Raw genomic sequence first — 72,089 nt, forward strand, 5'->3', positions numbered from 1 at the left:
CAGCGACTGTGTCAAACAGTCATCGCAACCGAATCGAGAGATGAGTGCATCGGGATGACAGGAGAAGTGAGCGATGGCTTTGCTAAGCTCACAAGCAGACCGAGAAAGCGATCCGGTGCATGACGAAGGAGACAGAGGAGTATGTACCGGCAGCGTAATCGGGCGAAAATGAAAAGTTCTACGGAAGCTTGAAATAGAATCAGATCTCCCGAAGAGCATAACACTGCTAAAATACTGAAGAAGAAAAAGAGCTCCCCGCTTTCACGTACTCTGGGAAAACCAAGCCAGCCGTCCCGCAATGGAGACTTCAGACAGTGTCCTGCGGAGGCAGACAAGGTTGGAACAGGAACGAAGGAAGCGCGCACGGCCCCTGAGTCTTCATGGAGAACTGTGACTTCCAAAAGGAAGCCACAGCCATCATGAAAGTGGAAGATGGTCTCTGAGAATGGTAACGAGTCGCTCTCTAACGCCAGAGTGGCAAGGAAGCACAACAGAGATCAGCTGACTTATGCAGTCATTAAAATCGGCTGTGCAGCCGGAAGGACTCCACCAGATCATCGGTTCCAAGTGGAGGATCTGGTAAACGATCGGATTTTTGAACATGTGTGGAACTCTGAAGAGAGTCCACCCATACAAATGATGAGCTGTGAGTTTAGACAGGACATCTTTACGCTGCGTTTTGCGTCGGCGGAATGTATTGATACCGTCAAACAGCTCGCCAGAGGTATTCACACTCCCTGGGAAGGCGCAAAGCTCGGCCTGGTGAGAAAGATGAATATTCCCCAGCTCAGTAAATTTGCGACGGAACGCATGTTGGGATTCTTGAGCCTGCAAAACGAAGGTTTGATCGCAGAGAAGTGTGAGATCTTCCACAGGGAGGAGAAGGAGGATGGAACTCTCTTTTTGGTTGACATTGATCAAGTCTCCGTGACAAGTTTGGCTAAGACTAAAGGCATGGCGCACTACGGAAGCAAAGCGGACTTTTTCAAGATTGGGAAGACTAGGATAGGCAGAAATTTTCATTCTGCGACATCAGGCCGTGCAGTGACAACACCGTCCAACAAACAGGGGGCCGACAACGAGACAATCACGGCATCTCTTAATATTGGAAGGACTAGGAGAAGCAATGATCTTAATACTAAAATATCAGGCAGTTCAGTGGCGAGAGACCCAACACAGCCTAACAAACAGGAACCCGACGACCGAGCCATCACCGACTTAAAGATTCGGAATACTGGGTAAAGATCCTAATAATGAAACATTAGGCAGCGCAGTGACAGGAGACTCAATGGAACCCAACGAACAGGGAGCCGTCAAGAACCTACTGCCAAGAATCCCATTTACTTAAGATTTGGAAGGCTAAGATAGATAGAGATCCCAGTATTGAAACATCAGGCAGTACAGGGAATGGAAGCCCAATAAAGCTTGACGAACAGGGACCCGACGATGAAACCATTACCGACCTTATAAAAAGTCGGAAGACTAGACTAGGCAAAGAACCTAGAACGATGACATCAGGTAGTGCATTGACAGGAAAGTCAATGCAGTCTAAAGAACAGGGAGCAGAAGATGAGATCATCACCTACTCCCAAGATGCCCATTTACTGGAGGATTGAGGTAATCCAGATAAACCTCCACCGGAGCGAGACTGCTACACACGCTCTGATGGAGAAAATCAGCAATGGAGCCCTCTTCCCTTCCATCCATGTTTCCTACCGTCGCCTTGATTATTACCGCAATGGTATGAGCTGCTCCCATCCTCAATCCATTCTCCCATCGCCTTAAGTCTCAAAGCCGCAGTGGCTGCCTCACATTTAAACTGTATGTTAATGGGTCGGATACCTAGAATAGTTCCTAATGGCCTAGTGGGTGTGGTCCTCATGGCTCCGCCTATGCCAAGACATGTTCTCTGAACCTGTTTTATGCTCCTTATGTGGCACTTTTTCTCCATAGTAGTCCACCAAACTACTGAGGCATAAGTAAGTATTGCTCTAATCACGCTTCTGTAGAGCCAGTGTCTATCCTCGGGTTCATTCCCCATTTCGAGTCCACGGCCCGCCTATATAGTGCCCAACATCTGTGAGCCTTCTCAGTACGCTCTTGAATATGACACTTCCAATTCAGTTTCCTGTCCAAGAGCACTCCAACGTATGTGACCTTTTAAGATATCGCTTTATTGAGTAAACGTGGCGCGTCAGGCCAATTCGACACTTCGACAGGCATATTTCTGGCTTTTCTGGGTTAACATTGACACCCCTGGGTCTAGCCCCGTCATATACCATATGCAACACCCTTTTGGCCTTTCTGCATAGCTGGTTCGGATCCCTACCCCTTAGAATAAACATCGTCTGCATAGCAGAAGGGTTCAAATCCCACCTCGGTCAGCATCCGTAATAGGTTATTTATGGTGGTCACCCAAACGAGTGGCGATCAAATGCCCCCATGTGGCGTGCCCTCAGCCACTTTCTCCCTTAGATGTATGTCATGGGACCAAATTTCATCGAAATCGGATGAAAAATGGCCAAACTATTGCCTCAAGACTTAAAGTCTGGAAATCGGTCTATATAGCAGCTATATATAACTAAAATCCGATTTTATGAGAACAGAAGATCATGTTTATATACAAAGAATACGAAATTATCAAACATTTTTTGAAAAAAGGTTTTTATACCCAAGATATCTGCAAAATTATAAATACCCAGCTTTTGGGTTTAAATACCCGGGTAATTACCCAATTTAGTCAACTAACCGGGTAAATACCGTTTGGGTATTTACGTCCATCTTTATTCATGGACAAAATTTTATAAAATTTGTTGTAGATTATGATTTTGGCAACTGCTTAGTTCTAGCTGTTCATATCTGTGCCCTTTTTCAAAATTTTATTTCAAAATCTTAATTCTATGGAAAATTTTGTCAACATTGAAAATCTCTTTTCAGACTATAATCAAAATTAAATAATTATTAAGAATTTAGTTTGGCTTCTTTTTTTACAAAATTAAAGTGCATTTTTCTCTCCATTGCAGCATAGCCCGATATTTTTTGTAAAAAAGTTTGAAAACATTCTTTCTTCCTTTTTCAGATAACACTACTGCTCAAAAGATCTCATTCTCTATAATCAAAGGTAAGTTTATTTGTATAAATTGTTTATTTAAACCTGTTAAATTGTTACCACTTTTATTTGAAAGCGATAAAAGTTTTGTTTTGGTTTCATTTTTTACCTTTGTATGTTTTTATTTAATTTTTTTACACAACTTCATAAGACACAAAATTTGAAATAAAAGTGCAATTGACAACATCTACTTAGTCCTGTGGAAATGGAGACCCTTATTAGTGGATATTCCATTCAAAAACAGTAGTAAAATAATTTCAAAATGTCTTGGTTTTTTGAGAGACTAGCTGGCCAGGGCCCGCTCCGTTGCGCCCTCTTTTACTTTATATGGAACAAAATTTTCCTCGGGGGTTGTTATGGTGGTGGGACGTCCCCTAGACAGTTGGTCCCTAATGTTTATGTCAATACCTTTAATTTGAGCGCCATATTTCCATAGTCGGCAAACATGACCGGCTTGAGGGATTTTTTGGGGGATGGGCGGCTATTCAGTGAGTTGGCCTTGGAAATATATATCAGATTCGTGTTCTGCTCAAAAAACCCTCTTGAGCCTCATATTGCAATAGTCAGCAAATACTTCCTATTTGGGTGGTGTTGTGGGGGTGTGGTGGCCCCATAAACACTTTTCCCGAAAATTGATATCATATTCTTGCTTTACTCCCAAAGACCTTTCATTTGAGCCCCATATTGCTATGGTCGTAAAGTTGTCTCCTTGGGGGAGGTTTTTGGGGGAGGGGTTGCCCCCCAAACACTTGGTCCCATATTTGGATATCACATTCGAATTCTATACTTAAATACCTTTTATTTAAGCCCCATATTGCCATGGTCAGTAAATAAGTCCTATTTGGGGGGTGTTTTGGGGAAGGGGTGGACCCCCAGAAACTTGCTCCCACATTTGGAGCAGATTCGTATTCTACTCGCAAATACCTTTCATTTGAGTCTCATATTGCCATGGTCGATAAATATGTCCGATTTAAGGGTGTTTTGGGGCTTGGGGTGGTCCCCCTAACACTTAGTCGGACATTTGGATATCAGATACGTTTTCTTATCCTAAATACCTTTCATTTGAGTCCCATATTGTCGTGATTGGTCTAAATATATGTTTGGTAGGTTTTAGGGTGGACCGGCCCCCCTATGTACCCTATCCGAAAATTGGACTATAATTTTTAGGGTACTATATGAGTGAAAACAAAATTTCGCTTAAATCGCACCACCCATTTACGAGATCTGGCGTTTCTGAAAATTAGAGTAAGGGGGAGGGTCCGCCCCCCCCCCTTCAGATATTAAAAAATTTAGTACCCTATTTGCACCACGGGTTCATTATGCACCATCTGTGAAAGAAAATCGGTTCAGCCGTTTCTGAGTCTATAAGGAGCACACAAACAAACAAACCTACAAACAAACACAAATTGATTTTTATATACAAGACTAGCTGAGCCCAGCCCGCTTCACTGAGCCCGATAATGCTATGTTGCAAAGGAGTGGTCTAAATTTGGAAATTTCAGCCTAGTTTCAGTTGAAAATGTATTTCAATTTTCCTATGGATTATTCTACACTCAAGTACCTCTTATTTAAACCCCACATTGCAATGGTCAGTAAAAGTTATTCTTGGGGTGTGGTGGTCCCCCAGAGACTTGGTTTCAAAAGTGAAAGTCAATTTCGTGCTCTACTCCCAAAGACCTTTCATTTAAGATCCATATTGCCACGGTCGGTAAATATGTCCGATTTGAGCGGTTTTATGGGGCGGGGTGATCCAAATATGTCCGATTTGAGAAGTTTATAGTGGAGGGGTGACCCACGAAACACTTAGTTCCGCAATTGGATATCAGATTCGTTTTCGACCCTCAAATGCCTTTAATTTGAGTCCCATATTGTAGTGGTTGGTCTATAAATCCGTTTGCCGGGTTTTTGGGGGTGGGCGGCTCTCCTAGGCATCCCACCCCAGAATTTGATACCAATTTTTTTTTTGCTTTTAGATCCTCTCTTTCTTCCTATCTTCCTATATTTTATTTTTCTTTATTCAGAAGACCGATAGGTTGTCATAACATAGATACATGATGATGATTAAGTTTTATCACTCTCTCCGTTCATGCTGGCATGTTTTTAATTGGATCAACTAAATCCAATTGGATCAAACAATTTCCGGTGAAGACTGCCAGATGACGCTAATTCAAATGTTAGTGCTACTCGCTTAGAGTGGATCATATGGTATGGTGGTTGTCTATGAATAGGCATTCATAGACAACGATTTTCTGTGGTAAGAAACTAATTTGCCAGTGTTCTCTTAGGTTATTATAATTGATCGACTGTTTTGAGGTGAGGTAGTCCGCTAGATATATGAGCAGAATAATGATATCAGATTCGCAGTGCACAACCTTATACCTTTAATTTAAACTCATATTGTCATGATTGGTATATAAAGCCGTTTGGTCGAGGGCGTCCATATGAGGGTTGTGCGCTACACTGCCACTTAAGCACAATTTTGAATGACGCACCCAACTCGAAAAAATATATCACTTGATTCCCCTTTATTTTAATAGGTCAAATAACCCATTGGAGGCGATTTTAGGAGGTAAAACACTACCTAGGTTCTTGGACACAAAGTTTAATGCATATTCGTAATCTACTCTCAAATGCCTATCAATTGAGTTTCATCAAGCTATTGTGGAGTAGTATTCCCATTTGGGGAGCTTATCGGGGATGGGGCGACTATCAATTACTTGGACCTCATTTTTTATGCCATATTCGTAGTTTACTCACGAATATCTTCCATTTGAGTCCTATATTGATATATACGTCCAATATGTCTATTTGGAGCAGTTTTCGGGCTTGGGCTACCCCTTGAATACTTGAACCCAAGTTTTTATACCACATTCCTTTCCTACTCTCCAATATCTTTCATTTGATACCCATATTGTCCCTATCGGTCAACTTTTGATTTTGGGGGGCGTTTTTGGGGTAACGGGGAAGGGTCCGCCCCCCTCCAACATCTAAAAATTACATTGCCTCTACCTCCTTCCTGATCATATTCGTAATCTAGTCGCGAATACCTTTCATTCGAGCCCCATATTGTCATTATCGTCCAATAAACCAATTTGGGTGTTTTTTGGGTTCGGGGCGGCCCCCCAATTACTTGGACTCAATTTTTAATATAGATATCGTACTATACTCTTAAATACCTTTAATTTAAGTCCCATATTGTCCCAATCGGTCTACTTTTATTTTTGGCTGATACTTTTGGGGTAAGAAGGAGGGTCCGCCCCCAATGCAATATCAAAAAATTATAAAGCCTATTGCTCCTTCCGGACCATATTCGTAATCTACTCCCGAATACCTTTCTTTTGATTCCCATTTTGTCATTATCGTCCAATAAACCTATTTTCGAGGTTTTTTTGGGTCGAGGCGGCCCCCCAGTTACTTGGACCCAATTTTTAATATGGAATTTGTACTCTACTCTTGAATACCTTTCATTTTAGTCCCATATTGTTCCAATCGGTCCACTTTTATTTATGGCTGGTACTTTTGGGTTAGGGGAGGGTCCGCCCCCAATGCGATATCAAAAAATTATATAGCCTATTGCTTCTTCCGGACCACTCCCCGCAATCTGTGAAAATTTCAAAGAAATCGGTTTAGCCGTTTTTGAGTCTATACGGAACAAACAAATTTACAAACCCACAAACAAACATACAAACCAACACAAATTAATTTTTATGGTTGCCCAAAAAGTAATTGCGGATTTTTCATATAGTCGGCGTTGACAAATTTTTTCACAGCTTGTGACTTTGTAATTGAATTCTTTCTTCTGTCAGTTATCAGCTGTTACTTTTAGCTTGCTTTAGAAAAAAAGTGTAAAAAAAGTATATTTGATTAAAGTTTATTCTAAGTTTTATTAAAAATGCATTTACTTTCTTTTAAAAAAATCCGCAATTACTTTTTGGGCAACCCAATATATAGATTTTGGAATATTGAAACAAAAACAATGTCAATATTTCTTAGATTATGAGAATGCTCACAAAATACTTCAAACTATTTAAGAGATTCAAATTATTTAATTGAAACTTCATGTCCTTCCGCACATTTGCATTTTCATAGATGTTGCTGGAAAAATCAAAGCTTATTCATTTGCCTATCATTTTCCATTTACATATTGAATTTTATTCAATTTTCACATTTTTATATAACAAAAACAAAACAAAAAAAAAAAGAAGAAGTTGAAAAAAATATTTTATGACATAAATCACAGAACATTAAACAAAGCGCTTAAATTGATTTCATAATTCCATAGCAAAGTATAATACCAACAATATTTATTTATTCCTGGAGCTGCAATAAATATTTTCTCTGCTGTAGATTAAATAACAATGTGTTTTTTTTTAAAGAATTAAAAGTAAAATAAAATGTGGTTAAATATATGCAACATTAAAATGCTGTATAACGCCAGATTCGATAGACATTTATTGAAGGCTTTAGTAAAGACTAGCCCACCCAAGCACGCAAAAAATATTTACCCTACAGAAGTGATAGGCACACTAGCACTGTTAAAAAAAAAAAAAACCAAACTGTGTGTGAGTATCATCAACTTACAGGGACTGAGATCTGTTTTAGACTGCCTGACCATAATACGGTCCTGCAGGCGGATATTCGGGCGATCACAGAATGCGTGAAGTGGTGTGGTGCCAACGCGAGTACGTCGACTGTGAACATCTTTACGGACAGTAAAAATTCCATTAGGGCAATAACAACCAGGACGGTAAATCACGATCATCTGTAACATGTAACATCTGATTCTTGTGGCGAATGCATGTATATGCAATCGAACTTGCGGTTGGTTCCAACATGTTCGTTGGCAGGAGTCATTGTCTACATACTTCTACAACTGGCAAGCAATGGTTCGATCGTTGCACATACCAACATTCTCATTGAAATGCAAAATGTTATGGTGTGTGTTGATATGCGTATTGATCTGCGTGCTGACTATCCTGGATGCCCGTATGTATGTTGTTGTTGTTGCGCTTCAAACAAAGTGTGTGTAGTTAATAAGCTAGGCTTAGGCTTTGTTGCGGGGGGGTAGCGACGCGCAAGCCGCTGGAGAATGTGTATGAGTATATGAAGCAAGAGGGGTAATGTGAACGCCCACGCAGACTTATACGCATATGGATAAGCTGTTTAGAGTTAGGGTTCGAAATAAATAAAAAAAGGTGTTACAATGTAAAGAAATGAAGATTTTAAGTAATAATGATGTTAGTAATGATGATAATGATGAATTTGGCCTTGGAACTAAAAATAGCAGTAGAAAAAGACTGCAAATATGTTGATGGTTGGGCAAGATGATTTGTTTTTGATGTTTTGATGTTTATCCGGTTGTAGGTCTTTTCTTCAGATACGGTTAACGGAATGGATATTTCCGCCAACAAAAGCTCTGTTCCGGTTTTCATATTCGCAAACTGAAAAAATAATGTTTTGCCTATAAGTCGGACCTCGATTATCTGGGAATCGATTATCCGGTAACCGGGATAGACAAGACATTTTTGAAATTTTTTCTTACTTCGCTTATCCGTTATTACCTCCATTACCCGGAAGTATAAGCACACTTTAGCATTATATTTGAATAAGCAAACAAAACGAAAATAAATCGAAAATAGGAATTCGCTCGTTCTCATTTGTCTGTGAAGGCAGCGCAGAGGTTAGCATGTCCGTCTATGACACTAAACGCCTGGGTTCGAATCCTGTCGAAAATATTCCAAAAAAATATTTTCAAAAGTGGTTATCCCCTCCTTATGATGATGACATTTGTGAGGTACTGTACCCTTTGGCTTGCCAGCCATGTAATAACTTCTCACCAAAGAGAGGTCGCTTTGCTGCAAACCGTGCGGACTCATCTATAAAATGGAGGCCCCTTATCATTGAGCTAAAAATTTGAATCGTACAGCACTCTGTGGTATGTGAAAAGTTTGCCCCCAGTTCCTTAATGGAATGTTCATGGGCAAATTTGCATTTCTTTGTGGATAATGTGACTCTGTTTGTGGATATTAAAACATAAAAGTCTTGGAAAACGCAGAAGAAACAAAAGTGAACTTGGAATTTTAAGAATGGTCGCCAAGAACGATTTAAGTGAACTTCAGTAGCAGGCTCATTGGTAAAGGAAAAGCCTCAAGTATTCCACTCAAAGTTGAAGTTAAAAGATCGAAATTTGAATATTAAATGCTGTTATCGATATATGTGCTCGTGTTTCAGATATAGAGATGACAAATAACATGCATCCGATAAAGCAACAGAAATATTAAATATATCGAATGATTTTAGCATAAAGGACATGGAAAGATAGCTGAGGTGTAATAATGCTTCCATATTTGCTATTTTGTCCGATGCAGTAATATATATGACTTATGCCACGGATAAGACTCAGGAGGATAGTTCAGATGAAACTGATGGCGATGATATTCGTCCAAAAATATCTTTAAAAGAAGCAATACAAGATTCTACAACATTTCTGTGATTTCTGGGAGAACCCTGGCTGCTCTGGTGTAAAAACTTTAAAAACATATTACTCCATTATCCGGGAAAATCGATTATTCGTAATACCTCCGGTCCCGAGCATTCGGGATAATCGAGGTCCGACTATATTTTGTAAGTCTTCTTCTTTTATGGTTCAATATCTCTTGTCCTGCCTCTTACTATATATAAAACCCCGATTACACATCTCTTTAAATCCAGTTTTAATGGATCGATCATCTATTTTTCCTTTATAAAATCAGCTGATAAGAGCCTTGAAGCCGGATTTAATGAGTAGTTTAAACTAAGTTTAAATATAATTACAGTATGCATTCCAACAAAGATATGACAAGGTTTGGAAGTTAGAAGCCTTAGAAAATCTTTACTTCTGCAAGGTTTGGAAGTTATAAGGCTTAGAAAATCTTTACTTTTGCGTTTTCGAAAACCGGAATAGACCTGTATATATGAACTTGGTCTTCTTCAATATAACAAAATTAATTTTTATTACCACTTGTAACCTTCATCTTTAATCATTTGGAAATAATGCAGTATATTCCATGTAGTATGTACGTGGAAAAACAAACAAACAAATGAGTAACCGAGCATCTATCATCGCGAACTGTAGACTCATCGTTTAACCCCTCCAGTTGCAATAACACAGATTTAATTAATTTTTTCATTATAAAATATCATTAACATTTACCACCACCAGTGATTAAAATAATCAGACTCCTTAGTTACTCTGGCTACTAGTCAACCCCTGGTTTACCCCTTCCTTATGAATAGTGGAAAAACAATAAAACGGCTGAAATTAAAACGAACTTCATTGGTAACACATGAATGAACTTTGGACAAAATTAATTTATACTTAAACAATAACAATAATAAAAGTAATATAGATAATATTGTTATTGTAATTTAATTGTGATGGTTTATTTTTAAATAATGTTTTGCATGAAACGTGGAACACATTGTTTAAATTAAATTCAACATAATTTTATTTTAACTAATTTGATATAAATGTTTGAATGTGATATGAATGAAATGCATATTGACGATGTCGACTCCGGAGTCAAACAATCTTCCATTGCTATGGCTAGACCCATTTATAAGTATACCTATCGGCTTAGAATCACCTGAGTCCATTTAGCTATGCCCGTCTGTCTGGCCATGCATTCTTATGATCAAAATGCAGGTCGCAATTGTAGTCCGATTGTCGTAAAACTTTGCACAAGTCTCTTTTTTGGTCCAAGAACGGAATCGGATCAGATTTACATATTGCTTCCACATATACCATTCATTCAATATGGACTTCAAAGGATATAGTAGCCACATTTTTGGTCCGATCTTTACAAAAGTTGGCATAAGGTGTTTTATGTGAATTGAATCAAAATCGGATCAGATTTAAATAAAGCTCCCATATATAACTTTCATCCCTTATGGGCTTTTAAAAATGAAGTAGTCAGAATTTCGATCCGATCTTTAGCATTAAGCATGGGGCGTTTTATTTGACGTCCCAATTTGTGTGGAAAAGTTCACCCAAATCGGTTTAGATTTACAAAATAGCTCCCATATATATCTTTTAGACGATATGCGCATTTAAACTTTAAAAGGATTCGACCCGCCGATTTTCAATTTATGTCTTTAATCCTTCAATAACATTTACAATTTGTCAACTTCAACTCATAGCATTTCGTGTGCCAACATTTAATACAAACTTTAAATTCCCCCCATCTGCATCACTTACGATTTTCCAAAGCAGCTGTTGCCCGTCTTTAGGACCCGCCCAATGTTTCTCCTGCTGTTTTGACTATCTTCTTGTCCCTCTGTTGTTCGCAATTCCCCAATTTGCTAATCCCTAATTCGACACTCTTGTAAATTCCCATTAACAGGGTGTAGTCGCATAGTTAAACCACAGCGCTCTCTGTCTGCCACAGCATTATCGTGGTGGCAATGACGTTGGCGGTGGCAGGGGAAACACAGTGGGTATCTCATTATCATTGCGGACTTTTAATTTAATTATCAGACGGCTTGCAATAGAAATTTTAAAATTCCAACCAGACCCCATCTTCCTACTTCACATGTAAAGGCGATGGCATCGGCATATTTAATGCGATTGTGGCATACACACTTTGAGTGTTGGTTCCTGATAAAGGGCGCAGTGGAATTCATTTGTCATCTAGGGGAATATGTGGCCAATAAGAGCTGGAGAGAAAAGTCAAATCAATGAAATGAAGTCAAAGGCGTAGAGTTTTATTGTTGACAGCGCTTAAAGACTAGGTAAACTAAAACTTTCAAATGCAAAACTTTTTTATGATACTTCTTTTGTTAAAAAAAGGTTAATTCTGGTTCTTAATTGGTAACTGAATTGATTTTTTTTTTAATTGATCCCATGTATTATTATCATTTTTTCTGAATGAAATGAAAATTTACTCCTCTTTGTTTTATTTGATTACCATCAAACAATCATCCAATTTCGATAATTCCCTTTGGCTCGTCCTTGGAGTAAACCGATACGAACTTATTTTTCTTTTCCCCAACACTTTATTTGCTCCGTTTCATATTTGCTTTTAATACTCTTGCTCTGCTCGGGCTCTTTGTAAAATGCAAGTAACCAAAAGTGTATTTACTGATGGTGCCTCAAAGTAAATATAATCGTCCTTCTTTCGACGACTTCCGGTCTTGTAAGAATTTTATTCAAATTTTTTTCCTATTTTCCCTTGAAACCAATGCCACGCTTCGATGCTTCCATGTAAAGTGATTAAATGTATTTTTGTTTTGCCCAGCCATGACAGCACACTCATACACATGCCATCATCAGCATCATCATCATCCTCATCGCCATCGCCATTGCCATCTTCATCATATATGCATTTCTTAAGGTCCGGATCCAACTATTTTCACATTTCCTAGCAAATTCCGCTACAATAAGTATTTGCAGTTGTGTGCAATCATAAGTGCAACTTCGTTTGGCTGGGGTACACAAAGGTGGGTCGTTATTTTTTAGGGGGAAAATAGCTAAATTTAACAGACTAATCCCATTGTTTTTTTTTTATAGATTTCCTAGTCCTTCAGAGACCAAACTCCAAACAAATTCAGATGTAAGGTTCGTTTCCTATTCCCATTGTCTTGAGCGATCTGCATGACTCTAATTCGAAAGACCTTTCATTTAACTCCTATATTTTCTTGATCTAGCAGCATATTGTGGACCCACACTAATATTATGATCGTATACATACTCTACTTCCATTTCATATCAATGCCATATTTCGCCGATCGGTCAACATGCCCATTTGCGGGATATTTTGTAGGTGGGCGGCTTCCCAGACACTTGTGGTGATATTCGTACATTTAGGTGCTAAAAAGTACCAAAATACCGTTTAAAAAGAACCAAAAAGTACGAAATGGTACATATTTTCCCCCCGTGAACTGAAAGGGCCAGAATTATGTTCTTGGTCTTAAATTAAAGAGCGTCTCGAAGAAATAAGGTTTGGTAAAAAAATGTAAAAAATCGTATCGGATGTGGGTGAAATAGTACTTTAGTACCGCAGTTGGTACTATTTGGTACTTTCTTTGTTAATTCACAAGAGCTCTGAATTTGGAAATTTATGCTCACTATGGCAAACTTAATTGGGTGACTGTACACGTTTTTGGAATTTTGTACACTTGGGTACTAAAAAAAGTACCAAAAAGGTACGAAATGGGTGAATTTTGTACAGGCCGGATGAAAAGAGGTAGAATTTTGAAATTTCACGTAAAAGACATCTGGTGCAAAAGGATGAGGATGAGAGGAAAAAAAAAATGGAAAAATAGTACTGGTAACGGGTTTAAACGTACTTTAGTACTGCAATTGGTACCATTTGGTACTTTCTTTACAGATGGAGCTAGAGGTGTGAAAATTGGCATGTGGGTACAACTAGGAAATATATATGATGAGTGACAAAATGTTCTATTTAAAATACGTACATTTTAGTACTAAAATTAGTACAATTTGGTACTTCCTTTACAAATGGAGTAAGAGGTCTCAAATTTGGCATGCAGGAACAACTAGTAAAAATATAATGGGTGATTATGTTTTTTGCACAATTCGTACATTGGTACGTTCTGTGCGGATTGAACTAGAGGTCTGAAATGTGGTATGTACGTAAAACTTAGAAATATGATGGGTGACAAAATAATTTTTTCAAAATTCAAACATTTTGGTACAAAAATTGGTACTATTTGGTACTTTCTTTATAGATGGAGCTAGAAGTCCGAAATTTGGCATGTGGGTACAACTAAGAAATAAATGATGGATGACTTAATGATATATTCAAAGTTCGTACATTCTGGTACCATTTTGTACTTTCTTTACAGATGGATCTATAGGTCTGAAATTTGGCATGTACAACTAGGAAATATATGATGGGGACAAAATTTTGATACGGAAATTGGTACGATTTGGTACTTTCTTTACAGATGGAGCTAGAGGTCTGAAATTTTGGCATGTACAACTAGGAAATATATGATAGGGATACAATTTTGATACCGAAATTGTTTCCATTTGGTACTTTCCTTACAGACGGAGCTCTGGGTCTGAAATTTGGCATTCAGGTACAATTAGGAAAATACGATGGGTGACTATGATCATTTTACAATTCGTGCATTTAGGTGCCAATATTAGTACCGTTTGGTACTTTCTGTGCAGATTGAGCTAGAGGTCTGAAATTTGGCATGCATGTAAAACTTAGAAATATATGATGGACGACAAAATGATTTTTTCAAAATTCCTACATTTTGGTGCTAAAATTGGTACCATTTGGTACTTTCTTTACAGATGGAGCTAGAGGTCTGAAATTTGGCATGTACAACTATGATGGGACAAAATGTTGATACCGAAATCAGTACCATTTGGTACTTTCTTTACAGATGAAGCTTGAGTTCTCAAATTTGGCATTCAGGTACAACTACGAAAAATATGATGGATTACTATGATCTTTTACAATCCGTACATTTAGGTACTAATATTAGTTCCATTTGGTACTTTCTATGCAGTTTGGGCCAGAGGTCTGAAATTTGGCATGTATGTAAAACTTAGAAATATATGATGGGCGACAAAATGATTTTTTCAACATTCGTACATTTTGGTGCGAAAATTGGTACCATTCGGGACTTTCCTTACAGACGGAGCTCTACGTCTGAAATTTAGCATTCAGGTACAACTAGGAAAATATGATGGGTGACTATGATCTTTTTACAATTTGTACATTTAGGTACCAATATTAGTACCATCTGGTACATTCTGTGCAGATTGAGGTAGAGGTTTGAAATATCGGTTTTAGGTAAAAATTAGAAATATATAATGGGCGACAAAATTATTTTTTTATAATTCGAAAATTTTGGTACCAAAATTGGTACCATTTGGTACTTTCTTTATAGATGGAGCTAGAGATCCGAAATTTGGTATGTGGGTATAACTAAGAAATAAATGATGGTTGACTGAATGATCTATTCAAAGCTCGTACATTCTGGTACCAAAATAGGTACCATTCGGTACTTTTTTTACAGATGGACCTAAAGGTCTGAAATTTATCATGTACAACAGGAAGTGTACTATGGGTGTCAAAATGATCGGTAAAATTCATTAATTTAGGTACCAATATTAGTACCATTTGGCACTTTTTGCGCAGATTGAACTAGAGGTCTGAAATTTGGCATGTAGGTAAAACTTAGAAAAATATGATGGGTGACAAAGTTATTTTTATAAAATTCGAAAATTTTGGTACCAAAATTGGTATCATTTGGTACTTTGCTTATAGATGGAGCTAGAGATCCGAAATTTGGTATAACTAAGAAATAAACGATGGATGACTAAATAATCTATTCAAAGTTCGTACATTCTGAACCATTCAAAATACGTACATTTTGGTACCAAAAAGTGCAAAATAGTACGAAATAGCTTATCTTCGCCTATAGTCAACGGGGAGTCTTGTCTTGGCAAAAATGGGGGTTTTTGAAGGTAGAGATGGGTTATTAACAATCCGTATCAAATTTTAAGCAAATATGTATCGAGGAAAGTGTTGTGCACAATTTTTTCCATATAGGACAATAATGCGCTTGCAATGACCCTAGAAGTGAAAATCGGGCATGTATGGCAGCTATATCTAAATCTGAATCAATTTCATTGAAATTCACCAGTAATGTCGAGGGTCATAAAAAAATCTTTCCTGCCAAATTTCCAAATTGGTTAACAAAAAAACATTTTATTGCATTTTTACTGCAAATCGGACGAACATATATATATATGGGAGCTATATCCAAATCTGAACCGATTTCGACTTAATTTTGTAGATATTGTAAAAGTCGCCGAGGAAAGCGTTGTACAAAGTTTTGGGAAGATTGGTCAATAAATGCACTTGCAGTGAACATAGAAAAGAAAATCGGGCGAGATATGTATATATGGGAGCTAAATCTAAATCTGAACCGATTTCTATGAAATTTACCAGTAATATCGAGATTCACAAGAAAATCCCTCCTCCCTCCCAAGAGAATCGGTTAACAAATGACCATTTTATTGCATTATTACTGCAAATCGGACGAACATATATATGGGAGCTATATCCAAATCTAAAGCGATTTTTTCCAATTTCAATCGGCTTCGTCTCTAGGCCAAAAAACGTGCCTGTACCAAATTTGAAGACGATCGGATGAAAATTGCGTCCTGCAGTTCGAACTCAAATTAACATGGACAGACAGACAGACGGGCATAGCTAAATCGAATCAGAGAGTGATTCTGAGTCGATTGGTATACTTGTCAATGGTTCTATCTCTCTTCCTTCTGGATGTTACAAACAAAAGCACCAAGTTATAATACCTGTACCACAGTAGTGGTGTAGGGTATAATGATACTTTCTTTAAAGAGTGATCTTACATTCTCAAAATTGGGATACAGCTACACCTTGACTATAAAGTTTGGACTACCAGACTCTACTTCATTGCAGTCCCATATTGTGCCACACGGCCAACATGTTCATATGTGGAATTTTTTGTGGGGGAGATTCGTACTTTACTTCTAAATGTCTGCTATATGATACCCATATCGTCCCTATAAGTAATCACGCCCGTTTGGGTGGGGCGCTCCCCTAGGTTGCTGGAACTTTTTGGATAACCATAAGATTGCAAGAATTATCGCTTAAATCTGTGCAACCAACTCCGAGATTAGGCGTTTTTGAGAATTGAATAAATAGAACCGGTCCGATAAGAGGGTAACAATTGCTGGCGTTGTATGTGAGCCATCCAGCCATGTTGAACTTCTCTAAGAAATTGTGTGGTTGGACGGCACGCCGTTCGGACTCGGGCGAAGAAAGTGGGTTCCTTATAATTCAACTTAGACTTTATTCAGACTGCACTCATGATAGTGAGAGACGTATGTGGCGTTCCCTGAATGAAAAGTTCATTGGAATTTTTGTTGTTGATATTAAGCCCATCTTTTTCTTAGTTTTCTTTAGCCAAAACAAGTCTCTACCCATTCCATTATCCCTGGTAGTAAGTGAAGGCTGCCATACGAGCATAACATATAGTTTTGAGTGTAAGTTTGGTAAATAACATTTCCTTTTGGTGTTTTAAGTAAAATGCAAAAGTAAAGGAAATTGCTTAAAATGCTTTTTTCACATCCTTTCAAGATGTTTCAACATCATTTTCCAAATCGTCATTCAAAGTTCTCATCCTCCTGCATTTTCATTTCGCAATTCGTCCTTGCTCACCAAATCGTTGTAATCACCACCATCCACCATCACCATCACCACCAACAACAACGACATCGGCAGGAGAGCGGCAAGGCAGCTACATAAGCTTTAACCAATCCAACAACTATTGCTCTCATAAACATGGCAAACACTATTGTCAGCACTAAACAAAAAAAAAAGAGAATCCAAATAAAAGTTTTGGCACAAACGAGAACGAAATTTCTTAAGCCATAGCAGATGTACAAAACAACTTCAGCTAAACAATATATAACGATTTGTTTCGTTTTATGTAAATTGTAGGAAATTGTGCAAATACTTTGGCAGTGCTTAGAATAAATACAGCGAAAGCAATGGAAGGCAAAGATAGAGGCTACAGCATATGGACAATGAATTATGACAAGCAAAACAACTTTTATACCCACCCATAGGATGGGGGTATACTATTCTTGCGACTCCGTTTGCAACACCTCGAAATATTCGTCTTAAAGCCCATAAAGTATACATTTGTATTATTGATCGACTTGACTTTCTGAGTCCATCCTGCCATGTCCTTTCGTCCGTCTGTGGAAATCACGATAGCGGTCGAACGAGTAAGGCTAGCCCCTTGAAATTTTGCACAGATACTTAATAGACATGTAAGTCGTTGGGGATTGCAAATGGGCTATATCGGTTCAGAATTGTATATAGCTCCCATATAAACTTTGCAAAGTACGGCCCAAATCGGTCTATAACCTGATCTAGCTCCCATATAAACCGATCTCCCGATTTGACTTCTTGAGCCATTAGAAGCCGCAATTTTTGTCGGATTTGGCTTAAATTTGGCATGTAGAGTTCTCCTATGACTTCCAACAACTTTGCAAAGTACGGTCCAAATCGGTCTATAACCTGATATAGCTGCCATATAAACCGATCTCCCGATTTGACTTCTTGAGCCCTTATAAGCCGCAATTTTCATCCGATTTGGCTTAAATTTGGCATGTAGAGTTCTCCTATGACTTTCAACAACTGTGTCAAGTATGGTACAAATCGGTCTATATAATATATATATAATAACCTGATATAGCTATATATATAACCTGATATAGCTCTCATAAAGACCGATCTCCCGATTTGACTTCTTGAATCCTTAGAAGCCGCAATTTTTGTCCGATTTGGCTAAAATTTGGCATGTAGAGTTTTTTTATGACTTCCAACAACTGTGTCAAGTACGGTCCAAATCGGTCTATAACCTGATATAGCTCCCGTATAAACCGATCTCACGATTTGAATTCTTGAGTTCTTAAAAGCCGCAATTTTTGTCCGATTTGGCTTAAATTTCGCATGTAGAGTTCTCCTATGACTTCTAACAACTGTGTCAAGTATGGCCCAAATCGGTCTATAACCTGATATAGCTGCCATATAAACCGATCTCCCGATTTGACTTTTTGAGCCCTTATAAGCCGCAATTTTTTGTCCGATTAGGCTGAAATTTTGCATGCGATGTTGTGTTACGACTTCCAAAAACTGTGTCAAATACGGCCAAAATCAGTCTATAACTTGATATACTTCCCATGTAAACCGGTCTCTCGATCATACTTGTTCGGTTCCTGGAAACTTAAATTTTTGCTGGTTTCACAGAAGTTTGGTATATATGAATTAAATTGTGCCCTACAACTTCATATATATTTTGTGTAAATTTTTAGCAGAATCCATGATGGTGGATTCCGAAGATTCCGCCCGGCCAAACTGAACACGCTTTTACTTACTTGAATTGGCTATGACAGAATATTTGTTTCACTAGCCGAACGTAGAATAGCGTTCCAAGCGCCTCGATCTACTGCGCTCATTCTAAAATCTCTGACACCAAGTTTCGAGGTGGCTCCCACCACTGGAACTTTCCATCGGGCTTTCGGTTTTCCCGGTTTGCGTGTACCACCGTGTTTGCCTTCAAAAGACTTCTTTGCTGGAGCTTCTTCATCCATTCTGACAAAATGACCTAGCCAACGCAGCCGTTGTATTTTTATGCGTGTAACTATGCTATCGTCGTCGTACAGCTCGTGGTTCATAGGTCGCCTATATATACGAAGAATCTTTCCCTCAAATACTCCAAGCCCTGCCTCATCTGCTTTCACAAGTACCCATGCTTCAGAACCATATAACAGCACGGGTAGTATCAGTGTCTTGTATAGTGTAATCTTCGTCTGTCGAGAGGTGGCCTTGTTTCTAAACTGCTTACTTTGCCCAAAGTAGCATCTGTTTGTCAGTATTATTCTTCGCTTTATCTCAAAACTGGTGTCATTCGTTTCGGTTACGGCGGTGCCGAGGTAGATAAAGTTACTGATTGTCTCAAAGTTGTGGTTCTCAACTTTCTCCATTTTCTTTATCTGCTCGGTTGTGCAAGGCTTTTTGGGAGTTGAAACCATCCATTTCGTCTTATCTCCATTAACTGCCAGACCCATTTCCACTGACTCTCTTTCGACTCTTTCAAAGGCTTCAGTTACTACTTCCGGTGACCAACCTATGATATCGATGTCATCGGCATAGGCGAGTAGCATGTGTTCTCTTGTGATTAGTGTGCCATATCTATTCACATCTACATCTCGTATAATCTTCTCCAGCAGGATATTAAAGAGATCACACGATAGGCTGTCTCCTTGTCTAAAACCTCGTTTGGTATTAAATGGTTCGAGGAGAGATTCTTTCCTATTCTTACTGAGGAACGTGTATCAGCAAGTATCATCCTGCAGACTCTTATTAATTTTGCAGGGATACCAAACTCAGACATGGCTTGAAATACCTTTGAACGTAAAAGGGTATCGAAGGCGGCGTTGTAGTCAACAAAGAGATGGTAGGTGTTGATTTGTCCTTCTCGGCAATTTTCCAGGATTTGGCGCAGTGTGAATATCTGGTCCAGGGTGAATTTACCAGGTCTAAAGCCGCACTGATAGGGCCCAATTATCTCATTGACTTAAAGTTTTAATCTTTCACTCAGTACGCTCGAGAGTATCTTGTTTGTGATGGGGAGGAGACTTATTCCTCTGTAGTTGGCACATTCCGTCTTGTCTCCTTTCTTGTGTACGGGACATAGTGTGCTGAGGTTCCAATCATCGGGTATGCGTTCTTCTAGCCAGATAAGCTGATGCATACGCCTTATCAGCGTGTCACCTCCGGTCTTAAAGAGTTCAGCGGGTAACCCGTCGGCTCCAGCTGCCTTGTTGTTCTTTAGTCGGGTCACTACTACTTGGACCTCATTCTGACTAGGAGGCAAACATTCTATACCATCATCAGGGACTGGTTCTGCGGTATCCTCTTCGTCGCCAGCGTCGAACACTAGCAGTTGGGTAAAAAGTTCTTTCCATATCCTCAGCATGTTGTCTGTTTCAGTTATCAGATTTCCTTCTTTGTCTCTGCCGGAGGATGTGCCTGCACCAAAGTCATCGGTTTGGTGTTTAATTCTTTGGTAGGATATCCGGACTTCATTCTGACTCCTGTACATCTCAATTGGCTCACACTCACGTCTTTCCTTTTTCTTTCTGTGAAATAGACGTTTCTCCTCTCTCCTTTTCACCCGATACCCCTCACTCATCTGGCGCATTGCTACTGATTGCAGGGCTGCTCTATATGCCGCATTCTTGGCTTCAATAGCATCTCGACACTGTTGGTCGTACCATGGGTTTCTTGGAGGAGACTTCCGGTACTCAAGTACCGATTTCGCGGCATTTTCCATGGAGTGGGCAATAGTTTGCCACTGCGTCGTTATATCATCGTAACAAGGAGTGCTTTCATCAAGCAGTTGGGTCAGTCGAGTGGAGTATGCCGCTGCCATTTGTTGTGTTTGCAGCTTTTCAATGTCCAGCTTCCGTTCAGTGTCAGATCGTACTTTCCTCGCCATGTAAATGTAGCAAATACGGGATGTCCCAGATGGTTTAAGGCGCATTAAGAGGAGACTCTGGTGGAGTGTCTGAGGGATGGCTAGAAGCTTGGCAGAACACCAGCCAAGCAGCGTGTCAGTGCCGTGTATGCTAATTTGTTTTCGTTTCGTGAGTGGACGCGTGCCCTTCTTCTCCGGTACTATATCCCCTCTTCCTGTCATCTGTTTTAATTGCTTCCCTTTGTATGGACTTGTTTCGACCTACCTTTGTTTTTGTTTATTTACTCCAAGCCCGGTATGATTTTTTGTGTATTGTGTAAACGTTGTTGTTGGTTGCAAGAACCTAGAACCCATCCGGCGAGCCCTGGTCGGGCTAGACGCCAGCATACCGGTAAGGCAGCAAGCGACACCACAATCGGGAGGTTTGCCACAAGGCAAATCCCAACCTCAAGCCATCACTACCAAATCCCAACTTCAAGAAACCACTCGCCATGCAGCAACAAGGTAATGATCCGAATCTATATCCGCTCCACGGATCGATTGTACATCTAACATGCCGGATGAATGCCTTCCATCTATCACAATGTGATCAATTTGGTTTCTCGTGTTTTGATCGGGTGACAGTCATGTGGCTTTGCGATTATTTTTATGTTGAAATCTGGTGCTACTAACTACCATGTTTTTTGCCGCGGCGAAATCTATCAGCCTCAATCCATTACTGGACGTTATCTCGTAGAGGCTGAACTTTCCGACTGTTGGACCAAAAATGTCTTCCTTCCCATCGGCGGGGCAGCGGTCAAATTCTTTCTCTAGGCGCTCGTAGAAAATATCCTTGGTCTGCTCGTCTTTGTCTTCCGTCGGGGCATGGGCACAAATAAAGGCTGATGTTGAAGAATTTGGCTTTTATGCGGATTGTGGCTAGTCTCTCATCCACCGGAGTAAAACTGGCGACAAGGCGTTTCAGTCTCCGACTAACCACAAATCCACAGCCAAATGCATGCCTCGTGATATCGCAGATATAGTATAGTTGGTCACCGTTTGGTGTTTTAGTGACGCCATTCCCAGTCCATCGCACTTCCTGTAAGGCGGTAATATTTGCCTTGTACTTCTCAAATACATCCGCCTGCGCGTATACTGCACCTTTTCTATAAAGAGTGCGGACATTCCAGGTGCAGATGCGCAAACCATGGTCCTTTTTTCGTTTTCATGGGTCGTCAACGTTGAGGGTGTCCGTTTTTATACCCTCCTCCATAGGATGAGGGTATACTAATTTAGTCATTCTGTTTGTAACACCTGGAAATATGCGTCTGAGACCCCATAAAGTATAGAAGTTCTTGATCGACATGTCATTCTAAGTCGATCTAGCCATGTCCGTCCGTCTGTCTGTCGAAAACACGCTTACTTTCGAAGGAGTAAAGCTAGCCGCTGGAAATTTTGCACAAATACTTTTTATTAGTCTAGGTCGGTTGGGATTGTAAATGGGCCAAATCGGTCCATGTTTTCATATAGCTGCCATATAAAACGATCTTGGGTCTTGACTTTTTCAGCCTCTAGAGGGCGCAAATCTCATCCGATTTGGCTGAAATCTTACGTGAGGTGTTTTCTTGCGATTTCCAACAACAATGCCAAGTACGGTAGAAATCGGTTCATAACCTGATATAACTGTCATATAAACCTTTCTGGGGTCTTGACTTCTTGAGCCTCTAGAGGGCGCAATCATTGTCCGATTTGTCTGAAATTTTGCAAGAAGTGTTTTGTTATAATTTCCAACAACTGCGCTAAGTATGGTTCAAATCGGTCGATATTTGGATATAGCTGCCATATAAACCGATCTTGGGTCTTGACTTCTTGAGCCTCTAGAGCGTGCAATTTTCTTCCGATTTCGTTGAAATTTTACACGTGGTGTTTTGGTATCACATCCAACATATGTGTTAGGTATGGCGCAAATCCGTACACAACCTGATAAAGCTGCCATATAAACCGATCTTGGGTCTTGACTTCTTGAGCCTCTAGAGGGCGCAATTCTCATCCGATTTGATTGAAATTTTGCACGTGGTATTTTGGTATCACTTCTAACATTTGTGTTAAGTATGATTCAAATCGGTTCATAATCTGGTATAGCTGTCATATAAACCGATCTTGGGTCTTGACTTCTTGAGCCTCTAGAGGGCGCAATTCTCATCCGATGTGACTGAAATTTGACACGTGGTGTTTTTTTGCCACTTCCAACATCTGTGTTAAGTAGGATTTAAATCGGTTCATCATCTGGTATAGCTGTCATATAAACCGATCTTGGGTCTTGACTTCTTTAGCCTCTAGAGGGCTCAATTCTCATCCGATTTGACTGAAATTTTGCACGTAGTGTTTTTTTATCACTTTCTACATCTGTGTTAAGTATGATTTAAATCGGTTTATAATCTGGTATAGCTGCCATATAAACCTATCTGGGATCTTGACTTCTTGAGCCTCTAGGGGGTGCAATTCTCTTCCGATTTGACAGAAATTTTGTACAACGGCTTCTCTCAACACTTTCAACATACGTGTCCAATATGGTCTGAATCGATCAATGGCTTGATACAGCTCCCTTATTAACCGATCTCCCAATTTTGCTTCTTGAGTCCCTTTAAGGCGCAATTCTTATCCGAATGAACTGAAATATTACACAATGACTTCTACAATGTGCAGCCTTCATTTATGGTCCAAATCGGACTATAACTTGATATATCTCCAATAGCATAACAGTTCTTATTCAATATTTTTTGTTTGCCTAAAAACAGATACCGCGCATAGAACTCGACAAATGCGAGCCATGGTGGAGGGTATATAAGATTCGGCCCGGCCGAACTTAGCACGCTCTTACTTGTTACTATTCCTTTGTTTCTCATAGTTTTCCGGGGGTTTCTTTTAGTAAGAAAATGCTTATTTTCCCAAGTTACTTTGGCCGATTAATCAAAAACCTGAAAAACGGTAATTTTTTGTATAATGAGCTGAAAAAAACCGAAAAACCGGGTTTCAAAGACTGAACAGATCACCCTATAATATATCGACTTTCCATTACATCCGATTTTCTTTACATTCTTTCTTATACACCAATGGTAGTCGAGAGGTTTCAATATACTTACCCATGCCTTATTAATACACCTCTCCTGAATAAAAAGATTTTGGATTTCACTTTTTTCTGTCATTTCTTTGCTAAGATGCAGTTGTCGGATGAATTGAAAGTGTGTCATGATATGAGTGTGTGGGTGTTTGTGTTGCCGACTATAAGTCCTCATGCATATGTATGCGGGAGACCTAAAGAGTATATGAAAGAATGACCTTCGTACTGGCATTTGTACCATTTTTTAAGTGTTTGCCTAATGTACTTCCGTTTCCGATAAGATTTGAGTTTACAGTGTGTGTGTGTGTATGCCTAAGTTCCTTTGAGTTCTTTAGTTCCTAGTTTGTGTTCTCCATGTTTTTCTTGAAATGCTTGTTTTTCGCTCACTTTTTCTTTTCACATAATTTATTTTTTTTTCGTTTGTTTCTGTTTGATTTGTAAATTTTTTTCTTCTTCTGTTTTTTTTTATAGTTCACTTCACTTCCACCTCCTTGCACTGCTATCTTGTGTTTGCTTTTGATATCCTTGAAACAAACAGAAGCGTGAGCAAACATCTTAAAAACCCTCACAAACCAATCAGCCAAGCAAATAGCAACAACAAGAACACAACAACAATTAACCAGCAAGCAAGCAAGCAAGGGGGACAGTTATAGACCCCCAACCGAATATTCGTTTTGTGGCAACTGTAGAAACTGCATATATATTGCACACCACCCTACCACATAGCACACCAGGTCAACTTCCTCGAAAACGCTTGACAGACAGACAAACATACTAAGCTGTTGGGCTGTTGGACTGCTGGTCTGGTCTTGAGCTTGTTCTAGTAGTGCCATCTAAAACGTTTTTGAACTTTTTGCCCCTCTTCCCCAGCAAGTAATCCCTCTTAAATGTCCTTCGCTGCTCGTCTATTGAGCCAAAGCCTTGGTGTTGGTGGTGGCGGTGTAGTTGGTCCTGGTCCCGACGTAAGTAGTTTGTATTTCTGCTTCAGGCTTCAAAAGAATTATTTTTGGCAAGTTGTTTTCTATTTCGTTGTTGTTGTTGTTATTCTTTGTTTGCTATTGCTGATGTTGTTTTTTGTTGTTTGTTTTTTTTATTGCTTATGTTTCAATCCCCCTATGCTTTCAATTTGAAATTTTTCCCCAGCAGATGTTTTTCTAACATGGGCAATGTGAGTTATGAATGAAATGGTCGCAGCATAAGTGCTTTAAAGTTTTGAAACCAATTGTGTATCACATGCTAACTCGTGTTCATCAAATCAAGTAATTTTTAACACACACTTAAGACCCTTTTCTTATTTAAGATTATTTTTAAAAACTCTGACCTAAGCCTACTTTTTTTGTTAATTGGTAAAAATTCTGGAAATTCTAAACTAACAAATTTTTTAATTTTTTTTAATAGAATGTCAAATTTTTTAAATATTTTCCTAGTAAAATAGCATTAAAAAAATAATAAAAATCATATTGGGTTGCCTAAAAAGTAATTGCGGATTTTTTAAAAGAAAGTAAATGCATTTTTAATAAAACTTAGATTGAACTTTAATCAAATATACTTTTTTTACACTTTTTTCTAAAGCAAGCTAAAAGTAACAGCTGATAACTGACAGAAGAAAGAATGCAATTACAGAGTCACAAGCTGTAAAAAAATTTGTCAACGCCGACAATATGAAAAATCCGCAATTACTTTTTGGGCAACCCTATATGAAAGTAAAATTTTAACGAAAATTTAATTTTTCAAAATTTTGACGAAAATTTGCCTTATATTACTTCTCATGCTTTGACGAAATTTCATATGAAACTCAATATTTGAGGACAAGAAAAGTTCCCAAAGTTCCCTATAATTAAATTTCTATGAAAACATGAAATCTTTGGGGAATATAAAATTAGAAAAAGATATTTTCCATGAAACTCAAATTTTGCCTCAAATTAAAATTTCAACAAAATTTTTGATGGAAATCGAAGTTTGGAGAAATTTTCCCCCGCACTCAAATTTTGAGGACATTTTCTGTGCAATTCTAATTTTAGGGACATTTTCCATGACAAAACCCATTTGGGTATACATTACATGACATTCAAAGTCTCAATGATCGTCAAATTTGAAGGACATTTCTCATAAAATCATATTTTGAGGACATTTTTCATACAGTTATAAAAAAATATGATATTTTGAGGACATTTTTCAGAAAAAAAAAATTCGTGGGCATTTTCTATAAAAATTAAATTCTGAGTACATTTTCCATAAAGATTAAATTTTAACGAATTTTGTTTAGGAAAATTTCTTTTTGAGGAAGTTTTTGATCGAAGTCGAAGTTTGGAGAAATTTTCCACAAAACGCAAATTTTGAGGACATTTTCTTTGAAATTCTAATTTTAGGGACATTTTCCATGACAAACAAAATTTGAGTATACATTCCAAGACAATCAAAGTCTCAATGAACGTAAAATTTCCAAGACATTCTCATAAAATCATATTTTGAAGACATTTTTCATACAGTTCATAATAAAAGCTTGGTCCAAGTACCTGGGGGGCCGCCTCAACCCAAAAACCCCTTAAAATAGGTTTATTGGATGGTCATGACAATGAAGGACTCAAATAAAAGGTATTTGGGAGTAGATTACGAATATGGTCAGAAATTAGGAATAGGCTTTATAATTTATTGATAACGGAAGTGGGCGAACTCTCCACCGTTTCCCCAAAAACATCATCCAAAATCGAAAGTGGACCGATAAGGACAATATGGGTATCAAAAGAAAAGTGTGCGGGAGTAGATAATGAATCTGGCATACAAATGCATGTGGAAGTATAGGGGGTCACCCCACCACCGCAAAAACGCTCAAAATGGGTACATTAGCCTATCACGGAATTGTGGGACTCGGTTTGTTTGTTCCGTATAGACTGAAAAACGGCAGAGCCGTTGTTGGTTGGTCTGGAAGGAAACAAAGGCTATATAATTTGTCGGCATCGGAAGGGAGACGGACCTTCCCCCTTATGTCAATAACACAACCCAAAATCAAAAGTGGTCCGAACGGGACAATATAGGTATCAAATGAAAGGTATTGAAGTAAAATTTGAGTCTAAGTAGCCAATGGGCCATTCCAACCCCAAAACCCCCCCAAACAGACATTTCAATATGGCGTGTTCATATCAATGAAAGGTATTCGGGAATAGATTTCGAATCTGGCATATAAAATCGGGTCGAAGTATAGGGGGTAACCCTACCCCCACAAAAACGCCATTAGACCCATAATAACTATGTGATACTTGGCTAAACCGATTTTCTTAAAATGTTCATAGATTGTGTACGTTAGTCCGGAAGGAAACATAGGCTATATAATATGTAGGTATGGGCTGGAGGCGGACCCTCCCCCTTACCCCAAAAACGCCACCCATAGCCGAAAGTGGTTCAATGGGCACAATATGGATATCAAATGAAAGGTATTGGAGACCAGAAACCGAATATGGTATTAAAATTTGGATCCAAGTACCCTCTAAACAGTTATATTCGAATTTCATGTCAATATGGGTCTCAAATGAAAAGTATAAAGCAGTAGATTACAAATATGGCATAAAACATTAGGTTCAAGTAATGGGAGGTCGCCCACCCCCAAATACCCCCGAATGAGCATATTAGCCGACCATGGCTATATAGGACTCAAATGAAAGGTATTAGGGAGTAGATTACGAATATTACATTAAAATTTGCGTTTAAGTCTAGGTGGCGCTTTTCCTCCTAAAGATGCGTCAAATGTGTTATTTGACCCATTATGACAATATGGGACTCAAATGAAAGGTATTTGAGAGCAGAGAACGAATTTGATATCCAATTTTGGAGCCAAGTGTTTTGGGGTACGTCCTAAAGCAACCTCTAAACTGCAAAGTGCCGGTGGCCGCCCCAGCCCCAAAACACACCCCAAGCGGTTCATATTTACCGGCCATGTCAATATGGGGCTCAAATTAAAGGGATTTGAAAATGAAGCACGAATTTGATATCCATATTTGAGTCGAAATGTCTGAGGTGCCATCCCTCTCCTGATGAGAACATTACCTCCAGGAACCTAGGAAGGGCGAATTCTCACACATCAATGAGTGCTTTTTAATTCAAGTTTAAACTCAATGATAAGGAACCTTTTTTTATAGCCGAGTCCGAACGGCGTTCCGCAGTGTACCTCTTTGCAGAAAATTTTTTGAATGACAATGCATGGCAATGTACCTCGCAAATGTCGCCAACATTAAGAGAGGATAAACAACGCTTTGTCCGATGTTCTTGTCAGGATTCGAACGCATCCAGTGTCATATGTTACAATGGCACGAATTCGATATCTGCATTCAGGGCGAAATTCGGCTAGTTTTCCATAAAGATCAAATAACGACGAAACTTTTATGGAAAATTAATTTTTATGGAGATTTTTGATGGAAATCAAAGTTTAAAAACATTTGAACGAAATTAAGATTTTGAGGACATTTTCTTTGAAAATCTAATTTTAAGGACATTTTCCATGACAAACCAAATTTGAGTATATATTCCATGACAATCAAGGTCTCAGTGAACGTCAAATTTCCAAGACATTTCTCATAATATCATATTTTGAGGACACTTTTCATACAGTGAGGACATTTTGTAGAAAAAAATTTCGTGGAAATTTTCTATAAAATTTAAATTTTGAGGACATTTTGCATAAAAAGGGCCACCGTGGCGCACAGTTTAGCATGTCCGCCTATGACGCCGAACGCCTGGGTTCAAATCCCGCCGCCATCATCAGATACATTTTCAGCGGTGTTTATTACCTTACTAATGCTGGCTACATTTGTTAGGTACCTTGCCATGTTAAAACTTCTCTACCAAGTGAAATTTTGGGGACATTTTCAATGAAAATCATATTTTGAGGACATCTTTTTGTTTTTGTTTGTGTGTCCCGAATAGACTCAAACACGGCCGAACCTATGTTCTTGAAATTTTCACAGATGGTGCATAATGATCCCGTGGTGAAAATAGTGTACTAAATTTTTTGATATCTTTAGGGGGAGGACCCTCCCCTTTATACTAATTTTCAAAAACGCCAGATCTCGGTGGTGGTCTGCACTCTAATAGTAACCTAAAAACAATTATTTGGTATCCACCTTTCGGATGGGGTACCTAGGGGGGCCGCCCCACCCCCAAAACCTACCAAATATATAAATAGACCAATCGCGACTATATGGAACTCAAAAGAAAGGTATTTAAGGATAGAAAACTTATCTGATATCCAATTGTCGGGCCAAGTGTTTGGGGGATCACCCCAACCCCCAAAACACACCTAAATCGGACATATTTACCGACCCTGGCAATATGGGACTCAAATGGAAGGTATTTGCGAGTAGAATACGAATGCGATATCCAAATGTGGGACCAAGTTTCCGGGGTTCCACATCTTCCCCAAAAAATACACCCCAAATATTTGGGAGGCCACCTCTTCCAAACTACACTCCCCAAAGAGGACAAATTAACTACCATTGCAATATGGAGCTCAAATGGAAGGTCTTTGGGAGTAAAGCACGAATCTGATATCAACATTCTGGAAGAAATTACTATAAGGCCATCCCAACACCATAACACCACCCAAAGAACACGTATTTGATGACCATTGCAATATGGTGCTCAAACAAAAAATATTTTAGAGTAGAGTTTATATATTTTTAAGGCCAAGTCACTGAGTGGCTGTCCTATGCCCCAAACAAACCGGCACCTCCCCCCCCCCCCCCGGCACCTTTCTCATATGTAATGGCACAAACATCTGCCTTAAAGACCGTACACTTGTCCGGTAGTCTCAGAGAAATGCCGGTGTTGAGTGCATCGGAATAGACCCCCAATTCAATCCCTGACTCCATCTTGGAGCTATCAGTGAAGATCGAGGTCTCAACTCCCTCATCCCTCTTCAAACATAGCATTCGCCCTCCATTTATCCCTCCTGGGAAAATGAATCCTGAATGTCTCAATCCCAATCGGTACCGGTGCCATTTAGCCGCAGATCCTCCTTAGTCTACCATCGACATCAATAGTATCCAGGATGGAACTGTGGCCGCACCTGTCCTCTTTCATCATGAATCCGACGCAGGCCAGCAAGTAGAAGGTCCAGATCTTCTCGAACTCCCTCGTATGAGCTCTCTTATCCATTGCCCTACATCATTGCAGTGGCCCATGGTGGTGGGCGGTGGGCCGGGGATAAGATACCCGTACAAGGGGGTTCTTCCCACACGCCTTCACCTGCTGCACATAATCTGCATAAGTGAACCCGTAGTCCCATGTGAACGTTTTAAAAACGGACTAAAAATTATGATATGGGTGCCCAAACAATTTTCCAATTCCAAAGAGATATCTCTACCCGTTTTCACATCAAGCATAATTTTTCTCCCACTGTGCGACAGTTTTAAGCATCTGCTAAGAGTGATAAAGCAAGGATATCTTTTCGGAGAGCTAGATCGTCCATGACCCTTTAGGATCTCAATATTGAAGAGATCTGCGTAGAGTCTATACTGATGCTGGGTGTTCCGGGTACATGAGTTAGCTCCTTGACCAGACTCGGGATATCCTGAGAGTTTTTCAGACCTCTTAAATGTTTTTAAAAAAAAAGCTCTACTTTAATTGGACACACCTTATGCCTTTCATAGGGTATTCTCGTCATATCATGTTCTAACAATTGAAGAATCAATAAATTCGATATGACATATTCAACTTTTTATTATGTCTCATGACTGTTAGTGCCATTATCCAATTGGAAAATCACCACAAGTGCTATGAGCCATGGTATGAGAAGTCCAAAATGGGAATAGTGGATGTTGGTTACATGAAAGAAAGAAGAGTTAAGTCAGCAGGAAGCATCAAAGCATGTAAGTTACTCCATACATGTTCCCTGTATGTTTTGAGCTGATGTTCCAAATGTTTTACCATTCAAGTCTCCGATCATATTTGGAGTAATTCGTTTAAAGTTTTACTTGGCAAAGTACTTAAGAGGATTGTAATCTATTGAACAATACTCGTAGTAGGTTTCTTTGTAGTGGTAGTTGCAGCAGTAGTTTATATTGAGGCCACACAAAAAAACCTCCTACACACACACTAACAATGAGAAAACACAAACAAATAGTCTTCGAAGCACTTTTCAGAGGAAAAGATTTTTTTGTTTTGTTTCCATTTTCTGGGAAACTTTGATTCGCAGAAAGAATTTTTTAAAGGTCTCATTGTAAAATGATTTTTTACGAAGTGGGTTTTGTATGTGAAATGTGTGTTGCTTGTGCGTATGTGATTTAAAAGATAGAAGGGTATGGTAATCTTTTCAATCAGTTTGAAACATCTTTGACATACTGATCAAAGGATTCAGATATTCTGGATAGTCGAGCCTTGTGTCAGCACTTTGTTAAATATTTGTCTACAAGGTTTTCAGAGTATTTTTATAACCACCACCGAAGGATGGGGGTATATTCATTTTGTCATTCCCATTCATTTGTCAGACCCTATAAAATATATATTCATGATCAGCGTAAAAATCTAAGACGATCTAGCCATGTCCGTCTGTCTGTATATCTGTTCGTCTGTATGTTACGCTACGGTCTTTAAAAATAGAGATATTTTACTTGTTTTGTTTTCGGTTGTTTTTGATCAACTTCCGCCCTAGATGTGTATGTGTTCATGTCGTTGTTCTTTGACTGTGGCCATTTTGTAGATTTTTTTCATTCTCTCTCTCTTTCTAATTTCACATTTATTATGTTCTCTCTCGTTTTGCCTTAGTTGTTGTTGCTTTTAATATGTTTTATTGCAATTGCATTTCAATTCGATGTGAGTTATTGCTATTGTCATGAATTTCTTTGTTGCCTGCTGGCTCTTGGTTGTTGTGATGTTCTTTTTCTGTTGCGGTAGGGTTGGGAAATATACAATACTTCAAATTTGATGGATTTTTCTAATCCATTAGTTGGGAGTTTATTTAGTAGTTGAGCTGAGTATGGGTATTTTGTGGATCAAACATATTTGAATGAAGTAAAGATTTTATTTGCTGCATGTTTTTATTTCTTTATTGCTAACAATTATATAGGGAAAAATATTAAATCGTTAGAAAATAATACGAAAGAAGTACATTTGCATTAAGTTTGGCCGCGCCGAACTTTAGATATCCACATCTATGGATATTTTTATTTTTCTATATTAATTATAACTCTACACTGAAAAAAAATTGGTCAAAATTTAAGATTTTTCCTTATTCGTAGGATTTTAACAATGAAAACGAGCCAAAGAACCAAAAATTTAATACAAAGATGCTATCCTTGTATTGAATTTCCAATTTACAAACGGACATGACGATCCTTTTCAAATTTTGATATCTGATTGATTCTTATTTTACTTCATGCGTAGCTGTCCAATTTTTATTTTTTGAAAAAATTCTTTTTTTTATACCAACCACCGTAGGATAGGGGGTATATTCATTTAGTCATTCTGTTTGAAACACATCGAAATATCAATTTCCGACTCTACAAAGTACGTAAGTACAGGCATTAAGTTCGGCCGGGTCGAATTTTGGATACCCACCACCTCGGTTATTTTGGGTTGCCCAAAAAGTAATTGCGGATTTTTCATATAGTCGGCGTTGACAAATTTTTTGACAGCTTGTGACTCTGTAATTGCATTCTTTCGTCTGTCAGTTATCAGCTGTTACTTTTAGCTTGCTTTAGAAAAAAAGTGTAAAAAAAGTATATTTGATTAAAGTTCATTCTAAGTTTTATTAAAAATGCATTCTTTTAAAAAATTCGCAATTACTTTTTGGGCAACCCAATATATGTAAACCCCCCTTCGTCACAATCCGCTGAAAATTGGATAACTCATGTATCCAAATTCGACACGGACATTGAGTGGTCTAATGAATATAAGTCACTGGTGAATTTTGTATTTAAAATTTCTGCGAAATCGGGTAATAAAAAGAGATTTTATGGGCTTCAGAACCTTTATCGGCAAATCGGTCTATATGGCAGCTATATCTTAATACAGTCCGATCTGAACCATATTTGAATCGGATGTTGGAAAGCGTATAACTACTCACTGTATACAATTTCAGCGAAATCGGATTACAAATAAAGCTTTTATGGGCTTCAGAGCCTTTATCCGGTCTGTATGGCAGCTATATCCGAATATAGTCCGTTTCGAACCATATTTGGGACGGATGTCGGGAGTCCTAAAACCACCCAACGTTTGAAATTTCAGCGATTAAAATAGCCCCACAAAAAATTGTCTGAAAGCGTTAAATCGCACAATCTAAGCAGCCAATTGACTAATGTCGAACGTGAACAAAAAAATGTTCACCACACTCGCCTCCCAAACAAGTCCATTGTTACGCGTGCTGTGTGGCATGTGGCACCTTCTTGTTGAAACCACATGTCATGCAAGTAAAGCTCTTGCATTTTAGGCCAAAAAAAGGTGAATATCATCTCGCGGTAGCGCTCCCTGTTCACAGTTACGTTTCGATTCGCATCATCTTTGAAGAAGTACGGTCCAATGATGTCACCAGCCCATAAACCGCACCAAACTGTGTCTTTTTGGGGATGCATTGGTGGCTCTTGCAATGCTTCTGGCTAATCTTTACTTCAAAATCGACAACTCTGCTTAGTTACGTACTCATTGAGCCCAAAATGAGCTTTGTCGTAAAATGGAAGAAGCGCGAGAAAGTTTCTTAACAGAGCACGCATTATGACGCATTATGATAATAAAATTCAATAATTTGCAAGCGTTGTTCGTTTCTAAGACATTTCATTCAAACCGTACTTGGTTTGGATATCAGGTGGCCCAATCCAACTCACTGTTCTAAATTTCAGGTAAATCGGGTAATAACAGTGACTTTTATGGGCTAAACACCCTATATTGCCAGATCGGCCTATATGGCAGTTACATAAAAATATGGTCCGATCTGTACCAAATTAGATTTGCATTTCGGGAGGCTTAATATAACTCAATGTTCCCATTTTCAGCGAAATCGGTTAATAAATGCAGCGGTTATGGGCAATATCGATATGACACCCGGTTGACATGGCATAACTGAGCACCATACAGGCTGGTACTTTGAGCTCCGACTGATGTGGTGTTCATCGTTATCACGGGAAGCTTAACTCAAAGCTACCGGCCGCGTCCACAGGTTGCGCATGGTGGCAGTTAGCGATTTCGAGAGGAGAGTCTCAGCGGGGAATCAAATGGTACTGACTTTTACTTAAATACTGAGTGGCAGTGCTATTCGAAATGACAAGGCGAGTTATTGGCGCCTTCAAATAACCAATGGCCAATATAAGCGTCTACTGCTAGCAAGCAAACTGCCCGCGACATCTAGGGATACATGCGGTCACACATACCCCTTGCAATTTGTGCGCTGGTTCAGTAGCCCGCAAATCTATTGGGTTGCCCAAAAAGTAATTGCGGATTTTTCATATAGTCGGCGTTGACAAATTTTTCCACAGTTTGTGACTCTGTAATTGCATTTTTTCTTCTGTCAGTTATCGGCTGTTACTTTTAGCTTGCTTTAGAAAAAAGTTTAAAAAAGTATATTTGATTAATGTTCATTCTAAGTTTTATTACAAATTCATTTACTTCTTTTAAAAAATCCGCAATTACTTTTTGGGCAACCCAATATTAGAATTACTCTGAAAAACAATGAAAAGAAAAACGAATCCCCCTAACGTTGACGACCCACGTACATGAAAAAAGGAACATGACCTGCGAATCTTCACCTGAAACGTCCGGACTTGTTTTACACTGAAAACCCGTGTTGACCTAATTTTAAAGACTCGGGCAAACTCGGACTTAGCAAACTTAGTTGAAAGATGATCAATTTCCCAATTTTTTTTTCAGTGTAGAGAAGGTGCTGTGTACTAACTGGCGGATGTATTGGAAGACTACAATCCAGATATTATCGCCTCGCCAGAAGTGCGATGAATTGGTAGAAGCGCACAATAACACCAAAAACATGATCTGCGGATCTGCTCCTAAATGTGCGGACTTTATAGGTCTGTTCGTGTACTTTTTCAGCAAAAATTAAATCTCCTTTGCTATTTATATGAATAAAACAGGCGGTTTTCAAAAAACAGCTGTTCGATGCTGCAAATTTCTGCTAGGAAAAAACTTGCAGTAGAAATTTGCAGCTCTCAACTACCAAACTCTCAAAACGGTGCTTGCTCTCACGCACTCTCCCGCTCTCTTCTGCTGGCAAATAAAGTACGCGAATGATTTTCAGTAACCATTTGTGCAAATTTGCACAAATTTTTGAGTAGAAGGTGCAGTTCACGCCTTGGGAGATATACGGAAATAGTACAAGGCAGATATTACCGCCTCCCAAAAAGTGTGATGAATCGAGAAGGGCCTCCCAATAACACTAAAAGGGTGACGCACCTTACCTTACATCTGCATGGCATGAGTCATGAATTTGGCTGTGGATTTGTGATAAGTCTGAGACTGAAACACCTTGTCTCCAGGTTTACTTCTATGCGGGGCTTGCCGCAATCCGCATAAAGCCCTAATTCTTTGACATCAGTCTTTATTGTGCCCAACCTGCGACGAAAGACAAAGATGAGACGAACGATATTTTCTACCAGCGTAAAAGTAGAGAATACGACCGTGACCCCGCTCATGACATTAAAATCGTTCTGGGAGATTTTAATGCGAAGATATGGAAGAAGCGTGATTAGACCAATACTCACATACGCCTGAGTAGTTTGGTGGACTGCTATGGAGAAAAAGTGCAACATAAGAACCATGCAACAGTTTCAGAGAACATGTTTTCTTGGCATAGGCTGAGCGATGAGAACCACGCCCTCTAAAGCACTGGAGACTATTCTAGATATCCGACCCATTGACATACAGATGAGGCAGCCATTGCGGTTATAACACTTGATGGGCGATGGGAGAATACCATCGCGGTATAATCGAGGCGACGATAGGAAACCTGGAAGGAAGGAAGGAGGTTTCCGATCGGATACCCGAGATGAACCTTGAAGTCGAGTGCGATGCACTGCTGCCATGGGCACAGTCTTGGATTGACGGAACCTTAGTATTGCCATCTTGAAAATTATGTTGTACGGATGGATCAAAGCTAGAGGATAGAGTGGGCCTGGGGGTATACATTGAGAACGGAGGGACTGATATCTGTTTTAGACTGTCTGACCATAATATGGTCCTATAGGCGGAGATCCGGGCGATGACGGAATGCGTCAGGTGGTTTGGGGCTAACGCAAGGACGTCGATTGTGAAGATCTTTACGGACAGTAAACTCGCCTTTAAGGCAATAACAATCAGGATGGTAAGATCACGAACAGTCTTGTAGTGTAAGAAGGAGGTTAACGCCTTCTCTGAGGATGACAAAATTCGCAATGCTTTGGTGCCGGGCCATAACGGAGTAAGGCGGGTAAGGGGGGCAGTCGTTTTGGCAGTGAAGGCCGAAGGACTGTCGTCAATAAACTTCGTTAACCCGAAGCCTTTCGGGTTGACATAGTCCGAGTTAGGGGAGTGGGCAATGAATGCGTGTGAAACAGCGAAACGGTCGGTAGGACATCAAAAGTCCTATAGGGGGATTCAGATCGTGAGAAGACGAGGCTATTTCTGAAAGGAAGTAAGAAGGAGGTCAGTATAGCTCTCGGTATCCTAACGGAACACATAGGACTTCGAGCTCACTTATGTAGAATCGGTGCGGCAAGTGATGGCATGAGTAGGGCATGCGGGGAAGATGATGAGACATTGGAGCATTTCCTTTGTCATTGCCAGGATTTCACGTCTAACAGATACCGGCCCTTAGGTGGGGACACAATACCAGACATGAACCATCTTTGGGTTGTGTCATTAAAAATAATTAAGGATTTTGTAAGTAGCATGGAATACCTAACTTAGATTTTCTTTTTCGAGCAAGCCGATTACTGGCTTAGGTGTATATCTATTGGGTTGCCCAAAAAGTAATTGCGGATTTTTCGTATAGTCGGCGTTGACAAATTTTTTCACAGCTTGTGACTCCGTAATTGCATTCTTTCGTCTGTCAGTTATCAGCTGTTGCTTTTAGCTTGCTTTAGAAAAAAAGTGTAAAAAAGTATATTTGATTAAAGATCATTCTAAGTTTTATTAAAAATGCATTTACTTTCTTTTAAAAAATCCGCAATTACTTTTTGGGCAACCCAATATAATGGCATGGGACAGATTAATATCTGCACCCTTTTTTCAACTTAAACTACCATATATGCAAACAAATTTAAAAGTCTGATTGCAGAAGCAGCCTTGGCCCTGAAAGTCTTGATGCCCTGGACATCTACTGTAAAATTTTTAAAAAAAAATTCAAAAAATTTTTTCGTCAGCTAATAGCTCCCACATAATCCGAACCTCCTACTTGAGTACATCCCTCCCCATATCCCTCCAATTTGATAGAAACTTGGCATGTTTAGTTCGGTTACGGCTTCCCATATCTATACCAAACATTGATCAATCAGCTTGAAACGTTTTCCCCCCAAAACTAACAAAGTGACTGCTTTAATGCTATAATTTTCTATGAAAAAACAAACAAAACCAATGAATTTTAAACGCATGACTGCATTTTGCAATTTTTCAAACAATTCAAAGTTTAACAAATGTCAATTTTCTAACCGCAAAAAAAAACCAAAAATGAGCATCACAAAGTCAAGAAGTTTTTGTAAAAAACTAACAAATGTTACTGTGGCTGTTTATCAAAGAGCAAGTTAACCAAAAACAAAAAAACAATGCACTAACCAATGCGCATACTAAACTCCATGCAAGAATCCTAGGCAACAAAACCACTGAAAAAAAAACCAATCCCCTCCACTTCATGAATTTAGGTTGGTGCTGTCAAAAGACAAGGAAATGAGTCAAAGGCCACCTCAAACATTTCGCAACAACAGCAGCAACGTAATGAAAATCTACGAAATTTATTTGCTTCATCGAAAAAATCCTCAACGAACTCGAAAAAGGATGCCAACATAGGGCGCACAAAAAGCATTTCCTATAGCAATTTGCAGGACCTAAGAAGTTCCAGGGCCAAAACGGATGTGGCAGAGCAGCAACATAATCGGACATCTTGGGGCCAACATGATTGGTCTTTAAGCCCAAGTAATGGACATATGGTCCACATCAATCCGGACGATAAAGATTTTGAGGATTATGATGTTGCTGCAGCAGAACATGTGTCTGACAATGCTGCTGTGCCTCGTCCACGTCGTAGTTCTTCACAAATACGTCGTTGGCAAGTGGGCTGCAACAATGCAGCCACTGCCACAGCCACTGCCACTGCAACAAACAACTTCAAATTGGCCAAAAGCAGTAGCAGCAGTAGCCTACTCCCGGGATCGTGCAATCAATTGTTAATGACGGCCACAAAACAAACCAATCACTGCTATGGCTCTGGCATCAACTTAAACACTTCAGAGCAGGCACTGCAGCATCCCAGACACTACCGACACCATCAACGCCCCATTGTTGCAGCAACTTCTGCTGGAATAAACAATAATTATCGGGAATCATGTCCCGGAGAGTTTTCAATTACAACACCCAAATCACGTAGACCCTCGTTGCAGTGGTACAAACGCAAAAATTGGTCAACGCTGGAGCATGACACAACCACGGCCGAAGATGAGGTGGATGGTGTGGTGAGGGGTGGAGGCTTTGAGGCCTACAATCAATTTGTAAGCAAACCTTATGAAACTTTTGCCAGCCATTCGAGCCCGAATGAAGGTTGGCCATGGCTCACCAACGATGATGATGAGGGTGATGCCATGGCTCAGAATTGGTCCCCGGCTAGGGTTTCTTTAACCAAATGCAACAATACCACCAAGCATGGAGAGCAAGGGGAGGATTGCATTAAAGATGATGTCAGCGTCAACGACTTGGGAAATACAAGACCTTTGCGAAAAGGCGAAATGTATGGCTACTATAGTAACGAATGGCTGAGGACACTTGACAGCGATGAGGATGACAGAGGGGCCGATGACCACGATGAGGATAACAATGATGCCGATGATGGTTGTTATTTCAGCCAGCGGCAGCATATGAATTGGACCAGAAATAGAACATGGAGGGATAGAATTGCGGGCTATGAGGCTAACAATGATTGGGTTGATGACGATGAGGAGGTGAATGTTGCCAATGACAAACAATTGCATAGGCCTGGTCTCAGCTCTACCTTTTCTTTGGGGCAGCAGCACAATAATGATGATGATGATGGTGGGGATGAGGTACTCGCGTCTCCCAACATGAATGACACCATCAACTGCCGCCATGTTGATAAAATTCCTTTAGGCACTGCCAACAACAGCAAAAACCAAGAACCACCAACACCACCATCAACGTTGAGCATGCAACAAAGGCAGCAGCAGGCAGGATATCAGAACACAATGCCACCACATCAGGCACCACAAGGCAAAACCCCTTACACAGTGGCTGAGCTTATGAAAATACGTTTAAAACCCAAAATGTCAGCAGAACATGCACAAAATTCTTCAACGCCAGCAATCATAAGCGGCAATTTGATGTCAGCGCCAACATCAAAACCAATGACGAAGGCAACATCACCGGCGGCCGCAGCATCATTGGGCCAGGCTAAGCCCCAAAGTGTGGTGGGAGTACATTCAGGTCTTATTAAAAATTCCTGCGTTGAAAATAATTTCGTTTATCAAGAGCAAGAGGTGGAGGCAGCAATCATCCAAGCATCAATGGTGTCTCGAATGCATCATCAAGCACAGCAGCAACATTCAATTTTGAATGGCCAAGAAATTACCATGGCAAATGCATCACTTGAGGCTGCAGCAGCAGCAGCAGCAGCAACATCAGACTACATTGGTGTGGAGTGCTGGTGGACACCAGTACACCAACGTCAACAATCATCCTTGCAGGGTAAATACACTGCTCATTGCCAACAGCAACAGCCACAACATTTGCCTTTGTCATTGCCTTCTATGGTTGCGGTTGTGGCCGATAATGAAAACCCCACCAACATCAATGATGCCCGCAGCAGCCACAGCAGTTTGTTAAACGAAAGGTAAATGTTTGACTTTAAATTATTATTTTTTTGTGTTTGTGTGTGTGTGCTGATGTGTGTGTGTGAGGTCCTTGCTTGGCTAAGGATGACTGGCTGCATGGTTATTTATTTTTATTTGAGTGACATCGGCGACAAGTAGCAGCAGCAGCAGAAGAATAATTATTCGAGAATTTATTTCACTGTGGCGACATAGAACACAGGCTAGCCCCAGCTATAGGAACAAAGGTGGAGTAATGAAATTTTTGCCGCAGGGGGAGGCTGAAATCGATTGACTTCAGAAAAGTAAAATTGATTTTTTTTTTTAATTTTTTTAAAAATATAGAATTGATATTTTTTTATTTTTTTTTTATATTTTTATCGAAAACTAGCCGAACCGGGCCCGCTCCCCTGCGCCTTCTTTAACTCTCTAATGTCTTTTTAGGGTGGGGACACTTAGCCCTGAATGTGGATTTCGAATTCATGCCACTGTAGCCCATGTCCGCCTATGACGCTGAACGAACATCGAAAAAATTTAAAGCGATGGTTATCCCCTCTTAATGCTGGCGAAATTTTCGGGGTACCAAGCCATGCATGGTCATGTGAATTCTCTCCAATGAGGTGTTGCACTGCGGCATGCCGTTCGGACTTGACTATAAAAAAAGGTTCCTCATCATTGAATCGGAAAGCACTCATTGATGTGTGAGAAGTTCATGGACAAAATTTTACTCTGCTCCCAAATGACTTTCTTTTGAGTCCTATGTTACCGTTTGGGTAAATATTTCCTGTTCATGGGGTATTTCGGGGGTGCGGTGGTTACCCAAACACTTATTTAAAGTAAATATAAGCTTCGAGTTCTACTTTCAAACACATTTTATATGAGCCTCATATTGGCATGATTGGTAAATGAGTTCTGTTTGAGGGTGGAGTGGATCCCAGGGTCCCAAAAATGAGTACCGCTTTACTCCCTAATAGATTTTATTTAAGTCACTAATTCCAATGGCCGCTTAATATGTCCGATTAGGACGGTATTTTGGGGGTGAGGCGACACCCAAACACATGGCTCTTCAATTGTAATTCTATATCATTCTATATCAAATTCTTTTCTTCTCTCTCAAGCACCTTCCGTTTGAGTCCTATATTGTCGTGATTGTTCCATATATCCATTAGCCGGGTTTTAGATGACCCCCGAGGCACCCGACCCCAACCATAGAAATCATGTTTAGGTTAAAGAGACTGTAAGAGTGCAAAAAAAATTTCGAAGGAATCGCATTACCCAATCCCCGAGATTTGTTTTTTTGAAAATTAGGGTAATCAGAAGTGCTTTTTTAGGGAAAGGATGACACCTCAGACATTTTGACTCAAATATCGATATTAAATTTGTGCTTCACTCCCAAATCCCTTCAATTTGAACCCCACATTGCCTTGGTTGGTAAACGTGAAACATTTGGAGAGTGTTTTTATAGGGATGGAGCGCCCAACGGCTCCTTGCCCTGAAAATATTGGGTTGCCCAAAAAGTAATTGCGGATTTTTTTTCTAAAGCAAGCTAGTAGTAACAACTGATAACTGACAGAAGAAAGAATGCAATTACAGAGTCACAAGCTGTGAAAAAATTTGTCAACGCCGACTATATGAAAAATCCGCAATTACTTTTTGGGCAACCCAATAGATGTCAAATTCATTCTTTACTCCTAAGTGCCATTGATTTAAGCTCCATATTGCCATAGACAGAAATGAAGTTCAGTTTAGGGAGTGCCTTATTGTGTATCCCCAAACACTTGGCTCCAAAATTGGATATCAAATTCGTTTTCTACTCTCAAATGCCATTCATTTGAGACCCATATTGTCATAATGGGTCCCAAAACCTATTTGACGTATTTTTAGGAGAAAAAGCGCCACCTAGAGCTTACCGCAAATTTTAAAATCATATTTGTAATCTACTTCCAAATACCTTTCATTTGAGTTTCATATAGCCATGGTCGGCTAATTTGCCCATTTGGGGGTATTTGGGGTTGGGCGACCTCCATTGGAAATTGCAATTTTGCCCAAAACCATACCACTAAGGAACAGGAACAAACTTATCACATATCAATGAGTACAGTCCGATTCTAGTTTAAGCTCAATGATAAGGGATCTCCTTTTTATAGACGAGTCCAAACGGCGTGCCGAAGTGCGACTCTTCTTTAGAGAGAATTTTTTTTCATATCATAGTACCTCATAAATGTTGCCAGCATTCGAGCCCAGGCGTTCAGCGTCATAGGCGAACATGCTAATCTCTGCGCTACGCCTACCAGCCATTACTTGGACCTAACTTTGTATGCCATATTTGTAATCTACTACCGAATACTGTTTTATGTGAGTCCCATATTGACAAGAACGTCATATATACAGGGTGGCTGATGAAAGCCGCTACCAAAAAAAAATGTAATAACTTTTTTTCTATTTAATAATAATAATTTAATAATTAATTTAATTAATTAATTAATTAATTTAATTAATAATAATTTAATAATTAATTTAATAATTTAATTTAACATGAATAAAAGAAAAATGTATTCCATACACCGAAAAAAAAATGTAGCAATATTCATCATTGTAGCAATATTCATCAGCCACCCTGTATTGGGTTGCCCAAAAAGTAATTGCGGATTTTTTAAAAGATAGTAAATGCATTTTTAATAAAACTGAGAATGAACTTTAATCAAATATACTTTTTTTACACTTTTTTTCTAAAGCAAACTAAAAGTAACAGCTGATAACTGACAGAAGAAAGGATGCAATTACAGAGTCACAAGCTGTGAAAAAATTTGTCAACGCCGACTATATGAAAAATCCGCAATTACTTTTTGGGCAACCCAATATTTATGTGTTTAGATGATTTTTTGGATTGGGGCAATTATCGGGCCAATTGTTTTCTAGTCTCTAATACCTTTAATTTGATACCCATATGGTGCCCATCGTTCCACCCCCATCCGATATTCAAAAATTATATAGCCTATGTTTCTTTGCACTGTGGCACGCGGTTCGGACTCGGTTATAAAAAGGAGGCCCCTTATCGTTGAGCTTAAACTTGAATCGGACTGCACTCATTGAAATGGGAGAAGTTTGCCCCTGTTCCTGAGTGGAATGTTCATGGGCAAAATTTGGATGTTTCTTTGCAGACAAACCTTGATTTAAACCCAGATTCGATATCTACTCTCGAATACCTTTCATTTGAGCCCCATATTGAATTGAACGTCCAATATGGCTGTTTGGGGGAGTTTAAGGGTTGGGGGCGGCCCTATGGACTTAGACTTATGTTTTAATACCATATTGGTATTCTACTCTCCAATACCTTTCATTCGATACCCAAATTGTTCCGATGGGTCCAATTTTGATTTTAGGTGGCATTTTTGGTCCTCCCCCTTCCAATATCAGACTAGAGCTGGCAAAATATCGATGGCACTATCGATATATAATTTTTGTCGCAATATCGATAACTTTCCTATCGTTACTATCGGCAAAGTAAAATTTAATAAAAATAAGCGATCCCACACTAAATGTATTCTATAATATACTTGCCGCCTATAGAGGGCGCTATTTTCATTCGATTGGGCTAAAGTTTTGTACAATGATTTTTCTCATGACTTTCAACTGATTTTATTAAATTTGGTTTTATTCCGTCTTCTTTTATTTTTTTTAATCAATTTCCGATTTTTACTCTCACTTTCGTTTGAAATATGGTTGTAGGGAAAGTTACGATAGTATCGATACTATCGATATTTATTATTAAAAATATCGAATGTTGCGATTATCGATAGTTCTCGAGCTCTATATCAAACCAGTAAGGAAAGGCTAAAGTCGGGCGCATCTGACTATAAAATACCCTACACCACCTAGTCTACCTACTAATTTTAATATATCGAACTTTATCCTAAGTCTTGTCAGTCTTATCGAATCATATCGAAACAGCAAGAAGTTTTTACAATAGGACTCAAATTCTGGCTGTCGAAGGTATAAAGACAAATATCGGCTTAAAAAATATATATGGGAGCTACATATAAATCCAGGCACTCGGGTGCCCGATTTGGAGGCGTGCTTGGATTGCCAAATCGGGGGTTATGCGTTTGATAGCCACCAGAGGCTTTGGTCTGTTGCTACTGTGTTATCACAATGGACTTAAAATTGTCCAAGTGACTTTGCAAAGGACTGCCACTCTTACCTAACCTAACCTACATTTAAATCTGCCCCGATTTTGATGAAATGTTGAAAACATATTGGGACGTCAAACAAAACACCTGGTGCGAAATTTGGTAAAGATCAAACGAAAATTGTGGCTTCTACAGACTTAAAGATCATATCGGGTGAAAGGTATATATGGGAGCTATATCTAAATCTGATACGATCCTAATAATATATTGCCCAAAATTGTGGCTTCGACAGTGATATGTGTTAGGCCACTCCACATTCTTCTTCAATTTGGCCCCGATTGGTCCAGATTTGGATATAGCTGCCATATAGACCGATCTCTCGATTTAAGGTCTTGCGTCCATAAAAGCCACATTTATTTGGAAGATTGAGTTGTGTTATTCCACTAGACATCCTCCTACAATTTAGCCCAGATCGGTCCAATTTTGGATATAGCTGCCATATAGACCGATCCGCCGATTTAGCGTTTTGGTCACATAAAAGGCGCATTTATTTTCCGATGTCACCAAAATTTGAGACATTGAGTTGTGGCAGGCATTCGCCTTCAATTTGGCCCCGATCGGCCGAGATTTCGATATAGCTGGCATATATACCGATTTCTCGATTTAAGGTTTTGGGTCCATAAACGGTGCATTTATTGTCCGATTTTGCTGAAATTTTGAATAGTGAGTTATGTTTGGTCACTCAACATCCCTCTTTCAGTTTGCTCAGATCGGTTCAGATTTGCCTATAGCTGCCATATAGACAGATGTCTCGATTTAAGGTTTTGGGTCCATAAACGGTGCATTTTTTGTCCGATTTTGCTGAAATTTGGGACAGTGAGTTGTGTTAGACCCTTCGACATGTATATGCAATTTGGATCAGATCGGTCTAGATTCGAATATAGCTGCCATATAGGCCGATCTCTTGACTTAGGATTTTGGGCCCATAAAAGTCGCATTTATAATCCGATTTCGCTGAAATTGGACGCAGTGACTTGTGTTAGGCTTTTCGACATCCGTGTCGTCTATATTTGGATGTAGCTACCAAAACGACCAATATTTTGTTTTTTACAAAATTGAACAATGACTTGTAATTATTAGACTACTCATTGTCCGTGCCGAATTTGTTCAAAATCGGACCATATTTCGTTACAGCTGCTATGGGGGCAGAAATCATGCAATTTTCACCGGATTATGACGTCAGATGGTTTACATATACCCGAGATGGTGGGTATCCAAAGTTCGGCCCGGCTGAACTTAACGTCTTTTTACTTGTCTGAAGAAGATTTTTGTCAAATTTAAATTTCACAAAGAATACTAACAATATTTCGTTTCATTCATTTTATCTCCTTTAAGCTTTTTTATTTACCACGCCCTTATCGGCTTGTTGTTATTAAGGTAGTATGGTGTAAAAAGCGGGTCAGACAGATGGGTCAGATCTTGAATTTATGGCATTTTTAATTGTTCTCTTCCTGGCAACGAATGAGGGAGCAACATCAAATAGCAGTCTACATGGTATGCTATGGCAGCCAGCCATAAAATGCTATTGAAAAATAAACATTTTTTATGCGACAAAGTGTCGCATTTTAAAGATGCTTCTTGGTGGCAGCGGGAGGTGAGTTAGAGATGATGTTAATGGCTATTATAATCGTAGGATTTTCAAGATTTAAAGAGAATCTTAAATAGAATTTGTTAGCAAAAGGGAGTATTGTGTAATTTGCTAAGACTTGTAAGGGCTAAACAATTTTTTCTTTTAAAAGTTTTTATTGGCGAATTTGTTGGTAAATTTGAAATTGAATGTCATTAAGCTAAAACAAGTAAAAGCGTGCTAATTCCGGCCAGGTTTAATCTTGGGAACCTACCACCATGAATTCTGCTAAAAATTTATACAAATTAAATTGCGTTGAAGAGCATAGCTTTATTCTACTTACGAAACGTCTGTCAAACCATCAAAAATTAAAGCTTCTAGGAACCAAACAAGGGTAATCGATCGAGACCGGTTTATAAGGGAGCTATATTAGGTTATCGACTGATTTAGACCGTACTTGGTACACTTGTTGGAAGACGTAACAACATGCAAAAATTTTAGCCGAATCGGACAAAAATTGCGGCTTGTAAGGGTTCAAGAAGTCAAATCGGTAGATCGGTTTGTATAGGAACTATAACAGGTCATAGACCGATTTGGGCCGTACTAGGCAAAGTTGATGGTAGTCATAACAGAACACCGCATGCAAAATTTCAGCCAAATCGGATAAGAATGAAACAAAAATTTAGGCTTGTAAGTGCTCAAGAAGTAAAATCGGGAGATCAGTCTAAATGGGAGCTATATCAGGTTATAAACCTATTTGAACCGAAGTTGGCACAGTTGTTGGAGATCATAACGGAATACCACACTCAAAATTTCAGGCAAATCTGGAGATCGGTTTATATGGCAGCTATATCAGGGTATAGACCGATTTAGACCGTACTAGGCACAGTTGTTGAAAAACATAACGGAACACCACGTGAAAAATTTCAGCCAAAGCGGACCAAAATTGCGGCTTGTGAGGGCTCAAAAAGTCAAATCGGGAGATCGGTTTATATGAAAGCTATATCAGGTTCTAGAACGATGTAGACCGTATTTGGCACAGTTGTTGGAAGCTAAAGCAGAACACTATCTGCAAAATTTTGGCCAAATCGGACAAAAATTGAGATTTCCAGGGGCTTAAAAAGTCAAATCGGAAGATCAGTTTACATGGAAGCTATTGGGTTGCCCAAAAAGTAATTGCGGATTTTTCATATAGTCGGCGTTGACAAATTTTTTCATAGCTTGTGACTCTGTAATTGCATTCTTTCTTCTGTCAGTTATCAGCTGTGACTTTTAGCTTGCTTTAGAAAAAAAGTGTAAAAAATGTATATTTGATTAAAGTTCATTCTAGGTTTTATTAAAAATGCATTTACTTTCTTTTAAAAAATCCGCAATTACTTTTTGGGCAACCCAATATATACAAATCTAAACCGATGTGGCCCCTTAGCAATCCCCAACGACCTACATCAATAAGATGTATCTGTACAAAATTTCAAGCGGCAAGCTTTGCGCGTGCGATCGCTATCGTGATTTCAACAGACGGATGGACGGATGGACGGACATGGCTAGTTCGACTCAGAATGTCGAGACGATCAAGAATTTATAAACTTTATGGTGGTCTTAGATCAATATATCAAGGTGTTACAAACGGTATGACTACATTGGTATACCGCCGTCCTATTGTAGTGGGTATAAAAATTTAGATTCTATTCTATTCCGAAACAAAGAAGAAAAGAAGAGATTGATTTATATGGGAGCTGTATAAGTCTATAAACCGATTCAGACAATATTCGACACGTATGCTGAAGGTCATGGGAGAAGACGTTGTACAAAATGTCTGCCAAATCGGATAATAATTGCGCCATTTAGAGGCTCCAGAAGTCAACATCCCAGAACGGTTTATATGGGCAGCTATATCAGGTTATTTACCGATTTGCGCCATACTTAGCACAGTTATTGGAAGTCATAACGAAACACCTCATGCAAAATTTCAGCCAAATCGGATAAGAATTGCGCCCTCTAGAGGCTCAAGAAGTCAAGACCCAAGATCGGTTTATATGACAGCTGTATCAAAACATGGACCGATTTAAACCATACTTAGCACGGTTGTTGGAAGTGACACCAAAACAACACGTACAAAATTTCAGTCAAATCGGACAAGAGTTGCGCCCTCTAGAAGCTCTAGAGGCTCAAGAAGTCAAGACCCAAGATCGGTTTATATGACAGCTATACCAGATTATGAACCGATTTGAATCGTACTTAACACAGTTATTGAAAGTCATAACAAAACACTTCATGCAAAATTTCAGTCAAATCGGATAAGAATTGCCCCCTCTAGAGGCTCAAGAAGTCAAGACCCCAGATCGGTTTATATGGCAGCTACATAAAAACATGGACCGATTTAAACCATACTTAGCACGGTTGTTGGAAGTGATAAAAAAACACGTAGTGCAAAATTTCAGTCAAATCGGATAAGAGTTGCGCCCTCTAGAGGCTCAAGAAGTTAAGATCCAAGATCGGTTTATATGGCAGCTGTATCAAAACATGGACCGAATTGAACCATTTACAATCCCAACCGACCTACACTAATAAAAAGTATTTGTGCAAAATTTCAAGCGGCTAGCTTTACTCCTTCGAAAGTTCGCGTGCGGACGGGTGGACGGACGGGAGGACGGACGGGTGGACGGACGGACATAGCTAGATCGACTTAAAATGACATGACGATCAAGAATATATATACTTTATGGGGACTCAGACGCATATTTCGAGGTGTTACAAACAGAATGACGAAGTTAGTATACCTCCATCCTATGGTGGTGGGTATAGAACAATTGCGTTGGGTTTCTATTCATAATAGAAACTCCAAAACAAACTTTTATAAATAATTGGGCAAAATGGATTGAAAGGCTATGGATATGCCGATTTCACTACCGGCTAGATAGTCAGTCTGAATGCCAAAAAACGTGCTAACAATGCCAAATTTTAACAAAAATTATTTAAAATTTCGATTGTTGTGGAAAATTTTATCAGCATTTCGAAGGAAAATTTTTTCAAAAGTTGATTTAGACTAGAACGCGAATTTTATGTTGTTTTGTCATATCAAGAAATTGTGAAATTTTTTAAAGCTTAATTTTTGTAATAATGTTTGTTTTCCTTTAAAACAAAGTAAAATAACTGATTTTTTAATTTCCTTTTCAGGTAAATTGAGACGGAAGTGACTATTTAACAAACCATTTATGTAAGTAGTTGTCACAGTAGTTATACTCCCTATCCTGTAATAGAGGATAAAAAAAGTTTTTTTCTCAATCATACAAAATATATGAGAACAGGTTTGCTTCAATTCGATTCTATTGGTCATATGAAATATTTTTCTAAAGTAAATGGCCTTCATAAACTGAATTTCCAGATTTTATTGCAATTCTCAAACAGAAGTGTTTATACAATTGCCTTAACATTTCTTTGTTTTCATCCTCACAAAGAGAGAAAGAGAAGTTTAAAGTTTTCACACTTGAATATCCCCCTTTATCTCCGATGCATAAAACAAATACCTACACTATCTTTGAGAAGGCATTGTTTGTACTCAATGATGATTAAGACAATTGGCCTTCTCTTATTTCTACCCCACACCCACCCACTCACCCACTCATGCTTGCATACTCTCTCCATTCTCTTCTCTATCACCATTAGCACTCAACCACTTTCGATAACTTTACCAATTCCATAACTGTTTATAAAATTTGTATTTATGGTTGCTGTTGTTGTTTGTTTAGTGTGTGTGTGTGTGTGTGTATGTTTTTATTTTTCAATGCCAACCCATCTGCAACATGTCCATTGAGTGTCATATTGTATTGACAGCTGTCTTTCTGTGTTGACCACGTTCGCGCTATGACACCGCTCTACAATCATGCTGGAGAAATCAATAAAGGCTGAATGTGCACAGCGGGCGGACAAAAAGAGAAACAGCAACAACAAAAGTGCAATTAACATTTTAGTTAAAACAATTGCCAAGAGAATGAGAACAATTAGCACCTGTCAATAAAATGTTAACCAGCCGATATATGAAGCGTCGTCAAACAAACGTCCGAGAGCCGACAAAAGCAGAGCAAATAGAATTTAATGGTCATGTGCGTTGAATGAATGGATGGATGGATGAATAAACGAATCAGTTGATGACGCTGTCGAACGTGGATGATTATACTGTAGATAAATTAAATTGGGTCAGATAAAGGAAACGAAAAAAGAAAGGTCGAATAAGAAGTAATCAAAAAAAATAATGAGTATAAGTGCGAAAAATCATACGTTGCACAGTGGGATAGAAAGGAAAGGAAAAAAGGAAAATATATACCATATGAGAATGAATAGAGACAGCTCCTTGAAACAATTTGAGCTGAGACCCTATTTCATGGCCCAGGTGGCTCGGGCGTCTCTTGCCTACGCCGTAAATTTGTTAACCAAGGCATTTAGAATATTTGTTCGGGCTGCCAAATCTTCATTTTAATTAGATTTTCAAAATTCTAAGAAAAAAAGCGAATAGATATGTCCTTATAATTATTTTTAAATTTTGCAGATGAATGAATCCTATACTGTCATTGATATAAGGGGAGTATATGGGATAAGATGTCTCCTAAACACTTAGCCCCAAAAATGGAAATCAAATTCATTTTCTAATCTTCAATGAGGCCCTTATTGCAACAATCAGCAAATATGGCTGGATTCGGGGGTGGGCACTAAAAACTATTAACATCGTGCTCCCTTTTTTTGAGCCCTAAATTGTCATGGTGAGCAAATATGTCCCATTTAGGAGTTGTTATGGGGGTGAGACGTCCTCTAGACAGTTGGTCCCGAATGCTAATATCAGATTCGTGCTCTAACCCAAATATCTTTGAGCACCATATTTCCGTAGTCGGCAAACATGTCCGGTTTGGGGGATGTTTTGGGGGTTGAGAAGGCCACTCGGTCAATTGGCCCTGAAAATATATTCATCAAATTCGTATTCTACTCTAAAATATCTTTTATTTGGGCCCCATTTCGCTATGGTCGGTATATTTGTCCTCTTTGGAGGGTCTTTTGGGGGAGGAGTGGCCCTATAGACACTTTCTAGGTAAATTTGTGCTCTTTGGGAGTTGTTTTGGTAGAGGGACGCCCCCCATACACTTGGTTGCACATTTGGATATCTGATGCGTATTTTACTCTTAAATACCTTTTATTTTCGCCCCATAGAAGTAAGGTTAGTAAACAAGTCCTGTTTGGGGGTGTTTTGGGGAAGGGGAGGACCCCCAGAAACTTGGTTGCGAAAGTGGATATCAATGTCGTGCTCTACTCCCAAATACCTTTTATTTAAGCGCCATGTAGCCATTGTCGGTAAATATGTCCTAGTTAGGAGTGTTTAAGGGGTGGGGCGGCCCCCCAAACACTTGGCTCCATATTTGAATATCAGATTTGTTTTCCACTCTCAAATAACTTTCCTTTCATCCCATGTTGTCCTAATTGGTCTGTAAAAATTTGGTAGGTTTTGGGGTGGGGCGGCCTCTCTAAGTACCACATTCAAAATTTGGATATCAAATTTTTGGTTTTGGGTTACTAAAAGAGAGCACACAAAATTTCGCTTAAATTCCACCACCCATTTTTGAGATCTGAAGTTTTTGAAAACTAGAGTAAGAGGAAGGTCTGCCCCCTTCAGATATTAGACAATGTAGTAACCTTTTTTCACCACGGGATCATTATGCACCATCTGTGAAATTTTTAGGAAAATCGATTTACCCTTTTTGGAGTCCATACGGAACAGACAAACCAACAAACAAACACTAATTGTTTTTTTTTAAGATTTTATATAAATTTTGTCTTTAGGCAAGAGTTCATATAAATTTTGTTTTAACGTAAAATTTCATAGAAATTTTGTCTTTGGGTAAAATTTTATAGAAATTTTATCTTTAAGTAAAATTTCATCGAAATGTTGTCTTTAGGTAAAATTTCATAGAAATTATATCTTTAGGAAAAATTTCATCGAAATTTTGTCTTTTGGTAAAATTTCATAGAAATTTTGTCTTTAGGGAACATTTCATAGAAACTTTGTCTTTAAGTAAAATTTCATAGAAACTTTGTCTTTAAGTAAAATTTCATGGAAATTTTGTCTATAGGTAAAATTAGAAATTGTGGCTTTAGGTAAAATTTCCTAGAAATTCTGTCTTTAGGTAAAATTTCATAGAAATTTTGTCTTTGGGTTAAATTTCATAGAAATTTTGTCTTTAGGTTAAATTTCATAGAAATTTTGTTTTTAGGTAAAATTTCATAGAAATTTTGTCTTAAGGTAAAATTTCACAGAAACTTTGTCGTTAGGTAAAATTTCATAGAAATTGTGCCTTAAGTAAAATTTCATAAAAATTTTGTCTTAAGGTAAAATTCATAGAAATTTTGTCTTTAGGTAAAATTTCATAGAAAATTTGTCTTAAGGTAAAATTTCATAGAAATTTTGTCTTTGGGTAAAATTTCATAGAAATTTTGTCTTTAGGTAAAATTTCATAGAAATTTTGTCTTTAGGTAAAATTTCATAGAAATTTTGTCTTTAGGTAAAATTTCATAGAAATTTTGTCTTTAGGTAAAATTTCATAGAAATTTTGTCTTTAGGTAAAATTTCATAGAAATTTTGTCTTTAGGTAAAATTTCACAGTAACCTTTTGCGACCCTCTCTAATATTCTGATCAAAAGCAAGTACAATAAACTTAAAACCTGTTTTAATATTCATATTCAATTACTGTTTTTTTATGAATTTATTAAATACTTGTATCTGTCAATTTTATTGCCTAGCGTTATTTGAAATCCATAAATTGGTAGTTGTTTTTTCTAATGGTCTTGGTAGTGTTTCAGTTGTGAATTATTAAGTGATTAAAAAATCACTTAATATCTGTCAGATTTTATTACCTTCATTCTTATTATAGCTTTAATTGGTTTCATTAGCTTTTCAAGTAAGTAATTACCTTTACCAGTGACTACGAATATCTTATTTCAACAAAATTTTGTATGAAACCCATATTACTTTAACTTATCTCTTTGAAATTCAAATTCTTTTAAAAAAGATATCAATAAAACATCCACCTTTGAAAAAACGTCAAACAATTTTTAGAAATTTTATCCTTGAAGACGATTTCATAGAAATTTTGCTCAAAAGAGAAAAGTTTGTGTACATTGTGTCCTGGCTGAAAATGTCATGAAAATTTAGTTTTGGACACAATTTTCTGAAACTTTTGTAGGGAATATGAAATGTCAAGGATATTTATATACTCTCTATAGGGTGGGTGCATAATAACATTCAACATTCCGTGTGTAACACTTGAAAAATTTGGCTTCGTAAGACCCTATACAGTATATATTTTCGGGCGATATGACCCTGTCCGCAGAGGGAAGGACAGCTCTTCAAAATTTCGCACAAATCGCTCTTCCTAATGTAGCTCATTTGGCCTTGTAAATAGACCAAATCCCTCCATGTTTAATTATAGTAGCCATATAGTTAAACCGACATCAAATTTCAATGTCAAATAAAGTCCTTATCAGTCTACACTAACAGAGAAAGAATATTTCAAAACCAATCACCAATGGTGTCATTATCATGAACAGGCGTTGTTGAAAATATTGTCAACATGTAGTGATGTTTTTGTGAACGCGCGTTGTTGATTTTATTTACCGCCCGTTATGAACATCATCCCTCGGCTGAGGACAGCTTCGTATTTTATTTGATCGGGAATCACGATAGCGGTCGAATGAATAAAGCTGTGAAATTTTACACAGACACTTTGTATTGTATCCATATATGCTTGGAGACTATCGTAGCGCCTACGACGCTAAACACCTGGGTTCGAATACTGGTGCGAACTTCTCCCCAATGAAGTATCGCACTTTGCGCATCAGGGTGTGGGACACACACATATTTTCTATAGTCTCTTCTTCCTCGACTTCCTCACAAATACAAATGCATATTTTGCCCATGAACATTCCACACATATCAATGAGTGCAGTCCGATTCAAGTTTAAGCTCAATGATAAGGGGCCTCCTTTTTATAGCTTTTGAGAGAACTTTTACATGGCATAGTACCTCATAAATGTTGCCAGCATTAGGAGGGGAAAACCACCGTTGAAAATGTTTTCTAATGATCTCGCCAGGATTCGAACCAAGGCGTACAGCGTCATAGGCGGACATGCTAACCTCTGCGCTAGGGTGGCCTCCGCCTTCCTCACAACTGCGTCAAAAGTGGTTACTGGCAATCTTCAGTCTATCAGCATGTTTTCTGATCAGACAGTGTCCTGTTATGACAGACACAAGGACTGAGACGACTTATCTGGCCAGCGATAGCAAAGCGGTAGATCTCTTCAAGTTTAGAAAGGCGTCATAATTTCGCAAAGATCCCCCCTTTGTGACCATCTACCATTCGTTGCCCTTCGGACCTAATTCAGATGACTTAATTTGCATGTCGCCAGAAGCATACCCACAAATTCCAGTTCCCCTGGTTTGTTTAAGGCATTTCCTAGTCTCGCAAGCTTGCCTGCTCTACAATTCCCTGGGATATATCTATGGCCCGGTACTCAGAACAGGTGAGGAATTGTAACATTCTAGGCAGGTTTTGGAATATTTGCCACAGAGATTTAATGTTTGCGTGGCTTTCGAAGAAAATATTTGTTCCAACGTCATTCTGACATTATTCTGACAAGCCATTCCCTCATTTTTATAATTGCAATGATCTCCGCTTAATACATGGAGCTGCAGAATTCCACCCAGATTTTTTCTTAACTCGCCCTTGCATTTTCGTAGCTCAGTCTTATAACCGTCTCAATCGTGTGGTGCCCTTATGGCTTTTGCCCTGTTGAAGAGATTTCTGCAGGCGTTCTTTAACACCCCAAGTTCTAGAGTCCACCATGGCAGTTGCTGTTCGTCCCTTGGTCTGGCTCAAGGACATGCTGACATAAGCACATCATAAAAGGCTTTTTTGATCCGCTTGTCGATGTTCACCGCAGTTTCCGTTTTCTTTTCTAATCTTGAAGAGAAAGTCGTGCAGAATGTTACAGACTAATAGGAAGAAAATCTTTTGCCTTCGTGTGGTAAGGGTGTGTCCCTTCATCACACAGATATATGCGACATGCCAATACAATCAGAGTATATCTCCCTAGGCCCGGAAGCCTCTCTATAGGGCACAGATTTTAATGCAACCGGTGATACCTCATGAGGTAGTCAGGCCTCATAAGGTATCAGACACAATTTTCCGAACAACTTCCCACGAATGTTTATCAATGACAACTTTTTCTGGTGCCACGTTGTGCGTTGGAGAGTTTGTTGTTGATTTCAGTTGTTAAGGATTACAATTGGGCCATATCATTTGAACTTGGATATAACACAACCAGTAAGGAAAGGAAAAAGTCGGGCGTTGCCGACTGTATATGGTAGTGGTCATAAATGAAAGCGTTGTACAAAATTTTTGGCGAGATTGGTAAATAAATGCGCTTGCAGTGGGTCCAGAAATGAAAATCGGGCGAAATACATATATGGCAGCTATATCTAGATCTGCACCGATTTCTATGAAATTCACCAGAAGTATCGAGAGTCAAGAGAAAAACCTTGTTGCCAAATTTCGAGGGAATCGGTTTACAAAAGAGCAATTTATTGCAATATTTCTTAAAATCGGACGAACATATATATGGGAGCTATATCTAAATCTGAACCGATTTCTTTCCAATTTCAATAGGCTTCGCCTTTAGGCCGAAAAACATGCCTCTACCAAATTTTAAGAAGATCGGACGAAAATGGCGACCTGTACTTTGTACACAAGTTTCATAGACAGACAGGCGGACATAGCTAAATCGGATCAGAAAGTGATTCTGTGTCGATCGGTATACTGATCAATTAGTCTACCTCTTTTCCTTCTGGGTGTTACAAACAAATTTACTAAATTACAATACCTTAAATTTTACGGTTACGGTTATCGATCATAGGAAGGTTTTACTTGTTGCTTGTTATCACTTCCTCATTCGATTTAGTGACGTCGGTCTATCTATCTAGGGGTCAATAGTCCAGATAGTCCATCTATTTTTGTAATTAAGGTCTGGGGCGCATTTGTTGTCAGATTACCATAAATCTTTACTCATGTCGATTTTTTGCCAGTGTGAACGCTTATTTTTATACCCTGCACCATAGGATGGGGGTATACTTATTTCGTCATTCCGTTTGTAACACCTCTAAGAACCCTTGAAATATATATAAATTGATCGTCACGGCATTTTAAGTCGATCTTGTCATGTCCGTCTGTCTGTCCGTCCAAGTCATGCTAACTTTCGAAGGAGTTAGGCTAGGGCTAGACATTTTTCACAAATACTTCTTATAAGTGTAGGTCAGTTGGGATTGTAAATGGGCCATATCGGTCCATGTTTTGAAATAACTGCCATATAAACCGATCTTGGTTTTTGACTTCTTAAGCCAGTAGAGGGCGCAATTATTATCCAATTTTGCATGAAGTGTTTTGTTATGACTTCCAACCACTGTGCTAAGTATGGTTCAAATCGGTCTATAACCTGATATAGCTGCCATAGAAAGCGAACTCCCGATTATACTTCTTAAGCCAGTAGAGGCCGCAATTCTTATCCGATTTATCTGAATATTTGCACAATGGCTTCCACTTTGGGGCCAAACCAAGTATGGCCCCAATCGGTTCACAAATTGGTAAAGCTCCAATAGCAAAGCAATTCTTATTCAATATCCTTTGTTTGCCTATAAAGAGATAGCAAGCAAAGTATTTGACAAATGCGAGCCATGGCGGAGGGTATATAAGAATTTTCCCGCCCGAATTTAGTAGGCTGACCTCAATTTTTGGTAGGTTTTTCCATCAAACAAAAGGTTTCCAAATACTGAATTACTGAAGAAAATCGACGGAGATAACTCAAAATTGATTCACTTCTTGTCGTTTCTGTGCATTCGTTAAGAATACAGAATAAAACCATGGATGTCGATAGGCCAAATACTGTTGCAAGGGGACTCACTGCTTTAGATTTCAAGAAAAAGGGCGTAAATTCTGTTATCGACAGCAACTGGTACAAATGTTAAGAGATATCTTCAAAATTTCGTAAATTCTGCGTAAAATGCGGTTCAATGCATTTATGTGACACCTGCATACAAATATGGTCAAATTCGATCCATACTCAAATGTTGAGTATGCAATTTACTGTAACCGGGTTGCTCCTTTCTCCGCACAAACCTTAAAGCGGGAGAACACTTTATCCAATCTCGCCACGGTTGTTCGTTGTAACCGGGGCAAAAATACGACTCTGTAAACTCAAGATTTCTAATCGAGAGATCGATATAAAGGGGAGATTTATAAAGACATAGGCCATCTTTAACCTTTAGGCAATAGAGTAATTTCAACAAACAGACGGACATCCCCATATCGTCTACAAATATACATAGATAAAAATAATTTAAAAAAACAACAACTTTTTAAAAAATGACAACAACGAAATTTGTTAATTTTCCTGCAACAAATTATTTTGAATCCCAACGACCGAAAGTGGAAATTTGGCACTCTTTGCAAGCCAACATATAGCAACAATATATCCATAAGCAAGACAAAAATCATTTAACCAGCCACCACATGTGCTTTGGTGCTTTGAATGGCATGATAGTTTGGTGCGCTACATGGCAGTACGCCTACCGTAACAACTACTCAACTAAAGAATTTGTTGAAGATTCACAAAATTTCTGTAATTTTGTCTGTCAAATCTCTACAAGCCAACTTCAATAAATATTATCTTCAATTCAATGCTAAAATTCGTTGACAATTTAAAGTTTCACATACAAATTTGGTAGTTGGTGTTTCCTCTTCGGTGGTGAGTATGAAAACTTATGAAGCATTTTTGGCTTGTAGAACATTTGATAGGTTTTGGTCAGATTTGGTAGGATTTTTATTAAATTTTGTTAGGAAATAATTTTCTTTAGGGGTAACACTGGTCTCACTATGTCTGGTAATGTTTATCCATTTTATCCCATCCAAGATTCGGGATTGACTGAATTAATTATTTATTAGTATTTTGCCTAACTAATAACATTTCCATTCAATATTAGTATCTGTTTCGTAAAACTAAGTAGTCGGTACACTACTTAGTATTAAATATGATAAAGTCATCGTTGCCCAATTTTTGCCTTTTTTCACTTGTATCAGTTTCCATAGATTTTTGACTCCACTACGTCCTAGTACGTAATAATCACCACAATAAACAATTGCATCGTTAACTCCCTATTGCGAAAAAAAACTTCAAACCAAAAGACAAGTATCTAATAATTTTCGTTGAAATCATTGCAGCTAACCGCAGTTGATAAGGTTGATGGCGATTTTCAATAATTCGCTTGGCTGCCTATTATGTCTTTGGGTTCTGCTACATTGACAGTTGAGAATTTGTTGTGGTAAAGTAGTAATTTTGTTGCAACAATACTTCCTGCTGCCTACAACAACAAAAAAGTGATAAAAAACAATAAAACTGCAAAATAGATAAAGAGAAACTTATTATAAGACAACAACATCATCATCATCATCAGTCAAAACACTTTGAAAGTTCAGAAATTTTACACCTTTGTTATGAGCTTTTGCTGCAGACTGCAGCGTTTTCCAATCGAAAAAAAATATTGACCTTTAAGGCCTTCCTACTCTTCAATGCATTTGATTTCCTTTATGGCAAAACTTTATGATGGCCAACTGACAATGGAACGAATGAATTGTCTGAACGGTGTGTGCCAATACCATAGACAACCATGCAAGAATGGCCTTCAACAAGCCCATCCTATCAGCCATCCATTCATTTATTCATGTAACCAACCATCCATCCATTCAACCATCCGTCTGTCATCCAATCTATTTGTGTTTGTGTGTGTGTGTGTGTGTGTGTGTATTGCTATCGTTACGCTTGGTTGATGGTTTTTCCATGTGGCGCTTAGATGGCATGAGGATGAGAGGAGTTCAACACGTTTTCATTACTGACCAATAACCTTGTCCATTCTGTTTGTGATGTGGCAACAATCGTTGCTGTTCTTCTTTTGCTGCTGCTGCTTGTTTTCATTGATGATAATGGTGGCTGCAAGTCTTGATGTTCTTGAGCATACTGTTGTGGCTTTGGAGTAGTTCTTCTCATTCACAACAACTTGATGTGAGATACTTATCAAAGTTCTAAAACATAGAGATTACCATCACCATCACCACCACAATCACAAAACAGATGACGATGTAGATGATGATGATGATGCACCATCAAAGTTATGTTGTTTCTGGTATAATCTTTCATAATGTCAGGGTTAAATAATTGTACTGCTGCACTCTGCACAATGAGTGCAATAAACACAAGTCAATAAAAGACGCGAGGGCATGGTCGTTTATTTTGGAATTTTAACTAAACGAAAAGTTTGGTTGATTTATTGGGTTATTTAAACCAGGGCTGCGGAGTCTAGCCGAAGTATTAAGCCGGAGTCGAAGAGCGGTTCGGAGTCGGGGCTAACGTGCTCAACTCTGAACCATACTCTGACTCCGTCTCAATAGTTTGACTCCGTCTTCAACTCCAATGCAAATGTAAATTTTGCATTAAGGAACTTTTTTCTGATGGTCTCGCCCGTATTCTAACCCAGGCGTTCAGCGTCATAAACAGACATGCTAACCCCTGCGCTACAGTGGCCTCCCAATTGACCGGTCCCGAACGTGAAATAAATTGTCCAAAGAACTCGCCCCTCAATTAGTCCTTTGCGACGCGTGATGTGTGGCATGTGGCACCGTCTTGTTGAAACCACATGTCATGCAAGTCAAGCTTGTGCATTTTGACGAATAAAAAGTTGGATATCATCTCACGATAGCGCTCACCATCACAGTTACGTTACGATTCGCATCGTCTTTGAAGATGTACGGTCCAATGATGCCACCAGCCCATAAACCGCAACAAATTGTAACCTTATCTGGATGCCTTGGTAGCCTAACACAACGCACTGTCCCAAATTTTGGCGAAATTGGACAATAAATGCGCCTTTTAAGGACCCAAAACCTTAAATCGAGAGATCGGTCTATACGGCAGCTATATTCAAATCGTAACCGATCTGTGCCATATTGCAGAAGTATGTCAAGGGGCTTATCTTTACTCACTGTCCCAAATTTCAGCAAAATCGGATAATAAATGTGGCTTTTATGGGCCCAAAACCTTAAACCGAGAGATCGGTCTATATGGCAGCTATATCCAAATCTAAACCGATCTGAGCCAAATTGACGAAGAATGTCGAAGGGCCTAACACAACTCATTGTCTCAAATTTCAGCAAAATCGGATAAAAAATGTGGCTTTTATGGGCCTAAGACCCTAAATCGGAGGATCGGTCTATATGGCAGCGATATCCAAATCTGGACCGATCTGGGCCAAATTGACGAAGAATGTCGAAGGGCCTAACACAACTCACTATCTTAAATTTCAGCAAAATCGGATAATAAATGTGGCTTTTATGGGCCCAAAACCCTAAATCGGCCGATCGGCTGTATCAAGATATAGTCCGATGTAGCCCATCTTCGAACTTAACCATCCTTCGGTGGTGGGTTCGGCCAGGGCGAATATTTTATACCCTCCTCCATGGATCACATTTGCCAAGGTCTTTGGCGCCCTATAGTGGCTTAAGAAATAAACTTGGGGGATGTCTTTATATGGGAGCTTCGTCGGGTTATGGACCGCTACAGGCCATACTTAACGCGTATATTAAAGGTCATATAAGAAGTTGTACATTTCAGCAAAGTCGGGTAAGAATTGATCCATCCTCAAGAATTATAATCCGAAGACCAGGTTACATTGGAGCTATACCATGTTGTGAACCGTTTTGGGCCATACAATGCGTAGTTGTTGATGTTCAAGCCATAACGCTTCATGCACAATTTCAGCCAAATCGGATAAGCATTGCGCCCTCTAGAGGCTCAAGAAGTCAAGATCCCAATATCGGTTCATATGGGAGCTATATCGTGTTATGAACCGCTTTGGACCATACATGACAGAGTTGTTGAAAGTCAAAATAAAACACTTGGTAGCCAGTTAGGATAATAATTGCGACCTCTAGAGGCTTAAGAAGTCAAGATCCGATATTATCCGATTTATATGGCAGCTATACCAAAACATGGACCGATTTGGCCCATTTACAATCCTAACCGACCTTCGCTTATAAGAAGTATTTGTGCAAAATTTCAGGCCAGTTCTGTGAGAGTCACTGGCCAGTTCCATGAGAGACGTGACACACTCAGGGCGTAGCTACAGCACTACGTCGCCGTAAAACCCACCACTATGGATATATTCATCATCCTATTTTATTGTTACCCCACAACCAGATACCTATTTTTGTCCAAGTATGGACTGGATCATATTTGATTCAGGTGGCGAAAATTCTTATACAAGTCACAGTTTTAGCGAAATCGGGCAATAAATTGGATTTTTTTTTTTGGCATTAAGACCCTAAATTAGAAGTTTGATCTATATGGCAGCTATATCGCAGTATGGTCCGATCTGAACCATATTCGGGACGGATAACAGGCGACTTTATACAACTCACTGTTTCAAATTTCAGCGAAATCGTCTAAGAAATGCGGCTTTTATGAGTTTTAGACCCTAAATCGGAAGATCGGTGTATACGACAGCTATATCTTAATAAAGTCCCATGTGGACCATATTTAGGTCGAACACCGGAAGGCTTAAAACAACTTAGTTTTTTTTTTTTAATTTCATCGAAATCGTCTAATAAATGCGGCTTTTATGGGCTTAATATCCTAAATCGGAAGATCGGTCTATATGGCTGCTATAACTTGATATAGCCCGATGTGGACCATATTCTGAATATGGGTGGCGGAAAGCTTAAAACAAATCACGTTTTTAAATTTCGGTGAATTCGGTTAATAAATGCGGCTATTGCAAATGCAAATTTGCCCATGAACATTCCATTTAGGAACTGAGTGCTGTCCGATTCAATTTTAAGCTCAATGATAAGGAACCTCCTTTTTATAGCCGACTCCGAAGGGCGTGCCGCAGAGCGACACCTCTTTGGGGAAAAGTTTTTACATGGCAAAGTACCTCACAAATGTTGCCAGCATTAGGAGGGGATGACCATCGCAGAAAATTTTTCTGATGGTCCTGCCAGAATTCGAACCCAGGCGTTCAGCGTCGTAGGCGGACATGCTAACCTCTGCGCTATGGTGGGCTCCAAATGCGGCTATTATTAGACCCTTAATCGGCTGATCGGTCTATATGGCAGCTTTATCTAAATATAGTCCAATCTGAACCATAATCAGATAGAATGGAGGGAGGCTTAAAGCAATTCACTGTTCCAAATTTCAGCGAAATCGGTAATAAATGCAGTTGTTATGGGCTTAAGACCCTTAATCGGCAGATCGGCCTATATGTCAGCTATATCTTACTATAGTCCGATCTGAACCCTATATGGGTTGGTTGAAGGGTGGTTTGAAACAACTCACTTTTTAAAATTTCAGCGAAATCTGACAAAAAATGCGTTTTAGTGGGCATAAAACTCTAAATCTGCAGATCGGGCTATATGGCGGCTAAACCCAAATATGACCCTTTCAGTGAAAAATACGGTTCTTTGCCAAATTTCAGCTAAATTTCTCAATTTTTGAAGGCTGTTGCATGATTACAACAGACGGACAGACTCACGGACCATCCGAAATATACATCCTTAGTAGGGTCGAAAATGGATATTTCGATGTATTGCCAAGGCAATAACTGAATGAATACACCTTTCCCTTTCCTATAGTGGTGGGTATAAAAATTCAATTTAGTTGTCATGGATTTTCTTTTTTTGTAAATGTTCCTTCTCATTCATTTTTGTAATTTCCTCTATCGCAATTAATTTTTATATCACTCTCATAATCGTTAATGTTATCGAATTACAAAACCAAATAAAAATAACCACAAAATATCAATTGCCTTGAAACAATATGCAAAAGCACATAATCAATCTAAAATAACTCTTAAAAGCTGTTAAAAACATCATTGCCACCGCTCAACGATACCACATCATTAATATTGGTTAAGTGGCCATGCAACATTTCTGTGGAGGCACCAGTAATCTTCACCTTTTATATGGCTATTGTCATAATAAAAGACACACAGATAGACAGACAGACAAACACAAACATACCAGTCAGTCAATAGTGGTCTTCATAGATATGTATCATGGTAATCGATGAAGATGGCACTGCAAATGACTGAGAGTAAACATACAATGATGGTGATGGGGCTATGATGATGATGATGATGTCGATGATGATGATGATGATGGTGATTATAATTGGCACTTGGTGAACTGATGTTGTTATGGCACACAGCTACCTATGGCAACAGTCAGCGCCACACTCACACACTCACAACAGAACAACAAGTAGTCATCATAACAGCAGTAACCGCCAATAATAATAACAACATCAATAACAGCAATAATAATGTGGTAACTAGTGGAAGCTTTAGTGAGGGGGGGGGGGGGAGACAAGAGATACAGCGTGGGAGAGAAAAATGAGAAAAAAAAACAAAGTAAATAAAAAAGCAACATGGCATAAGAATGGCCATCACCATCATCATCATAATATCTGTTAAGAATCACTCACATTCCCATTTACAGCCGCGTACACACATTCGCCCTCTCATTCTCTCCCCAAAAAATAGACAAAACTACACCCCCGACATGTGTAGTTGCCTTGAGTTCATCGCACACCAACTCTCTGGATCGCCATGGGAATTGACGAGCAGCGAAACAGGACATAGCGACACTTGAGTTCATTTGTAAATTGTAGTCGTAGAAGTGTCAAATTGACATTTATTTGATATTGATATGTTGCTGTCAAATGTCAAAGAACATTACACAGCCAATGACCCAATCAATGTTCAATCTTCTAACACTCGAAATAAAAGCGAAGAAAAAGACGACAAACGAATAAAACGACGACGATGAGCATAACATTAAGCAAAGGAGAGCTACAAAACTAAATTGTCTGCACAATAACAAGAATTACACTCGAGCAAAAAAAAAACAAGGAAATGTGATTGCTGGTGGTGTATAATGGATTTGAGATATTTAACGGGGAATTATATTGGCATGCAACTACTTTTTTTTAATTTTAAATGGCTATGACAGAACATTGTTTCTCTAGCCGGGTGTAGAATAGCGTTCCTCGATCTTCTGCGCTCATTCTAAAATCTCTGACATCAGGTTTCGAGGTGTCTCCCACCACTTGATCTTTCCATCGGGCTTTTGGTCTTCCCGTACTTGGCACAGTTGTTGGAAGTCTTAACATAACACTACATGCGCAATTTCAGCCAAATCGGACAAAAATTGTTGCTTGTAAGAGCTTAAGAAGTTAAGTTGGGAGATCGGTTTATATGGGAGCTATATCAGGTTATAGACCGATTTGGACCGTACTTGGCACAGTTGTTGGAAGCCGTATCAGAACACAACATGCAACATTTTAGCCAAATCGGCCAAAAATTGCGGCTTTCAGAGGCGCAAGACGTCAAATCGGGAGATTGGTTTATATGGGAGCTATATCTAAATCAGAACCGATACCGCCCATTTCCAATCTCCAATGTGTACCACCGTGTTTGCCTTCAAAAGACTTTTTTGCTGGAGCTTCTTCATCCATTCTGAGAACATGACCAACCCAACGCAGCTGTTGTATTTTGTTGCGTGCAACTATGCTATCGTCGTCATACAGCCCCAGCCAGATCGTGGCTCATACGACGCCTTCATTTTCCATGAACACAAACCATAAAGCAAGGTAAAAGTAACAGCTGATAACTGACAGTAGAAAGAATGCAATTACAGAGTCACAAGCTGTGAAAAAATTTGTCAACGCCGACTATATGAAAAATCCGCAATTACTTTTTGGGCAACCCAATATTTTACGAAGAATCTTTCTCTTAAATACTCCAAGCACTGCCTCATCTCCTTTCTCAAGTACCCATGCCTCAGAACCATATAACAACACGGTTAGTATCAGTGTATCTTCGTCTGTCGAGAAATAGCATCTGTTTGCCAGTATTATTCTTCGCATTTTCTCAAAACTGATGTCATTCGTTTCGGTTACGTCGATGCCGAGGTAGATAAAGTTGCTGACTATCTCAAAGTTGTGGTTCCCATTTTTTTTTTCTTTCTTTCTCTCTCTACATTTACTCTATCTGATCGGTTGTACAAGGCATTTTGGGAGTTGGAACCATCCATTTCGTCTTATCTCCATTTACTGCCAGACCCATTTTCACTGACTCTCTTTCGATTCTTTCGAAGGCTTCAGTTACTACTTCCGGTGATCGACCTATGATATCGATGTCATCGGCGTAGGCGAGTAGCATGTGTTCTCTTGTGATTAGTGTGCCATATCTATTCACATCTGCATCTCGTATAATCTTCTCCAGCAGGATATTAAAAAGATCACACGATAGGCTGTCTCCTTGTCTGAAACCTCGTTTGGTATTAAATGGTTTGGAGAGATTTCTTCCTATTCTTACTGAGGAACGCGTATCAGCAAGTGTCATCCTGCAGAGTCTTATTAATTTTGCAGGGATACCAAAGTCAGATATGGCTTAAAATACCTTTGAACGCAAAGGAGTATCGAAGGCGGCTTTGTAGTTAACAAAGAGATGGTAGATGTTGATTTGTCCTTCTCGGGTCTTTTCCAGGATTTGGCGCAGTGTGAATATCCGGTCCAAGTTGGATTTGTCAGGTCTAAAGCCGCATTGATAGGGCCCAATTATCTCATTGACTTCAGGTTTTAATCTTTCACACAGTACGCTCCAGAGTATCTTGTATGCGATGGGGAGGAGGCTTATTGGCACATTCCGTCTTGTTCTCTTTCTTGTGTACGAGACATAGTATGCTGAGGTTCCAATCATCGGGTATGTGTTCTTCTAGCCAGATTGCGCAGATAAGCTGATGCATACTCGTTATCAGCGTGTCGCCTCCGGTTTTAAATAGTTTAGCGGGTAACCCGTCGGCTCCTGCTGCCTTGTTGTTCTTTAGTCGGGTCACTGCTACCTGAACCTCATTCTGACTAGGAGTAAACATTCTATGCCATCATCATTGATTGGTTCTGCGGTATCCTCTTCGCCGCCAACATCCGACACTAGCAGTTGGGTAAAATGTTCTTTCCATATCCTCGGCATGTTATCTGTGTCAGTTATCAGATTTCCTTCTTTGTCTCTGCAGGAGGATGTGCCTGCACCAAAACCATCGGTTTGATGTTGAATTCTTTGGTAGAGCATCCTGACTTCATTCTGACTCCTGTACATTTCAATTCGCTCACACTCACGTCTTTCCATTTCCTTCTTCTTTCTGCGAAATAGACGTTTCTTCTCTCTCCTTTTCTCCCGATACCTCTCCTTCATCTGGCGCGTTGCCCTGTACGGCGCTTTCTTGTCTTCAGTAGCATCTCGACACTCTTGTTCGTACCATGAGTTTCTTGGGGGATACTTCCGGTACCCAAGTATGGATTTCGGGCAATGGTTTGCGCCATTATATCATGGGCACAAGGATTGTTTTCGATAGACGAAATGGAAATCTTTGTGCCAAATTTCAGCCAAATCACTCAAAATTTGAGGCCTCTGAGAGCTCAAGAAGTCAAATCCGAAAATCAGTTTATATGGGAGCTTTACCAGTTTATTGACCAATTCGGATCATACTGAGCCTAGATGATGAAAGTCAGACCAGAAGTTTTTGTACCAAATTTCAGCAAAATTGGCTTCTAGGACCTCAAGAAGTCAGACCCGGGCATTGGTTTATATGGCAGCAATTGCAGTTTAGAGTACGATTCAGGATTCAATCATAATAGCACGGACGTTGAAAGTCAGAACACAAGTCCTTGACCAAGTTTTAGACGAGTCGAATGAAAATGATGCCTCTAGGTCAAAACTAGAAGCAACAGTGAAGTGGGCCACCGAAAGTGGTCCAGGTATAAATCCGTGCAAGACAGAAGTAGTTCTTTTCAGCAGGAGATGCAAGTTGCCTACAGTGGCACCTGTCTCCTTGGGAGGAGAGAATGTCCCATTTGCAGAAAACGTAAAATACCTGGGTATATTGCTGGACAGGAAGTTGAACTTTAAATCCAACATTTTGGAAAGGGCAAGAAAGACAACTCTTGCCCCATACACCTACAAGAGAGTCATTGGCAAAAGTTGGGGATTTAGACCGCGCGTCTTGCGTTGGGTATATACTGCAGTTGTCAGACCTATAATGCCATATGGTTTTATGGTCTGGTGGACGGCGCTTCAAAAGTCCACCTACTGTTCAATACTTAACAGGATCCAAGCGATGGGTGGTTTGTGTATCACAGCCGCACTGAGAACGACGCCTTCTGGTGAACTGAATTTGATGCTGATGCCTCCGGACATTGCGGCTAGACATATTGCACCGACCATTGCCGTGAGGTTAAGGGACCTCTCTCTTTGGTCATGTGGCGGTCACGTGGCTAAAGTTGGAGATTTAGACCGCTCGTCATGCATTGGGTATATACTGCAGTTGTCAGACCTATAATGCCATATGGTGTTATGGTCCGGTGGAAGGCGCTTGAAAAGTCCACCTGCTGCTCAATACTTAACCGGATCCAAAGAATGGCATGTTTGTACATCTCAGTCGCACTGAGGGCGACACCATCTGATGCACTGAATTTATTGCTACATCTTATGCCTCTGGACATTCTGGCTAGACAAGTTACAGCGATCACTGCCGTGAGGTTAAGGGAACTTTCTCTTTAGTCATGTGGCGGCTACGGACACTGTGTTATCCTTGGCACAATTTCCGATGTTTCAGGCAGTGTGGATTACACCCTACCTGAGCCGCTTTTTGATAAAAGAAAGTTCTTTACCACTAATCCTGATAGAACCGATTGGAAATACGACATCCCTGGTAACAGAAGTTACATAGACTTCTATACGGATGGCTCCACACTAGACGACCAGGTTCGCTTTGGGGTGTATTCTAAAGCTTTAGAACTGGTCATATCGAAAAGGTTACCCGACCACTGCAGTGTGTATCAAACGGAGATCTTTGCAATTAAGGAAGTGGTGGAATGGCGAAGACATAATGTCATCACGACGATTGACATAAATATCTTCTTAGACAGGCAGGTAGCCATTCAATCCCTGAAGAACGTGTTTCTGAACACAAAAATCGCCCTCCACTGTCGCAGATCTCTCAACGAGATGTTTGAACATTTCAAAATCCACCTGTTCTGGGTGCCGGGCCACACAGATATCCGAGGGAATTGTAAATCGGACGACCTTGCGAGAATAGGAACTACCCTACTCATTCCAAGGATACTGGAATCTGTGGGTATCCCTCTAGCGATTTCTAAGCAAAGTTTTCAGTACCAAGCCCGAAGGACAACGAATGATAGATGGTCACAAAGAGTGAGCTGTGAGCATTCCGAAACTATGTGGCCTAATCTAAACTTGAAGAGGTCTACCGCTTTGCTGTCACTGACTAGAACAGACGTCTCAGTCATTGTGTGCGTCATGACAGGTCACTGTCTAATCATGTCTGTCATGACAGGTCACAGTGAAAACATGCTGACAGTCTGAAGATTGCCAGCAACGACTTTTGCCGAAGCTGTGAGGACGTCGAAGAAGAGACTATAGAACACCTTTTGTGTGTGCATGTCCTGCACTAACAGTCAGAAGAAGTTCCACTTTAAGTTCTCATTTCTTTGAGAACCTGTCTATGAACATTCGCAAGTTATTGGGCTTTTAAAAGCGATTTGGATGGTTCAACGGTAGGAACTAGAAGTCATATTCCTTTTTCTGTTCCTGTGGTATCACAATGAACGAAAACGTCTAAGTGAGTCTGATGGCAGACTGCCACTTTAACCTAACCTAACCTATTCGGCAAATTAGAAATTGGAAATCGAACTACAAACGAAGATTTGGCAGCCCAACATATTTTCGAAATACCGAGGCAACCATCATTAGGGGCCTGCCAAAAAGGCGCCGAACAACAGCGATCTCGCTAACTCCTAAGGTCTAACCAATTTAAAGAGATATCTCTACCCGTTCTCACACGGCATATTTTTTCTAAATTTTTGAAAAAAACGGAGGCAATTATCATTGGGGGCCTGTCAAAAGGCCCAGGACAACCAAGATCTCGCTTACACCTTAGCGCTTATCATTTCAAAGAGTTATATCTGCCCTATTCACACCGCATATTTTTTACTAGTTTTTTTTTAAGGTTCTATCCCACTGTGCGACACCACTTACTAGAAAAGTTTTAAAAGGCTGAATACCTCAGAAATGTTGTCAGCCTTAGCAAGGGGATAATCCTCGCTAAACAGCTTTTGTGATGTTCTCACTATTATTTAAACCTCGGCATTTTTAGGTGGTCTGCTGCACCGTCGCATCTCTCAGTGATGTCCGCCATCAAAATTTTCCCAAAAAAAAATTTCGTTCTACCCTAAAACACCACCGAAGTTACCATACTCCCTAGTGTGAACGTGTGAATAAAACTGGCATTAACCTCATCGACATCATCATTATCGATGATAACAATGCGTGTGCGAGTATGGTGGGTAATATCATGTTTTAGTTTAAAAGTGTGTGTGCTATAACAATTTGACAAGTAAAAATAAAAGAGGAATTTGCGTAGTGAACGAGGGTTAAGTTGAGATTCATTACGCATCGACAACAACAACAATAAGAGTAATAATAATAATAATGATGGGACAACAACAAAAATTCCAGGATCAAAGCAACATAGGCGACGGCGGCAACGATGACGACGCCGACACCGACACCGACTCCAGCACCAACACCATGACTGACACTGAGCCTTGCGACATCACCCTAGTCATCCATCGATTTATATAGCAACCAACCATGTGACAGTGTGACTGACATAAAGCTCTCAAAGTGTTGATGAAGATGAGCACAGCGTCAGCTTCAACATCAGCCACACTGGCATAAGCTTAACCATATTGAAGCAAAACCACTGCCGCGTTATGCCACTACTCGAACAAAATCTTTGGCATGCGGACAAGTTTTTGCCTCCTTTATTCGTCAATTCAACCACAACAATGTAAAATCCTATGGCTGCCTGCCATAGGATGTGTGTGTAAGTGTGCGTGTGTGTGTTATATAACTGACATATCCTTGAAAATGATGACATTTGCCTAACATTCGCTCCTATTAACCACATTGAAATGTTGTTGCCTTTGCACGATATGTCATGCCATTAATGGTGATGGTGAGGGTATTACTGATGTTTGGGTGCTGCTGCTTCTACCCGGCTGATCTTGTGAATGCGCATAACTAAAGCAGAGGCCAAATGGTAACTCACAGATAATTGACAGTAGGTGCATATTGGGTTAGTCAATCGAAAGAAATCCTTTTTGTGTGAGTTTGTGTGTGTGTGTGTAATTCAGCAGTCAGTTGGTGCGAATGAGTTTTGTAGTCTTTCATTCGCATCGCTTATACGCACTAATGTACTCAGTGGCATAAAATGGGGTATTACTACATACAGAAGGATTGATACACAGGCAAGGGACAATGAAATGAGACTGTGATAAGAATGAAAATGCAAAATTGCAGCCAAATTGTGGCTTGTAAGGACTCAAGGAGTCAAATCGGGAGATCGGTTTATATGGGGGCTCTATCAGGTTATAGACCGATTCGGACCGTATTTGAAGCAGTTGTTGGAAGTCGTTGCAGAACACTACGTGTAAAACTGCAGCCAGATCGGACACAAATTGCAACTTGTAAAGACTCAAGGAGTCAAATCGGGAGATCGATTAATATGGGGGCTATATCAGGTTATAGACCGATTTGAACCGTACTAGGTAGAGCTGTTGGAAGTTACAACAGAATACTACATGCAAAATTTCAGAAAAATCGGACCCAAATTGCGGCTTGTAAGAGCTCTGGAAGTCATATCGGGAAATCGGTTTATATGGGAGCTATACCAGGTTATTGACAGATTTTGACCGAACTTGGCACAGTTGTTGTAAGTCATAACAGAACACTACATGCAATATTTCAGTCAAATCGGATACAAATGGTGGCTTACAGGGGCTCAAGAAGTCAAATCGTGAGATCGATTTATATGGGAGCTAATCAGGTTATAGACCGATATGAACCGTACTCGACACAGTTGTTGAAATATATAACAAAACACTGCATGTTCAATTTCATCCAAATCGGACAAAAATTGCAGCTTGTAAAGGCACAAGAAGTCTAATCGGTAGATCGGTTTATATGGGGGCTATATCAGGTTATAGACCGATTTGGACCATACTTGGCACAGTTGTTGGAAGTCATAGCAGAACACCGCCTGTAAAATTTCAACCAAATCGGACACAAATTGCGGCTTACAGGGGTTCAAGAAGTCAAATCCTGAGATCGGTTTATATGGAAGCTATATCTTAATCTGAACCAATATGGCCCATATGCAATCCCGAACGATCTTCATCATTATTTAGCATCTTTGCAAAGTTTCAAGCGGATAGCTTTACGCGTTCGATCGCTATCGTGATTTCTAAAGATTTCTAAAGATGGACGGACAAAACTAAATTGACTCAGAGCGTCTAGACGATCAAGAATATGTACACTTAAGCGGTCTTAGACGAGTATTTCGAGGTGTTACAAACGGAATGACAAGATTAGTATACCCCCCTCCTATGGTGGTGGGTATAATATTGGGTTGCTCAAAAAGTCATTGCGGATTTTTTAAAAGAAAGTAAATGCATTTTTAATAAAACTTAGAATGAACTTTAATCAAATATCATTTTTTTTAGAAATTTTTTCTAAAGCAAGCTAAAAGTAACAAAAAGTCACAAGCTGTGAAAAAATTTGTCAACGCCGACTATATGAAAAATCCGCAATTACTTTTTGGGCAACCTAATAGGTAAGGATGGCCTAAAGTCGGGCGACCTTTTGATACCCTACACCACATTGAATATGCAGGCTAAGTCGTCGAATTTAAAATTTGCTTTAATTTGATTTTTTGAGAAGATCGATTGATAGATGGGTTAGCAAAGTGAAAAAGTGTTATAAGAGAAACCTTAGTTCCAAATT

At 39.2% G+C, this 72,089-nt stretch overlaps 1 protein-coding gene across 1 annotated transcript; it reads left to right on the plus strand.

Annotated features, from left to right (window-relative positions):
• The first annotated feature begins 25,064 nt into the window (after positions 1–25,064).
• On the plus strand, positions 25,065–49,208 carry LOC131994694 (uncharacterized). Its single transcript, XM_059361505.1, has 3 exons — positions 25,065–25,234; positions 38,099–40,293; positions 49,205–49,208. The coding sequence occupies exons 1-3, from the start codon at positions 25,160–25,162 to the stop codon at positions 49,206–49,208; spliced, it is 2,274 nt and encodes a 757-aa protein (XP_059217488.1). The 5' UTR covers positions 25,065–25,159.
• Positions 49,209–72,089: the final 22,881 nt, after the last annotated feature.

Source organism: Stomoxys calcitrans, chromosome 2 (genome assembly GCF_963082655.1).
Source record: "Stomoxys calcitrans chromosome 2, idStoCalc2.1, whole genome shotgun sequence".
Taxonomy (NCBI): Eukaryota; Metazoa; Arthropoda; class Insecta; order Diptera; family Muscidae; genus Stomoxys; species Stomoxys calcitrans.

Coding starts and splice junctions, on each gene's coding strand:
- LOC131994694 (XM_059361505.1), top strand. CDS start 25,160: ATGTCCTTCGCTGCTCGTCTATTGAGCCAAAGCCTTGGTGTTGGTGGT. Junction 25,235..38,098: donor TAGTTGGTCCTGGTCCCGAC/GTAAGTAGTTTG, acceptor TCATGAATTTAG/GTTGGTGCTGTCAAAAGACA.